The sequence below is a fragment of the Mercenaria mercenaria genome, chromosome 8, assembly GCF_021730395.1.
Source record: "Mercenaria mercenaria strain notata chromosome 8, MADL_Memer_1, whole genome shotgun sequence".
NCBI lineage: Eukaryota > Metazoa > Mollusca > Bivalvia > Venerida > Veneridae > Mercenaria > Mercenaria mercenaria.
In genome coordinates, this window is record NC_069368.1 from 6917104 (window position 1) to 6989192 (window position 72089).

The following is a 72089-nucleotide window of genomic DNA, read 5'->3' on the forward strand; positions in this document are numbered from 1 at the left end:
AAAGTACATACTACAATTTGACAGCTGACACTAGGATACTGCCCATGACTATATATATTTTTCCAGTAAACATTTGCCCCCGGCATTGCCAAAAGAGGGAATTATCGGCTGGTATATATTCGCATTTTATAAAATTTGAATATGACAATTCATATATTAAAAGTTTACAGTGCGGATTGCCACATACAATTTGTAACGGATGGACGAAAAAATTGTTCAGATATTTTACAGATAACGGGCCTGGCGATAACCGTGTCATACATTAGGTATTGTTCAATCATATTGTAGGTGATGTGAATTTAAAGTATACTTACTTTTGCATTTAGAGATATGTAAATGTTGCTGAGTGTCAATATATAGTGTCACGAATGTTTACACTGACAGGAATATTGCGCATTCGAAACTAAGGGAAGTTACTCGGACTAGCTACCAATTTCGGAAAAGATAACCGATATTAATAAATTATGTAGTTCTTTTTTAGTTAAAATCATCATTTATTCTATTTCAGACCTGTTTTCCCCTTCAAAACCATGTCAATAATCCCCAAGTCCATGCACTTTCAATTATCCATTTTGATTCATGTAGACCGACAGGCCCAGACTGGGCTGAAAAATGTTTGAGCCATTTTTACGTGATCGGTAGCAGGGTGGGTATGGGGAGGGGTGTTCCTTCCCGCTTTGAATTGCAGTCAGATTTTGAAATTGGCATTGTGACAGGTGGTAAAAGGGCAAATGTATCAAACTGTAAAGTGGCAATATGGGGGGAGGGTGTGGGAGGATACCCCTTCTTGCAACTAGGGTTTGGGGTATCACCACAAGAAAGTTCTGAATATGTAGACCCTTGATACAGCCGTTGGTGCGATTTCTAACTGAAAATTTTATGTTTCAATTTCTAAATATTACCTAGATTCTTTTTTAGTATTACAAAATCCAAAGTATGAATTACTGTCACTTCATATTTTTACTTTCAGATCATCCCTCAGGACTAGAATATGAGACTGATACTGAGTCTATGTATGTGTTATAAAAAAAATTTTAGAATCATTTCTGTTACAATAATATCTATCATGTCTGTTACTTGAATGTTAAAATTTCATAACACAGCTCGATATTTACCCAAAATATTATATCCGGATACGATTACACTTTCCTAAATCTCCACTTTCAACAATATGTTTTACAAATTGTGATGATACGAAGACAGTTTAGCAGCAATTGGCAGTATCTGACATTGAAGTTTACGGTGAAATTACCTCTTATTTAAATCTTTTCATAAAAAATGTTGTTTCGTTTCGTCAAAGCAGTCAAACATAGACGATCTACTTTCGATTTCAAAAACTACAAGAAAATACAATTTAATGTTTCGCCGATTTGTTTATTTCTCGAAAAATAAGAAATAAAATCATTTTTAAAATCAGCAGTAATAAAACAAACCGGTAAGAGCTTCTTCTCCCGATAATTTATCCGCTTACTGACTGCAAAATTCAACCCACGCAAAGTCGTAGAAGCGTTATTATAAACAGGTCACGCGTATTCGCCGACAAGTGTCCAGAATGTAGTTAGGATTCATCCGCGAAGTCTCGCGGAAGATTTAACGTACAGCACATATCTTTTTCGGGTCATTTAAAATGAAGCTGTCATAAATCAATTTCATCGATGTGGCAAACTCTTTGGTAAGAGACATTCCAATGCTTTCAGAGGTACCCGACTCAATAAAATACTAGCAGTATGTTGTGGAACTATATTTTGTCTTTCGCTGGATGTTACGCAAGCTTGGTGAGCCTGCGCATTTCATAAAACGCACAGCGCAATACATTTGTTATTTGCGCAATGATTTTAAAGATTATTTTTTGAAACGGACAGGGTAACAAATGGCTAATTTGGCTAATAAGTTAATATGCAGTTTTTATTTGAATTTGTGAACATCATATTTGCTATTTTGTGACAAAAGGGCATAAAATTAGTCACCATAATCATATGCGCAAATGTATTACCAAATCCCGCAGAATCGTTATGCGTCTTTTTGCTTAATGAGTTACCGCGGAAGAAAATACGTGGCATTATTTGAGTATTGCACAATTACAAGTCATAAATTTGACAGATTACATCGTATATTGGTCATAGCAAATGGGATTGACATAACTGAACTTCATCCGATCAATGAACTCTTTGAAATTAGAGACAATCTAATGGAACTACATCACTTCGTTGTGTTGTGAGGCCATTTAATGAGAATGAGAAATCGAGCGATAGCAAGGACTCGTCAAACGCTTTCAGCGTTTAGCCGACTCAAAAATGGATATTCGGATAAGAGTCCAGAGTAGTGGTGCTTTACTACTGACACACTAACAACCAGGCTAAAGGAGCATTCTGTGTCTTGCACTAACCCCTCTAAAATGGGTTACCAGTGGCGATTGTAAATAAGTTTGTACACGTAAGTACGTACGGTTGAATCTGAATATAGAGCTGCATTAATAAAAAGCGCCTTCTTCTAGTTTACGCATTATACATGTGCCGCCTTACGGACAGAAGGAATTTTCCGGCATGGGATAAAATGACTATAACTGATTCGTAAAATGTAATACTAATAAAGAAGTATAAAGGAGGACTGTTGTGATGTAAATATGTTTGCTATGTTTGCATCGCAGTTCAACCAGGTTACATTTCTTCCTGCCTTTCAGTTAAGAAATAAACTATGAAACGCAGTGGTCCGTCAGTCTGTTCAGTTGTATCATGAATCTAGTGTTTCAATTAAATTCAAACAATGCAACATTATGTTACGGAAAGGTGCAGTGGAAATCTGAAAATATACCCGTTAAGAATTCATGCCGAGCTGTGTTTCCTTTAATTTTGGCGGTCGGCACTGCGATATTTTAACTAAAATGTTTGTTCATCAGCATTGCTCCCCCAAAGCCTCTACTCACCCACACACACCGTCTAAACTAACATATTTAGGCTAACATAAAAATGAAACACAAAAGTAAACAGCTCCGGCTTCCCATAGATGGTTGGGGTGTCTAAAGTAAGATAATATAAGATAAGATAAGGCAGGGGCAGGGGCAGGGCAGGGAAAGGTTTATTTTAAGTCGGCAAGACATATAACAATACAACATAAGCTCTGACTGAGCTTTTTAACCGACTAGATGTTGTTTCATAACTGCCTTTGAAGACAGGATTTTGCTTTTAAAGATGATACACTTCAAGGTTAAATGAAAGCTAACGAAGATTATTTAACGTCATGACGTTTAGTATACAGCAAAATTGTGGACGTCAGCATTTTACGTTGTTGTTATGTGATCAACGTCAAACAAAATTACCGTATCACTGGAACAAAGGCATCCAAGAAAATGGATGTAACATAGTCTTTTGATTATGAATCATAAACAAAAGCATTTATCAAGCAAGAACGTAGAAGGATACCGAATAGATTTTATACGAAGAAAATGTCTGCAGAACTCTTTCAAAGGAAACGAAAAAGGATACAAACCACTCCAAAAACTCCCGGAAACTATTCACACTGGCATGGAGGTTTTGTGGCGACAGAATTTTTTATGTGACGTTGAATTATATTCTAACGACAGACGGCGCTTCAGAGCTCACAAGCTCGTGCTTTCAACATGCTGTGATTATTTTTATGATATTTTTATTGAAAGTCAAAATTCTGCATCAACTGAATACTCCATGATTGAGTTAGATTATATTTCTGGCAGTGTTCTTGAAATTTTGTTGGAAGCAATGTATACAGGACGATTAAAAGTAGAAGCGGGCAATGTTGACGACATTTTGTCGTCTGCTATCGCTATTGGAATGTATTCTGTAATAGACGCGTGTGAAGAGTTCCTGTTGGAGCATGCCTCAAAAGACAACTGTTTGCAGTTGCTTGGCACCGCATCAAAATACAACCTCAATCGTCTTACGGATGTGGCGTTAGAAATTGCTGCGCAAAATTTCCAGACTGTCTCAAAACAAAAGACTATATTCCGTAATTTGCCAGTAGAACATTTAGTATCAATACTTAAAAGGAATGATCTTGACATTGACAACGAATTACAGGCATTTCATCGCGTGCGTTCCTGGATTGAAGAAAACAAGTCCTGTCGTCTGCAACATGCGGCTGAACTGTTGGCAACCATTCGTCTGCCATTACTGAACCCAGCAGAAGTAATCGATAAAGTTGAATGTTATGAGTATTTGATGGAAGTAGCAGCGTGTCAGAAGATGGTGAAAGAATGCCTACACTACCATCTCATGCCGGCTAGACAGTGCTTATTGCAGGTAATTATAATGCATATAAAAATATGAAAATAACACAAAATGCCTTCATGCTATGAAAAGCCATTAGTCATCTTTCAGACAATTTATTAATTCAAGAGCTGCATGGAAATCTATATGAATCATAAACATATTTATCTACAATAAAACATATAGTTCACGCGTTCAGAAAATGAATGCGTGTGAATCCGAAGCTGTTCATTCAGTTTTAGCTATTTAGCTAAACAAAAGAAATAATATACAATATATAATCGTAAATCATGTATTATTTTGATGTAATAGATACTGACTGGAATGGAGGTATGCACCGATATGCTAACCTGAGCCCGTGCAATGCTCGAATACCTAGCCGCCGGAAGCGGTGGAGCTCAGGTTAGTATGGCGATGCATACTATCATTTACCGATGGTTATAATTAGTATAGAAGTCGTAACTTGACCGCGATGGTTGACCTTAGGCTGATTATTCATATCGATTATTTCATTAGTATGAATAAGGGGTGCATAGGGTATCCATGTATTTTATATGCAGTAAGTTTGTATACAATGCACTCCTTTTCAATAATAGGTTGTGCCTCATTATGTATTATAATACAAAGGTCAACCATCGGGGTCAAGTTGCGTCCACTTATACGCACTCGGACTAGTAGATCACGTGAGGGAGCTGTTTCGTAAATCAAAAATATTCATATAATCACACGAAATCTATAAGTATAAACCTATAAGAATATCCCCCGGAACTTTGATGGATATTTCTTTTTAAAATAATGTTAGTAGTGAAATATAAATCTAAATTTGTAAGATCTTGATCATATCGAGGATTTAAATTACAACTGGAATTTATTTACTTAAGGAAAATACGTAATATATTTCTCATGTCGAAGTATCTCATTTTGAGCAAAGCAGTTGTAGATGTATAGGATAACATATATTTTCCTTTGTCCTGCACTGGTAATTCATTATAATACAGACTCATATTGACCAAATTGATTGAGATGTGAAATAACTTAACGTAGTTTATGTTGTGCGGTATTCTCTTTTTGCCCTACGTAGGGTGCGCATTCGCGAAATTTTACTTTCGTTGCTTACGAACGCGCCAGGTGTAAATTCATCTATAGGTTACACTATACCAATTCAGTACCTTCTTTATTTCACTATAAACGATGCAATCTTAATATCTCATTTTCAGTACTTTAGAGCATTTCAATGATATGAAAACCATATATGGTCATTTAGTATGTCATTTCTTCTTATCAAAAATAGAAAAATATTGACATATTATGATATATTTAAGAAAAATAATCTGTCCTGAAAAAACATCACCCTCTGAAAATGCTCCCATGAAAATGCCCCCGTTTAGCAATTACGCGTATGTAGACACTTTTCGCAAAGAATAAAACTATATATATATATAATACCTGGAAAATCACAATGAAAATGGACTAGATCTTTTCTCAATACAATAACCAATGAAACTAAGCAAAAAATATAACTGCCACATCCTCATATCACTCATTATACCAGATTTCATCAACAGCAGGGAACTACATTTTGAACAAATTCACTGTAACACTGAGTAGTCACTTCCTGTTTGGTGTAATCAGGCCTATACGAGTACTTGATATTACAAGAAATATGGAAAGTCCTTTATCAAGATGAAACACCAACATTAACATTTTGCTCCTTCATACAAAGCCAAAAGAATTAAGGAAAATTGTTATGTGGTAGAGTTCAACTGAATAGGCATAAATAAGGTATAATTGTCAGGCTACCTACGTAAAACAATGACGTTTTGTGGGAGTTATGTAAAGCTAAACACTGATTAAGATAGAAGATTTACGAAGGCATTTGTAACAGAAATAAATTAAATATTTATAACAAATGTCAACAACATGATAGCATACACGGATTAGGGGATTAAAGCAACTGTAGGCCTATTTAGTCAAGTCAGAAAAGAAACCAGTAAGTAACACACAACATTGCCTCAGAATGACAAACGGTTTCACTGTGACTATAGTATTTATAGTATACTACGTACAGCCTCTTAAAGTTCATCACTGCTATTATATTGTTTTAACTGTATATAAAATATGTGTTATACTGATTAGAAGAAAAAAAATGGACATACATTCATCGTTAGTGAATTGGTCAGATGTAATTTTCGTCCTGAATTAACATTCAGCATTTGTAACAAAAATGATTTCCAAGTGTTTTAGAAACGTGTTATGTATATACAATCAAACCTGCGCTAAAGATAACCTCCGTATAAAGGCCACTATTGTATAACCTGTTTATAAAGGTCGCCATTTTATGTTCTCGATTTACCATAAAGGCTAAGACTGAACAGAGAGATCACTTGGCAACAAAGAAAACGTTTGTAATTTTCTAAAAGTGGATTTTACAGACGGACAGAGGCGTACCAAATTGATGCCCGCGAATCGAGCAGGACTGAAACAGGTGCTAATCGGACCAAATCCGTGTACATGGCGAAATCGCGGTATACAAACGAGCCCAACAAATATAATTTTCATACTATCAGTTATTTTTCTAATAAGTATAGTAGTGACACAATCGAAGTAGCTAGACGTTCTGTGCATTTTTTTAAAAAAAGGCCAAATAAATATCATAACATCACCACTTCTGCGGTCATTTAAAACATGGAACAGTTTTGGACATATCAAGATGTATTTGAGGAAAATAAAGTGATATTAATATGAATGTTTGCCAGGACATATATTTTAATTGCACGATTAAGTGACAAGTTATATATTTGTAAATAATTAAACATCTCCTTCCTTTCAATGTTTCGTGAACGCAGATTTCATAGATAAATTTCATATAATAATCAAATAAAGATTTGAGGTTGGCAAATGAAACGGTTGATTTTTATGCCCCCGGGCATATAGCGACTGAACCGTTTGTCCGTTTGTCCGTCTGTCCGTACGAACCAGATTGCCTACAGCCTACATTGATAAACCGATTTAATTCATACTCACACTCAACAATCCTTATAGCAAGTCCTACAAACTGACTTATATATAAATGACCATGGCTCTCATATGACCTTCACCTTCAAACTTAAAACTTTAATAAACAACATTTTTGGTCCTATAATCCACATAAATGACCGAATTTAGTCCATACTTACACTCAATAAACCTTGTGGCAAGACCTACAAACTGACTTATATGCAGATGACCTTGACCTTAATATGATTTTCACCTGTAAACTTAAAAACTAAAAAAAACCCAACATCTTATGTCATACACTCGATAGCATGATACGCAGCTCCTTGTTTAGCATTGCTTTAATTAGGTATTTTGAATTTGATTTTGCGGTTGGATTTAGAGTCATACGTCACAAATTAAGGTACAAAGAAACAAGATATTCAGCATGGGTCAGTTTTGCTGTTTTGTGTTTATGTAGAGTAGCATGCATATCATATTTTCAAGTCAGATTACTTTATATGCTGAATTTAATATGTCAGAAAATGAATTTCTGTGATTACAGAGTAAAACACAAAGATACTAATATAGTGAATATGTTAGATTTTATAATAATCCACATACATGTCTCTAGATATATGTCATGTACTCTCTTTTCACAATTTAGTCTCCAAGAACAGTTCCAAGACTGAAGGCGAACGCATGTTTGGTGACTATTGGGGGCGCCCCAAGACTGGAGACTGAGCCGTTATGTGATGACGTCATGAGGTTCAATTCCGACACTAACCAATGGGAGCTAGCCACCAAATTACCAGCTCCGAGACAACATCATGGAGGTAAGTTCTAATATCTATAAAATGAAAAGACCTGATAGGAAATAAACTGATCACTACAAAATCAAATGTAAGCCTACGCCTTTATGTCACAAGTAGTCCAAATATAGGCCATTTTCCACCTTCCTTCCCTCGTGCCCTTTCTCAGTAGCATCCTGTTTTCCTTTACTGCGACTAATCCACACATTTTAGACGAAAAGTAATTATTCTCAAAAATCTATAAAATGTGTGTACTCTGAAAGTGACTTGTGGTACAAATTAACTTATTAGATTTTTGCAAGATATTATTTTCTTGCGAGATATTCTTTTCTGGCGTTTCCGGTGATTTACCCATGCCGTCCAAACCCGTCCAACCCCCCCCCCCCCCCCCCCCCCCCTATGCCGGATGACTCTCGTGCTGTTAATGACAACTAGCGATTCATAAATATTGTTTATGTAAAATACGAAAAAATCAAGTACCTTGATTTCTATCCGTTCCTTATAGTATATTTCTCGATTCAATAACGTTATTTTATGGTAAGAACATACCGTTACGCTACAAACGATAAAACTAAAGTGGATCTTTGTTATTTTGTGTCACTGAAACGTCATGACGTCATTTCTGATAGAGGGAATTACATTCATGAGTGTCTTTTTCTTTTCACATTGAATTTATTAAACGAGTTGAATAAAATACAGTACAACCTCTCCAGAGCGGCCCTCTCTTAAGCAAAAACCTCTCTATAACAACATCATCAAAATTTCCCTAAGCTGAAATCTTTTATCAAATTTACCTCTCCAGAGCAACGACCTCTACATAATGGTCAACATTTGTATCTCCCAAAGGGAATTGCTCTACAGAGGTTGCGCTGTAATAAAATACGAGGCTCTTCCGAGCATTTTATCAATTTTATTCAACGAGTTTATAAATTCAGTGTGGAAAGTCACAAATGTAATATTCTTTTTATCACATGTTAGTTTTTCCTGTTGAAACAGAAACATGTAAAATCTACTTTCTGTAACTATTATAAACAAGTCAATTTGACCAACGTTTCCTATCTTGTAAATGTGATAAACTCTACTATAAGAAAGAGTGCTATATTGAAAGTATTTCTATTTGATTATTTATTTATTATTTGTAAAATACGGTATTCAAGAAAAATAATATGTGAAAATAAAAAAGCTTATATGTATACATTATGCAAGAAAAAATATCAGTCATGTGTTTACGCATCGGATAGAAATATTCGTCCCGAGGGACAAGCCTCGTTACCGCCCAATGCGCAGGTGGCCGAGATATTGACAAACATGAGACAGATATCATTAATAAATAACCAAACATACTGTGCATAAGGTAGTATACCGTTGCTTTCGGAAAAAAAAAGATCAGAAAATATACAGTTCTTGCATTTTTACCAATATCTAACTTTTATTTTCACCCATTTTATCATTTTTCAGTGTCATTATATACATTCCATGTCAAAACTGGTAGAAATGAACATGTTGAAACTCGTTATCTGATGTAGAAATAACCTCGGACAATGGAAAATAATAAAATAACCAAAATCCCGTTGTAAACAATAATCGAACTTATGCAAATGTTATTTTATTCATACTTTTTAAAGTATTTTAGGATGAGTCACTCGCATTTTGAAATATTTTGACCTTAGCGGGGTCAGATTCCAGAAACTCGTGTCGGCATATTTTTTTCGCATGTCACTTCCAAAAATGCATTTAAAAGCAATTTTTTCTCCTAATAACAAAAAATACGAGTTACTTTATGCAATTTATCTATCAGTTTGGGTTTTGCAACTTTTTAAATAGCATTTGATGATTGCATAATTTGATTTTGTTGTAATTTTGACATTTTACTATGTCTGCCTCATGTAGTGACGGAAACTTATTGATCTAGTGCTATCCGCCTGTCTGTCAGTCTGTCTATATGTCACAAAGTTTGTCCAAGCAACTCCTTCGACACCACTAGTCGGATTTACACCAAACTTCACAAGAATGATCATTGCCAAGCCTTATTGTGCATATCGTCGGCATTTTCTGGTTCAGTATTTTTCAGAGGAGTAATGTCCCTTGATTCATCAGTTTTTATGATTTTTGGCCACTTTTCCTATATTATTAGGTGGATTTTAATCAGACCTTACAGGAGTGATCAGTGTCAAGCCTCATTGTACATATTGCCGGCATGTTCAGATTCATGATTTTCAATAGAGTTATGGCTCTTGATTTGTCATATTTACCTCGTCCGCACAACAACCAAATTTCTTAAAAGTGGTTACTGCCAAGTGTAATTGTGCATATCGTTGGCATGCTCCGGTTCGGTGATTTTAAGCAGAGTTATGGCCCATAATTTGTAAAGTTTTATGATGCTTTGGCCACTTCTCTAATAATATATAATATGGTGCCAAACCTCATTATGCATAACTATCAGCACGATCCGGTTCAATGACTTTCAGCAAAGATGTGGTCCTTGTATCAGAGTTTGCACTCCTTGTTGTATATCATTAGGCTGAATGTCACCAAACCCTACAAGTGATTTGTGCGAAACTTAATTGTGCATATCATCGTGATATTCTGTTTTAATGATTTTCAGTCATGACCTTTTATATGTCATATTCTTTGATTCTTCTACTTCCCCTATACCACTGGTTGGAATTCGACCAAATTTCACACGAGTTTCCACTGCCAGATTTTGTTAGAATGTTCTGGTTCAGTGTTTTCCCTGGAGTTATGACCGTTACTTTGTGGAATTTTACAATATCTACCTATTAATTGGTGTGGAAAATATGTTTTTCGTGAAGAAGAATCTATAGTTAACAATGGATTGTTTTGAATATGAATAGAGTTTAATAAGTGCCAGTTAAGAAATCAAATACATATTTGCTGCTTTAGAAGATTTCGAGTGGTTTCGTACAAGCTTATATTTTGGCCACTGTGACAGGAAAGGCCGTACCGGCGACAGTAACCATCAGAACAAATCAACACCCTTTACAATATTTACAAATTTATTTACATAAGATGATTATTAACAATGAATAGATATGAAAAGAAAAAAAAACTGATTATAAGAAAGAAAAAAAAAAAGTTCAGTATCTCTAGATACAAAAGTTCTTATAGTCCGTTCTAATCTGACGTGACACAGGTCTTTAATTTAATTGTGAACTTTAAGTAGCACAAACAAAACATAGCTTCTAAATTCAGTCCCTTTAAACCGTGAATACGTTGATTCCGTATTGGCTCCCTATGGTGGTAGGTGATTGCATCCCTGAGCTGACTTCAGAGGATAACAAAAATCATCGTCTTTGCGGTTTACGGCACAACCATGGGACGAAAGCTCTGCGCTGGGAATATCACATCCAGGCGAGTGAAGACAAGTGAACCTCGGGCATTGTACTTCCGGGTTGTGACATCACCAGGAAAAATCGTCTGGCGGAAGAAGCTAAAATATATAACATATGGTAAGCACCATAGCAAAACAAAAAGTCAGGGCATAAAACTGCTCCTTTGGGTACACCATACCTCCGTAGGCTCCCATAAATAATACGTGCTACTTATACAAAACATATGTGCTACTAAGTTCAAACGTCACATGATTAAAATACGTCACTTATTACTTCCATTATTACAAAGATTACTTACTTAAAAGACTAAAGTTAAAGTATGAAAAAGATATGAAAAGTATATGATGAAACATTATAGATACGGACATGATAAACTGCAGCTATTATTTACAACTACAAATTAACAAAATTCAATGTAAATCAAACGTTATATCATAGTTGGCATCCATATAATATCTAATGCCGTACACTACAACGGACATTAATTAGATGTGCTATAGACTGGCACACAATTACAAATTACAATAATATATTACATACACAGTACTAGACTTGCCATATAGATTTATACATAACAATGCAATGCAGTAATGGCGTTCCATAATTAACAAAAATGTTTGACATAAGTTTTTGAAACAAAGTACTTTATAAATATCATGTTACAAATTTCAGTACAAATTTAACATCTTACATAAATGAAACATTTTAGATTCCTCTTTCTAAATAATTTACAAAAGTCTGAAAAATTTAATAAATTATCCTAACATACCGAAACTAGCTAAAATCATGTGCCGAAAAGTAAATGTTACAGAATTCTGTAGAATGAACAAAAATTTACCAAATAAAAATCGTAATGCAAAAATCATACAAAAATCTAACAAATAAATTTCTTACCTCGATCGAGCATAAATTTCTAGCAAGAAAATAATTCAGACATAGATTCGTCTATAAAGTCGTAAGGTGGTGTGCGCAAGGCATATCTAGTCCAGTCTATTTAAAGGATAATGTCCCGCCAAATACTAAATTTCATAGGATTCACGGCTAAGCCGTGGACTCTTACTATTTCTATTTTCACGGGATTCACGATATAGCCGGGGAATCTAACTACTTTGGCGCGAATTTAAATTGACAATTTGAGGCCCATTATAGTGGTTTTGGGGATAAAAACATAAATTACTGAAGTTTATAAAATATCAACTTTCTTATTACTGAACAGAATTTAATGAAATTTACATGGAAATTTAGGTTATGGAATACAGAAAAACATGAGAGGTATTTAGTGCGTGAAATCTGACATTTACCTCAATAACTCAAAAATTTACAAAAAGATGATGCAATACCTGCATTTACACTACAGATAAAATAAGGCCCGTATGTCAATTTGTGACAGCCACTATGCTTCATAATTATTTTGTCCAAAACGTGGAGGACAGGATCGTTTTCTTCGCATGTTTTCCAACACAGAGTTTATCTCATACTTAAGACTGTGCCTTGCGATATATCTAAATTTAATGTCTAGAAAAGCCTGTCTTCAAAAACTATAAGCAAAGTTTAACCTTTTCATGGAACGGATTTTATTCTTTGGATATCACCTTCCAACACATTGACAGCATACCAATTAGTTCACCGAGATTCAGCGAGATTTTACGTGATTTACTCCATGACGTCTTAATCTACACAGTAAAGCAACGTTCGTGATTCCAGTTTCTATTTATGTCTATGCAACAATTGTTTAAGTGTTATGGCCTTTACTCACGCGAAATAATTAAGGCTTTGATGAATTGGATAACTCAAAAGATCTTTCATTTAATCGCTCCCGTCCGATGCTATCTCTAGATTTTCGTCATTGATATATGCAGCGAGAGGGAGCGTTTCAAAAGGACTCATGTTGCAAATGGTTTATGGTCAATTACGTACAATTATGAAATGGTTAATGAATCCTGGACAATTATCATTTAGCTAAAAATAAGTACGACTCTCCCTACCTTGCATGTCATTTGAACCTCTATTCTGTAACATGACAAGAAATACTAACAAATTAATTAATCAATTGTATTAAACACGTCTGTTACAACGCAAAACTTTGTTCTCTTTTTCGATGAACTTTCTTTTATTTACGATCCATGTTCATTTAGACTTTGCGCCCACTCTTTCTGGAAAATGCTTTTATGTCATTGTTTGATCTATCAAGTTCGTAACAGGGGTTTTCGTACAGTTTGCAAATTCCATAGATTCGAAGGTCGCTCTATCGCCAAGATTAATTCGCCTACGCACAGTTTAACGTGTACATTCGATGCGTGCTTACACTCCAGAACAAAGATCTTTGTGAATTTTACAGGTATCTCAAATAAAGTAGTTCTGACCAGAAATACCTGTTTCCCTGTGTAATCTTCAGGCATATGGAAATGTGTTAAAAAATCTTCTCTCGAAATTTTACAAAATGAGAGTTGTAACAGGTTGAGATATTCTGAAACGGTTATTGCTACAGTATGTAAATTAGAAACATTAGACATGTTCCAAATTCTTCTGGGCTTTATTTCTTGTTATCCAAACAAATTTCATTAAATGTATACTTTTTAACTTTGAGCACCTCAAAATGGTAGCAACGCATTTTGGTAGTCACAACCAAAATTCGGCCGAGTTTACAAAAATGTAGTACCAACATGCGTTGGATATGTACACATCCAACGCATAACGGTATTAATAATAATCTCATGATTTGCAAAAAGAATATTTTGTGACGAGTGGACAATATTATTTCAAAGAGAGTCATGATGGAACTTAGTCGCTCACCCGACCTTGACCTTTTGACCTTGAAAATATAACCATTGGAACACACGTGAGAGAGGTCCATGAAACTTTGACATACATCGAGAGATATTGAAGGAACTTGGCACAACTGTTCACCACAATTATTTGATGCGTCATTCGCATGACCTTGGGACACCGATCAGGTTTCACAAACGCCCATAAGTAAGTATAGACTGAGATTAAAATACAGGACATTTACGAGAAATGTCACATAAGACGAGTTGTTTATACTTTAAAAGTATATGCAAGACAGACATGCAACCTTTATCCACCAAAAATCTTTAGAACATTTCAATGTTGTTTAACATAGTGAAATACAATTAAATGATCCAACCCGGTAGTGAATTTAATTCCGAGGGTTACCGATTAATTTATTCACCGAGAATTACCGAGGTTGGTCAAGTAAATATCAGGCACTCGTATTTTTGTATACCGGACATGACTTTCTCGTACTTTCACCTGGTGCTGGAAAAACTTTTCTTACACCCAGGGGTGTAGGATTGCCGTTGGGCTGAATGCACAAATGTACATTCCTAAATTGTTACATGTTTTAAAGTTGAGGTTTAGTGGCATATTTTGTTAAGTGTCTCACGGTCCATTACTCGACTAAATGTTGGTACCTTGGAAACATGAACCTTATTATTATAACTGAATATTCAGAATAAATACTTTATGCGACTTGAAACGAGAACCATATATCACATTAGGACCTCCATAGAGTTTTGTAGCTCAACTATGTTTTTTCCAAAGAGAAGAACTGTTGTCACCCTTTTGGTGGCGTCGGTGCCAGCGTCCAAGTTGGCGTCCGTTTATAGATTTACATCTTAACAGTTTAATCAGAAACAACTTGACCAAATGCTTTCAAACTCGACACAAGTCTGCCACATGAAATTTTACCATTTATGTTTATGTGGAATGTTTTAAAACATATCTAGGTGGTGGACCCACGTGCCATCCTCACATTTATACTTCGTTTTACAGAATTCAACATTTTCGTGCTCTGAAAATCTCATTGGAATATCCCTTCGACAACACTAGCACATTAAAACAACAAAACAATACAGTGTTATTGCATAGGAAGCGTCGTTTGAGACCCCTTTCACACGCTCAGGAATCTACATTTTGGTTGTTTTTATACAAAAACTTTATCTTGGGAGCCCTCTCCCACCATTTTTATAAGAGACATTCCCTCCTTTGTGCGTAATGTAAAAATGAGCGCAGCCCCTGATGTAGAAAAAACTACCAAAAAAGGCTCCATTCCATGATCCTTAACACATCATATGTAACCTTGCAACGCATATTGTCGCTACCAAAACTCGGCCGAATTTTGGTAGTGACTACCAAAATGCGTTGCTACCATTTTGAGGTGTAACAAAGGCACATAATTATTACAGTTGTAATTCTTGTATGTAAGAAAAGTCATGCGTCGATAAATATTTTATTTTACTGTCACTTGTCTTTTGAACTTTCAATCATTGGTTGACACTTTTTTTGGAAATACACTTCAGAGCGTCTCTTAGACTTGCAGAAGAGTTTGTTTTTCTCTCATCTTTTTGTGCGAGTTTCACTTTCTTTTGAATTAGTTTTGCTACAGAAAAGCATCGCACTGACAGAAATAATTGAAGTGCGTCCTCTATATATGATAAGTCATCATGCACTGAAAAGAGTTTATTTCATAGTGTTTCACCTTATGTTTTAATACTGAATACAGGCCGTAGAGGGGCAGGAATATGTACGGTCATATTAAAGGTGACACAGACCATTTGTGGCAGGATTTTGCGTTGCAAGATAACAGATAGACGTAAATACAAACATATAAGGACCTGAAACATAAAGTAATCGATAAATTGTATTATCCAGTAATATAGTCTAAATATCTATCCATAAAAACCGTGAATAATACAACACAGTTTATATAAAACAAATATGTTCTATTTTAAAAGTAAAAGAAGGCAGCATGCAGTTTGATAAACATTTGTTCTTGTTGAGAGGGAATAAAGAACATACCCAATTTAGAGACTTTTAGTTTTCAAGACAAAAATATTTAAAGGGTATGTCTAATTTTATGACTGACAACATTTTTGACTAGGAATAACTTGATTCTTTTTTTCCGGTTAACCTTGTCGAACATAGGCAAATATCTTAGTTTTATCGTCATACACTCTGAATAATCAGCCTCTTACAGACGATAACCACGACCTTTCAGAGAATACGGCAATAAGACGGCATACACTTATTTGTGGAATGGAATGAGATACTTATTCCATTCCATTCCATTTCACTATCTCCTTCCATTCCATTCCATTCCAAAATATACTGATTTGTTTACATCTTTAGGTCATATCTCATTGCCATTTGTAACAGATTGACAAACCAAAGTTCAACTTTAGGTAGAATTGGTTCATTAAACTGTTGCACAATCTCAAGGGATATCTCTTGCAGAAATTTATCTCACAGTTATTGTCTTATTGTTATATTTGAAATTATTCAGATGGCTATATTATTGTTGTTTTGCCAGAAATAACAAGGTCATTAGATTCTTTTTTGGGTCTGATTTTATTTGATTAGGGGGGGGGGGGGGGGATGGGGGTGGAATAGGGATCGAGTGATATCAGAATGGATTATTTGTTTTGCTTTGAAACATTAAAAAATAGGGCCAAGTTATTTATTCTGATGTTCATTTGGAGCGCTGGTCCCTCCTGGCGGGGGGGGGGGGGGGGGGGGTTCAATTCCTAATCCGGGTCGGAGCATTTCCCATGGCATTTAGTCAGGGAGTTTCTTCACCCCCTACCTCTGTTCCAATAAGGGAAATTGTTACTTCGTATAGGAAATTGTGCACCAAGTGCTGGTAAACTGCGGTAGCTTGCCCAGAAACGGTATGTCACTAAACTAATCGTATTGATATGAATGAAAAAAAGTTGAATCAGGGCGTTAAACTCCAAAACACAAACCACAACTCATTTCGATCCAAAGCCAGACATTTTTATTCAATTTGAACTTATACAGAGTACTGTGTAGGTGAGGACACGGAAAATAGTATGACAAGATTAGATCCCACAGCTTCAGACTACTTGTCAAGACTGCATCATACTCTAAGTACGCTAGTTTGCCCTTGACATGCATGATTCCAATTAAATATTCTGGGACATTACCAAAATGAATGGAATGGAATGAGATACTGGAATGGAATGGAATGGAATAAGTATCTCATTATATTCCACAAATAAGTGTATGCCCAATAAGACACACACACAAAAATAAACGAATTGCATCCGTGGACTGTTAATCAACCTGTGAATTTTCTGTCTCAGTAACAGCATGTATTGCATTAACTCAATGTACTTTTATAATAATCCGTTTTTTTCCTCACACAGCTGCAAACATTGAGTTTTTTTTTCTGTGCGAAATGACGAAAGCATTTACATATTGCGCCAGTAAACTGCTAATATAATAATCGCCAATTAGTAATCGTGAGGCAATATTTGATCCTTTGAAGTCATTGTTTATTTTGTATCATATAAATTTGAAAGTTGTTTGATAACTATATCTCAATAGCTTTGCCTTTTTCACGTTTTCTTTTGTTTGAAAAAATATCATATAAATATGGTGCTTGTTTGTGCCATACTTACTTTCTCCCCGCGACTCCGCCACGCGAAAACCCGAGATTTAAGAAGTTTTTGAATTCCGGGAACGCGTAGCAAAGGTCACTATCATCAATGTTGTAAGGTATCGGGGCGAAAAATCGAGATTCCAGAGTTTAAATGGAGGTCGCTGAGCAAAAACTCGTAAAAGCAGCGTCATTACGTCTTTAAATCTTTACTTTATCTCGACGCTGATATGCGTGCTATCGTCCAACGACTGCTCAGTTTAGCGATTTTTTGTTCTGCCCCGCCATTTAAAACTCCTAAATCGCAGGTGTCGCAGAGCGAAATAACAAAAAATGACACAACTTAGCCACCATATATAAACGATCGAATCGTTTAATTACTCCTTACTTTTTTTTTATTTGGTCAGATACCATCTCCCAGTACCCTTTTTCCATTTGCTGTCATTAGCATAAATTGTGTAGAATATGAATACAAAATACATTTAGGAATTAGTTTGGTTAATATAGTATTGTTTTTTATATTTTCCCCAAATTTTCCTGTAACAGTAAAAGTCAATTGTGTTGTACCTTATATCCTTATGTATTTTATTTTCATGTGCAGTTGCAGTACTGAACGGGTTCCTGTATGTAGCCGGAGGAGAGGAGGTCAACGGTGCCGTAGCGCCTTCGAAAACTATGTTCAGGTTTGATCCCCGGAACGGCACCTGGATGGAGACAGCTCACATGTCCACTCCACGACAGAGTTTTCAACTTGGGGTTTTGAACAGTGCTATTTACGCCGTTGGTGAGTGTTTACAAACTATGCACAATTTGAACATTTGCACTGACAAGTTGCTTCTACGAAGTAAATTGATATTTTGCCAAATGCACGTTGTTACACAACATTTGGCAAGAAACGTTGTTTATGTAATGTCTTTAATAATTTCTCTCATATCAGAAAAGTGTTTATATGTATACGGAAGTTTGATAAAAAAGTTTGATAAAAAAAGTGATAAAATTGTCTAGGAAGACCGCATGTGGCTATGATATTGCTAGGCAACCCGTCAACAACATAGTATCCACTAGTAAACCGGTCTATTAAATGAATTAGGAACCCCCTTATGTACAAGTTACATAACTAATCCATGCAGCAATGACATTTAATATTTCTAATTATTTGTTTGCATTTATGTATAAATGATACACAACAGAAACATAAAATGAGGCTGAAGGAGCTTTATAATGTTTCAGCAAACATATCTTGGTGTTTTGCTTGGACGCACAAACAAAGATTTATCAATGCATATCAAAGATCCATAAGGCTTTAAATTTTATGTCAAAAACAGATGAAACAGATCCCAAAATAGATTATATGCATAATTTATTATAAGGACAGAAAGGCACTATTTCAATACTGCACGTAAACATTTACAATTAGAAATTTAATGCATTCTGCGAGTACAGAACTTCTGTTGGAGTTTAAGATCCATTTACGAATGTACCTAATTACAATGTAGATATAAAATACATTTGTCTGTGTAAAGCATGTGGAGGTCAAAGGCATGCTTTAAAAAGCTCAATTCATGCTTTAAATGGCCCAATGTGTTTTACATACAGACGGTAAATTAAAGCAAATACTTATATGCCGTTTATAATTATTTTATTTCCTCTTTTTCAGACATTGATTTATTCGATCCAAATTTTTTATGTTGCATAGTTTTAAAGTAATAGATAGCTGGAACAACAAAACTGTCAACAAACGGCAGATATGTTCCCTTGTCGTATCAAATTGCACTAACTTGCTTTCCATGAAGTGACGTATACAATGTAGGGATAATACACGTTTTTTGTGTATTAACGTTTGCAGAAGCCCGCGGGATTGTTTGTGACCGAGACCGAAGGTCGAGGTCACAAACATATCCCAAGGGCTTCTGCAGGCGTTAATACACAAAACAAACGTGTATTGTCGCTATTCTTGCATAAAAACATTACACGACGACTAAATGCATTGTTTTCATATGTGATGACTTGACGATTCCGGTACATTTTTTATTTACCATTCTTGTTGTTCTTGGAAACGGTAACATGTTTTAAATATCCATAACCGGGGCACACATAACAACAACACTACTAAAAGCGTGATTTGAAGGTTTTTGAGCATCTTATTTTTATTTTTAGTTATTACAAACGTTACATTACACATAATTTTGCATATAACTTAAAAATCTGATAAACAGGAACACAATTATTTTAAGAGTAACAACTTTACATTCGAATTATTTTGAGTACGAACAAACAGAGTACGGATGAGTACGAAGCTAGTGACTAGTTTTCGAGGTTTATTATATGAATTCTGCGAACAATCAGGTAAAAACAAACCGACTGATACTAACAAAAATCATTAATATAATACCTAAAAACGGACAATAGCACAAGTAACACGCGATACTTATTTACTCACAGTTATTTACAATAACTGAACAGACGCTTTGTAAAGGGAGTAAACTCTAAGAGAAGCTAGTGCGTACATAGATGAGGGCAGTACGTTTGGGGTTGGAAACTGATACAGCTAAACATACTATGGATCACATTGTGTCTATAATGCTACAAGAAGAGGTTATTATGGAAGAAACAAGATGCAGATGCCAAATATCAGTCTGCGCAGAAATACATACATACGTCCCTGGCAAAGCATTTCAAAAATTAAAATCATGTATTAACAGCACGTGAATTGCCTTGTTTGCACACGATTTTTCTCCCGTTTATACATGGGCGGATCCAGTGAAAAAAGTAATTTTTATGCAAGAATATACAATCGAGCCTGGTCAATTCTGGAATTTTCCTCGTTTAAAACCGTTCATGGGAATTGTTTTGCATCAGCTGTATATATGCGCATTTGGACGATTTATAAATGTATGTCATCGGTGATTTGAATTCTCATGTAAATAAAATGTGATATAGACGATTTAACTTGTGTAATGTGGATTGCCTTCCATTTAGTCAAATCTTGGTGTATAATAATACCAAGTTTCACACAGGAAATAGAAAATGTTGATATTTAACAATATTACATTTCACAAACATGAAATTAAAATAATAGTGGGTTTCAGTTAATACAGTTATACCCCGGTGTTCTCAGAATTGTTTGCGAAGAAATGGTTAATTCAATTCGACTTCTCCTGAATGGACATATCAACACCTGCACACCCAGTAGCTTCTTACCAAAATATCACACATTTTTGTTTGCTTATTCAGAAATGACACATGTCTTCAAACAAAGGTATAAACACCACCTTTCTCAGTCTCTTAATTCTCTCTTTCTGATGACTTCCAAAAACACATCGCTTCTTATTTGTTTGTTTGTTTGCTTTTTTTCGAAGAAATGATATGATTCTAATTTGATCTTGATATTCTCTTGGAACGCATTAAGAGCGATCGTCTTTAAATTTCGTAAAATTAAACTCCTAAAGCAGCAATAAGAATATTATCATCTTAGTGTAACATTAAGACACTCGCACTCTCTCTCTCTCTCTCATATCCTAGCATATATTCAGAACAAAATACCAATTGGCTGCATTAATGTTCGAACAATACAATTACTTTTATATCGAGGGCATAATTTTATTCATTTGACAAGCTATCTATAACAACCATTGCATGAGAAAATCAATAATATAATGTTATTAATCAAGCAATTTCATATTGGCCTTGTTATTTGTCCAAGGGTTGTCGTATTGGCCCGAGACCATAGGCCAAGGCCAATACGACTGCCCGAGGACAAATAACTAGGCCAATATGAAATCGCTTGATTAATGATAATATTATTATTCAACTTTCAACTGTTGGCGGTAACAGTATAAGAACTCTGTGAGTTACCTTATGACAGCTATGCCCGTTCAGGTGAAAAATCTTGGCAAGTTGTTTAGACGTATTTTAGAAATCATGATCATTTTCACCAGTAAAACAGAATGAGTTGTATGTATGTACTTGAGAATAATTTTAAGAGATATTTTTAATGCGACAAAATCAAGAGTAATTAGAACTTACCTTATTTTTTTGGAATTCCTATTTATTTACTTTAGGGAGTATCTTATCATTTGAACTGTGATTAAACTGCTTTAAAAGTCATTTCCTTTTAGGCTGCAAGCAACGAGACACAAAATTATACACATATGTGTTGATCAAGATAAAACAACCAACCAAGCACATATTATATAGTCCCATGCCTCGTTTAATTCTTATCCGAAATTGTTTGCAGTTCACAACTGACACTCTTGGTCACCAATTTATTCATCCACTTTCCAGCACTTGATTTTTGTTTGTTTGTTTGTTTTGGATTTAACGCCGTTTTTCAACAGTATTTCAGTCATGTAACGGCGGGCAGTTAACCTAACCAGTGTTCCTGGATTCTGTACCAGTACAAACCTGTTCTCCGCAAGTAACTGCCAACTTCCCCACATGAGTCATAGGTGGAGGACTAATGATATCAGACACAATGTCGTTTATCAAATAGTCACGGAGAACATACGCCCTGCCCGAGGATCGAACTCGCGACCCCGAGATCCGTAGACCAACGCTCTTACCTATTGAGCTAAGCGGGCGGGCTCTTCCAGCACTTGAATCGCTATTTATCATTGCACAAATAGTCAACACTATCAAAATGTCTGTTAAAGATAAGTCTCATCCTTTTAATTAATCTGAGTTTCCATATTTTCTTATTATTTTCCTTGATCTTGATTTCGAAGCCTTCCGGCCGCAATAACTCATCGTTGTCGTCTCGATCTCCGGTAAATATGTCTTACAATGTAAATGTCTCTCAGGTAGTGTTTTGAAATTAAACTTTTACATTTAAGCATTTATATGGAGTCCGGTTGTGTTATCGGCCAGAACTGATTTAACAAACCTCTTTGACCTATCAATATATTGGGTAAGTTCGTCTAAAATAACGGGTCTTATGTCTTTCCATGGGTCGTTTTCTCCTGGACTAAGTAACAATTTGAGATCCAGATTACATGTACCAGTTCTGAGATGCAAATTTGTTTTCATTATCTCTCTGTGATTCTCAATAATTGGGCATTCCAGAAGGTAATGTTCTACTGATTCTGGGTCACCACATTCACAATGAGGGTTACTGTCCAGTCCAACCTTGTGTCTATGCTTTTTAAATTGCAGTGGCCATTCTGTAATTTGTATAAGAATTCTTTGATTTGTACTTGTGGTGTAATCCATTTGCTTCAGTTTTACTTTTGGCTTCAAGTTATACAATGGCTTTCCCTTTCCTGATGTATCCCATCGTTTTTGCCACAACATTGCAATTGTTTCCTTGGCTGCCTTCTTTACACCCCGTTGAGTGATGGGTTCTTGTGACTCTCCTTTCATTTCTTCAGCCTGTAGTGCAGCTTCCTTAGCTAGTCTGTCTGCTATTTCATTTCCAGCAATTGCGGCATGCCCTGGTGACCAATCAGGTTTTATAGTGGTTCCACCCTTTTCAGTTGCTTTCCAGATACTTTTAACTTCTTGAACAGCCTTAATATGTAACTTGTTTTCCCATCCTAATGTCAAAATCCCAGTTACTGTCTGACTGTCTGAAAATATGTGTAATGAAGGTATTCTGTATTTTGTTTGCTCCTTTACAATGAATTCTAATGGGATCTTGATAGCTATAAGCTCACCAAGGAGAATTGAAGCCATTTTAGAAACTGGCTGCTTTAATTCCATCCGTTCACCACTTGGTAAAAAAACACAAGATCCTGCACCACATGGACCAGGATTTCCTCTGCATGATCCGTCAGTAAAAGCTATAGCAGCATCTGGGTTTATGTCATGTAATTGCTGGTTGATGGCTTGTCTAGCTTGTATTTGTTGTTCAGCTGTTCTGTTCTTTGATGAACCTAGGTTGTTCCAGTATGTTGGACGGCGTCTACTTGGTTGGAGGAATTCTAAGTAGGACAGCTCAGGCTCTATGCTTCTGGTATTAGTTTCAGTGAGATTCCATTTCAGATACTTGCATTAACATTTTTCCTACGGGTGTTGATGAAATGACATTGACCTTTTCCTCTTCTCTACATTTATCTAGATATTGTTTCAAAGGGTGGTTTAAGCCTTTTGCCAACTGTCAGAATTTCTGACAGGAAACACTTGCATTTTACACACTACCGAATAAGCGAAAGTACCGTTGTAATCTCTGAAGACGTACACCCCGCTCAGTCATACTCGGTTATTAAATGAACATGTTGGATGATTTTTTTTTTGTCAAAATGTGAAAAAAAATGTAATCTATAACTCTGATGTAAAACAAAATGTCGTCATTTAAAAATCTAACGGAAGTGGCTTCTCCGTATTGGCCCTCTCTTTTGAACCAATCAAAATGCTTGAATTCGTATTGGCCCCGTTTTTCTCGTATTGGCCCTGTTTTTCTCATATTGGCTCAGTTACGTTTTGTATTAGCTCTGTCTGTTTCATATGATGCTTGCAATTGATCTAATACAGTGTGTAATATTGTAAAGTTGAATAATAATAAAAATTATTTGAATTCCATGAATTGAATGCGCATCGACATGTTGGTGGCACTGAGCAACACACGATCCGACCACTAAACCAATTGTTTGACGGTCGTTAATTGTAACATCGACTATAAAAATCACACTTTCCATCAAACTCCGTAAAAGTAAAAAATATATAATCGCCTCGGGGAACAGCTGCGAAAAATAATCCAATATGAGGTCGTACATTATAGATACCATTTTAAGAGACGCAGCGGTCCAGTGGTAACATTGGATAGCTACGAAACCAGGGATCATGAGTTTGATCCACGGTTTCACCAACTAAAAAGTATGGCTGACTTACATCTTTTTCAGGGAAGCTTCTTGAATATGAGTGTCTTTTGTATCTTGCTCTATGCTCCCACTGAAAGTAGCCCATATGGATATACGGTTGCGGTTATAAGAATGCGTCAGAATACAAATATTGTGAAAATTGGGAAATTTGTTGATTACGTTTTGTAATTAACTGCCCGATACAACCCGTAATGGCGTTCGTCAAAGTCGGCATAATTACGTATTCTTGCATAAAAACTACTTTTTTCACTGGATCCGCCCATGTATTAACGGGAGAAAAATCGTGTGCAAACAAGGCAATTGACGTGCTGTTAATACCCGATTTTTATTTTTGAAATGCTTTCCCAGGGACGTACATGTATTTCTGCGCAGATTGACATCTGGTATCTGCGTCTTGTTTCTTTCATAAAAACCTCTTCTTGTAGCATAAAAGATGCAAGCTAAACCATAGAATGTTTTGCTGTATCAGCTACCAACGCCAAATGCGCTGCCCCCAACAATGCTCACCTTTTAGAGCTCGGCGTCGTTTCAGTTTTTGTAGATAACCGTGAATATTTAAGAATCGCATGTAACTTGTACGATTGTTTGTTTTTAGGAATCATATTTATGATTTTGGTAAGTATCAATCGGTATGTCTTTATCTAATTTCTGGAAGAATTTATATAAACAGCTTGAAAGTTTGACATTACGTTCGTACTCATCCGTACTCCAAATGTGTCCGTACTCAAAAAAACTCGGGTGTAAAGTTATTATTCTTGAAATTGGACCCCTGTTTACCAAAATTAATGTTGAAGTTATATGAATAATTTTTGGTAATTTCATGTTTGTAATAACAAGAGATGAAAAAATCGTGTAAAAATCTTCAATATGTGCTTTTAGTAATGTTGTTGATATTTGGGCCCTGGTTATGGATATTTAAAACATGTTTACCGTTTCCAAGAACAACCGAATGATAATCAAAAATGTACCGGAATCGTAAACTCATCACATATGAAAACAATGCATTTAGTCGTCGTGTAATGTTTTTTATGCAAGAATAGCGACAATACACGTTTGTTTTGTGTATTAATGTCTGCAGAAGCTCTTCGGTCTCGGTCACAAACAATCCCACGGGCTTCTGCAGACGTTAAATCACAAAAAAAAAACGTGTATTATCCCTACATTCTCTGTATGCGATTTCGGCATTTTCCGGCATTTTCCGGCATTCTCCAGCTGGTTTAACTACATAAGCAGCCGAAGAATAACGAAACAGCATTGGGAGAATTTCGAAGTCGAGTGTAAAGTGACGAAAGTCATAACGGGTTTTAACAGAGCTGCATTTAAGCCGATGGTGTGTGGTGGTGCGCATTTCAATACCTGTAATTCATGATCAGACTCAAGTAAACGGAGATAGTTTCAAAACAACGGAACCAAACTGCCATCCTCGGTACGTCTATTGTCAATATAATCAGATGAAAGATTATTTTATTTCTGTTATTAATATACCAAAATGTACCAGTATTTTTATCTGAAGATATCAATTTGAATTTGCTGTTTTCAATAAATACATAATTTGTAATAATATCTAGTCCAGAAATGCAAATTTTTGTGAAAACGTCTTGCTCTAAGCATGCAGCACGAATATTTTGCATTTCGCAATCTATAAACCTTTGCTCGAAAGTTCAGCTGATCTTGAAATAGAACCTGTGTAAAATGAAACGGAACTTGATATTATTATGTTGCTCACACCCTATGAACGACTGTACTCCCCCTTTTCCTGTTGCGACCGATCAAAACTATAATCTGACCGCTAAAATTTGGAAAAACCTATATTAACAGATTGATTAATGTGCTTTGTTGGTGTGTGTATTTATATTTCATTGGAAGCTGAACATGATTTGTTTCTTTATATAATGTGTTAGTCTGATAACAGATAAAATTATAGCAAAAAAAACTCGATTGATCACTGATTTTGTCCAGAAATTGCACATTGTTGGCGTCAAAAGTACATATTTTCTTGCCTGAATAATGATCTACATGTAAAACCGACCGTTTCTTGGATAAAGAAACAATGCTAGTTTGGTAAAATTAAATAAAATCATTGCTAAAACCTCCAATTTATTTATAACCGTCAATGCAAGACGATTTGGTGTGATGTCCTGACTGTATGCGTGTTTGCTTGCAGTACTGTAAAAAAGTTTGCGATTTTTGTAAAAAAGACTGTATGCCTGTTAGCAACTGACTTATTTATTGAATATCGGCGTTTCCCTTGCTCCTGTCATATTTCTACATAATTATAACCCACAAACGAAGATTGAAGGAGAGGGAGTCACCAGTCTGTCTGTCCGGTCTGTTTGTATGTGTGTCCTCATAAATTTGGTCCTGCAATTACTTGAATACTATTACACCTACCTCTCTCATAATGCCCGTCCTCTTCTTTTTCTTTTCTCTTTAAAGTCGAGGTCACAAAAGAGGTCAAAGGTAAAAAAAAAGGTAAAAGTTTCGTGTCCGTGCCGTAACTCCTTTATGCATTAAGGGATTCTGAAATAACTTGGCACAAATGTTCACCATCATGAGACGATGTGTCGCGCACATGACACAGTTCCCTAGCTCCAAGGTCAAGGTCAAATTTCAAAAATAGGGTAGGTTCATTTTTCGTGTCCGGGCTATAACGTCTTTATGCATGAGGGGATTCTGAAATAACTTGTTAAAATATTTGCCATCATGAGTCGATGTGTAGCGCATAAGACACAAGGACACGTCTTATCAAAATAGTAAATAGGTCAAATCTGTGATATCTGTTTTCTTGGAAGTAGACACATTATACAGAAAACATGCTTTCTGCCCGTAGGCCTATACATAGAATCTTGAACACATGAAATTGGTAACGTGTTTTGTTACTGGTATCAACAAGTGTTCAGACAAAATTTTGGTTGAAGATACGATAAGATGTTTGATAAGACTGGCCCCAGTTGGTCCCTTGCTCCAAGGGCAAGACCACAAAATAAAAATATAGGGTTGATTTTTCGTGTCCGTACCGTAACTTATGTTACTTGAATTCACGCATCTGTATATACAATTATTGTTTCCATACCTCATGTTTTTATTTCGATGTAAATGAGATGTGAAACCAAAATTTGTAGTCCTGTTTGGCGTCATATAACCTATACCGTGTTGGAGCGCCGAAAAACCCAAATCAATCAATCATGTACATAGCAATCTTTAAAAAAATGATTGCCATTATGAATGGGTCCAGGGCGGCGGAAGCAGGGGTATAATGTAGCGACCGTTAGGCGGCAGCTCTAGCTTCTAGTCAGATAGAAAAACGGTTTATAGGCGTGCTTTTCCTACGTTTATTACACATAATGAATGGAGAATGCGCGGTATTCTAGAGGCTATATACCAGTGAAACATTTCCAATATGGTTCTAGTGTAAATTCGCCACAGTTTAGATCCATTTACTATACTTTCTAAAATTTTAACCCATTGAAACCCATATAATTATCATCGCAAACAACACTTAATAAGTTGTCAAAATATGAAATTAGAAGATTTTGCGGATGGACAGACAGACAGACACACGGACAGACGAACGTGGGTAAACCTATAGTCCCCTCCTGTCTCACCTCATCTACTTTTTGAAGTCGGCAGGAAACATTTCTTCGCTTGACTTCCATAGGGAATCGACAGAAGGCAATTTCTTGCGTGACATACTAGGGACGCTGTGTATACTTTCGGTTTCTAATTCTGTATTTTATGAGAGTATATGTCTGTAAAACCAACACGGAATACTTACATGAAGCATTCAGTTGCATTATATAATTTGGTAGTCACAGACCTCCACCCCCAATCCACCAATGGATTAGTACATGCATAGCACAAGGGGTTAAAAGACATTATATACATGAAGACTGATCGATAGAGACACTTCAGTATGTATTTTTATTTCATTTATGCCCTTTAAGGACGTAAGTCGCATACATAACTCGCAAAATGGAAGACAGTGTCAGTCGCAAATAAGAGTTCAGATCAAATGTCAAAATTGGCAAGTTGGCATACAGTGAATGATATTTTTACCGTCTAGATAAAAAGTAATTTCTGTTAAAGATGAACAGCTATGCAACATCTTTTTTAAATATATTTATGGAGTATGCATGCTTATTTTAAAAAAAACATGGATTGCAAATCGATTTGACATGTTATTCACCAGTTTCGTGACTTGGTCGAGTGAATTTCTGTACAATGAGTGTGATCAGTCAGCATTTTGTAAACATTACTTGTCCGTTTCATCTGTTATATCTCTACATGCACATATTTATGTTCAACTTATCGTAAAATTTAAATACACACACCATGTAATGCAAAATAATTAATCTGAAGACGATTTCTTAACTCGGCCTGCTAGTTGTTTGTTTTGATCGGTCGCAACAGGAAAAGGGCAGTACAGTCGTTTATAGGGTGTGTTGCTGGGCTGCATTGTTAACATTTCCTCTACATTAAATCTAAGGGTATTAATACAAAGCTACGGTTGTAGAATTTCCCTTTTCCTTCTGACGTTTTGGTAGCATATCTTCTGACCGCCTTGTGCGTGCAAAAAACGTCTTTAGAACTAGATATTATGATCGTGTAAAATAGTTTCTTTACTTTAGATGTTTTTTTTTGTTTGTTACTTTCAATATGTATCAGAAAACAGACCACTTTTCACACACTCTCAATAACATTTCAAGGAATTTATAAAATGTGCCATAGTAGCCCAAAATGTTGACAAAATTAGTTTTATAGTTATTTAAACTGTCCTTTCGTCACTTGTGTTTTTACATAGGAATTAATTATATTGCTTTTTATAAATAAACACATAATAGGTAAGGAACAAACGGACACAGTAAGGGACCCCGTGGCCAAGTGGTTAAGGTCCCTGGCTTCAAATTACTTGTCCTTAATCAATGTGGGTTCAAGCCTCACTTGGGCATAGAATTCCTCATGTGAGGAACCATCCAGGTGGCTTACGGAAGGTCGGTGGTTCTACCCAGGTGCCCACCCGTGGTGAAATAGTGCAAGGAGGGGCACCTGGAGTCTTCCTCCACCATCAAAGCTGGAAAGTCGCCATATGACCTATAATTGTGCCGGTGCGACGTTAAACCCAACAAAACAAACAAAGGAACACTACAGAGAACCACCTTGGAATAGTCGGTTGGAAAACCACAATTAGACACTTTAACCACAGCCATGTTCCTATATTACACGACAGTGTAATTGAAATTTCTCCTTGCCAGGTGAATCCTTTACACAGACAGCGTGTCAAATAAGGAAGCAGTTGAACAGGCAGATTGCATGTCGTGTTTACCTTGGTTTACTGTATGAGTAATGCGACATTAACTGCTGTGACGATATTTAGAAAGAACAAGTACATGACAGTCAATTTCCAGAAAAATACGCTGGCAAATTGGAATCTTTCCAACATGGCACCCATAAATTAGTTATTGTTTAACAATGACATCACGAGCGCCTGAAGAGTGTTGTTTGTCTATTGTTAAAGGACTTTTAGACTGCTACCAGTAAAATGTATTAGTTCATTTTTGATAGGTTTGTTTAGGAAAATGAACCAGCTGAAGTTGAGTCCATGGAAATATTGAGCTTATCCAAGGCACCAATAGCCATTTCCAGTTCGTGGCAGTCATAGATGTTATTGAAAATTCTAACACGACCCGTTTATTACCCTTTCAAACAAAAAAAAGCAGAGATGCGAATAACTTATTACAGGCATATAACACATTAGAGATACTGCATCAGTAAAATGTTACTGCTTCGAAGTAAGAAGGGACATTAATGTTATGTTATTTGAAATGCAGTTGAAAAGCTATTTATTAATCTTAATTTAAAAAAATAATCATATCTGTATGTAGGAATAAGCCGTAGTTCTGATTTCATAATTATACACACTTACATTCAAAAGGTTTAGAGGTGAACATGACGTCTATTTCCCGATGAGCATTAATAATGATGTTGGTTTTCTCATGGCGCGGCTGAAATCTATAAGAGCATACTTTAGGAAGCATAGAACACAACAAAGCAGACTCGGTTTGGTTTGAGGAGATGAAATGAAATGTGCAACACCCCTCACGCCCTCTAGCGGCGGCTTAAGCGGAACTTTATTATCCATTAACATTGAATTGACCAGAAAACATAGCAACAAAAATGCTAAATTTAAAAAGTTCAGAGTTCAAAAATGTGACATCCAGATTCCCAAGCTGAGTGTATATAATTGAAATACTAGTAGCTCGTACATGAACAAGTTACAGTTCTGGTTTTATAGTGTAGTCTCGCTTGAAATTGAGGTCGTTGATTAGTAATGACGATCAGCATTCTTTTGTTTGATAACGTATGAATGCGATTTCGGCATTCTTCCGTTGTTATGACGACGCAATTTTCAGTTCTAGCCGAAGGATGCCGAAATATCTTACTATGATACGAAATTGTTTACAACGCTCTGTCCAGTTACACGTTATTAGTCTATGTAAGATGAAAAACTGTTTACAGAGAAAAAAAGAAGTTGCAATTTTTCTATCATAAGATACGACTTTAATGAATCCAAAGTGCAATAATGTATTAGTATGCTGATTTCAAAATAATATAATTTCCGTGTTTAATAATTACACGGGTATTACAGCTATTTACATGAGAAATTTGATCTTGTTGTGTAGGTGGATGCTTATATTTAAAGAATTTGTAGCATGGCCTATTTGCGCTGTGCTGACTTGAAAGCCTCCTGCATGACCAATTTGAAAAGCCTCCTGAATGACCTATTTGCTCTGTGCTAACTTAAAAGCATTTGCACTTTTCGAACTTAGAAAACATAATCGCAACATCATCGCAGTACCGAAAACTAATACTTTAATTTCACTTATCATCAAACAGAACTAGTTTCAAGCTAATCAAATGGAACTGATATTGTGATATTCTCTGGGCTACATTGTTTGTATTTCCTGTCTTGGGGATATAAATACACACACAAAATATACGGTTATATATGCTATACTTTCTTCTGACGTGTATAGCAGTTCCCTCCATGTAGAAGGTCTTTAGAACGCAACTTTATGATAATGTTAGATAGTTTACTTTACTTAAGATGTTTTATTATATATACTTTTTTTTAATCTGTACCTTCACTATCTATATTTTTTACATGGCAGCCCCTCACAGTTAAGTATGTGAAAAAGGTAGCACTTTTTACTATCATGTGACAAAAAAAAATTATTTGCGCCATTTTAGTCCAAAAGAATTGAAAAGTGACAAGATTAGTTTTATGAATATCTAAACTGTTCTTTCGTGACATCGGCTAATATACAATATTGCACTCATTTTTTTAAAACATACCAGCGTTAAGAACAAAATTAATTAGCAAGCTAAAGTTGAATGTATACTAGTGATGGAAGCAATAATACAGGCAGATTGTTATCGTGTTTAAAGTGAGATTTCATAATTATCCCCTGACTCCATTTTGTAAATATTTGGGCTAATTAATTCAATTTTATTTCATGTTTTACATTTTCAAGTTTATCTTATCATCACACAGAACTTGTGCCATGCTAATCAAATGGAGCATGCTATTATTTTTTTCTGGCCTATATGGATTATTCATGTATTTTCCTTCTTTAAATATTGGGAATATCAAGGATATCAATACACAATTAGCTAAGGTTTTGTAATGTCATATTTTCTTCTGACATTGTTTTCGGCAGCATACGGTTTCACCGCTCTTCGCATGCTAGCAGGTCGTTAGTCTATTTCCTTTGCTCTATATCTTGAGATATTAGTACAAAAATAGCTAAGGATATGTAATGTCCTTTTGTCGAGCAGCAAATATTTTCACCTGACATGTTTGGAATGTTTTGTTTTCCCTTGTTACCATTCGCACAAAAACTTCGCACATGTCAGCGCGTCTTTCATTTATGTATGTGAAAAAGGGACAACTTGTCAGTGACAAGGAAATAATTATGTGCGCCATTTTAGTTCAAACGTTTTGAGAAGTGACAAAATTAGTTTTATAAATATCTAAACTGTTTTTTCGTGACTCAGGCTAATATAACATCTCAATCGATGATTGGTTTTTCACAAAAAAAATGCAATCGTTTAGAGCAAAATTAAGAACCTATGGTTGAATGCGTGTTAGATATGGAAACAGTGAAAAAGGCAGATTGTTATCATGTTTTACACTCGACTTGCGTCAAGAGTTATGCGTAACAATCCCTGTGATAGCATTTTAAGAGCAATTAAATGGCTGTCAATTTAGAGAACATGTGCTTGCAAATTGGTATCTGTTCGGCAACTTACCTGTTAATTATTAATCTCTTCACAAATACAAGAACATGCGTGGGAAAGCATTGTTTCATCGATTTGCTTTAGTCTTCTACTGTGTTACTAGAATAGAAAAAAGTGGAAACTCCACAAGTCGCTCAACTCCACAAAAATGAAAAATGTTTCATGGGCGGTAGTTGAAATGCATTCTACCGTCCGCGCCCTCTAAGAACTCACCATTTACACCTGTTACAAGGACCAAAAACAATTTAGGACTTGATTATGGCTGGAAGCTTGTTCTATGTATGTTTAGATAAAATTACAACAAAATCATATGTAAATGAAAACATTCTCATTTGCGTTAAGTGTCATATTTTAGTTCTGGTATCTTCGTTCAGAGTGCTCAGATATATCTTAAGTTTGTAATAATATTACTTTGTAACGTCATTTTCATGTGTGTCGTCGCGTGAAAAAGTTCGTTAACAATTATTAGTTTTATCCTAAATATATATTTATATAAACGAGTGCATATTTCACGACGCAAAGATAGTAATCTTTTTTATTTTAAACGCTTAGAACTGCTCTTTTGAAGATTATATTATATTAATAAAAGTAGTTCTAAGCGTTTGAAATTATTCATAAAAGTAGTTCTAAGCGTTTGAAATAAAAAGATTACTGTTACAGTATTATGTTGAAAAAGAGCGTTAGCCCAAACAAACAAACAAACAAACAAACAAACAAATCCCAACATTTGAATTGTGCAATTAGTGCAAAAACAGTTGCACTGTCTGTAAATAGGAGTTTTGGTATTTTAATTGCCCGACCAAAGCATTTAGAAGCTTTTACAAAAATTGTACCAGTAATAAAGTACATAGATAGATATATCTTTTATTCCACCATAAGACGAGAAGCATACAATTCACATCATAATAAAGAAATTATATGAACACGTATGCATCATCCGTACGAGGATGTGATACTTTTTCATGCATCACTGCAGTACAAAATAGAGCTGCTAGGTATTTCCTAAATCTAGGTAGGTACAACCCAAAGTTTGTGATGATATAGGTCGGGTGCCATTTATTTCATAATTGTTGGAAATCTGTGTTTGCTTATTGGTTACACTTAGTAGTATAAATCAGTAAAGATTGAATAAGAAAATATTTGTTTGATCAGACAGAATAAACTGAAACTGAAACTGTTTTATTTGATTAAACGCCTATTTTTACGGAAAACATATTCAATGGCGTTTTACAAATACATAAAAATACGACAAAAAATAAGATATTTAATGACATATAACATAAATGAGCATAAATATCATTGTGAATAAACTATTTAGTAAGCATTAAAAAAAAAAGATCAGACATCAGATAAGATTAATAAAATATTAGAACATTAAGATACGGTAAGACAGCTGTTTGTTATCAAGTAAGAATTCGAATGTATTTACACAATAAAATCATCCAGTTCACGTTACTTCAATCTCTTAAAAAAATACAGTCACAGTTTCTAAAATAGTGCACAGTAATTTCCAAAATAATGAGTTTTCAACTTCTTTTTGAAAACATCTATTGTGTCTGAGTTCCTTATTTCGAGAGGCAATTCATTCCAGAGTTTAGGTCCAACAGTACCAAAACTTCTGTCGCTGAACGTTTTGCGCTTGTTGAAAGGAACAACGAAACACCCAGTAACGGAATTTGAAGAACGCAAGTTCCTTGTCTGGGTTTGTTTTACGAGAAGTTCAGAAAGATATTCTGGAGAGTTTCCAACTGAACAATTATACATGTAGGTGAGCATTTTGAATGTGATTCTGGCTTTGATTGGTAGCCAGTGAAGGTCATACAACGCTTGCTTGGAACTGTCATATTTTCTTCGATTTAGGACAAGTTTTGCACACATGTTCTGAATTCGTTGCATTTTGTTTACTTCGCTTTGAGCAATACCACATAGAATGACATTACAGTAATCTAAATGGGATATCACCAATGACAGTACAAGGGTTTCGGTAGCCTCTTTGGTAAGATATTTCCGGATACATTTTATTCTGAAGTAGTTGAGCATTGCTGTTCTACACTTTCGTTTTACATGCTCTTTTAGATTCAAGTTTTCATCCAGGAATGCACCTAGATATCGAATAAAGCTCACTGATTTCACTTCATCACCTACAATACATACTTTGTCAGTTGAACACTTAGAGAGCTGTTGCCTACTACCAAACATGATGAACTCGGTTTTGGAAGTGTTCATTTTCAGCTTATTTTCATTCATCCAGTTGTTGATTGTTTTAGCACATTGTTCGAGTTCTCGTATTGCCTGGGATTCTACTGTTGGAGATGATGGTTTAAAGCGTTTATTAGCAGTGTGGTCATCCGCAAAGCCGTAAACTGAAATCGACGGCGGAATAACATCAAACAGTGTCCCCGCATATGTCAAATATAGCCACGGTCCTAAGCAGCTCCCTTGTGGAACGCTACAATTTAATTGGCGTGGAGATGACATGGTTGAATTGACACTTACACGACAACTTCTGGGGCGCAGATAGGAATCAACCCAGCTCAGTGCTGTTCCACGAACGCCATACTGCTTGTTTAACACATCAACAAGAATGTCATGATCAACAGTATCAAAAGCGGCACTCAGATCGATGGCAATTAGCGCCGTAACTTCTTTCTTCTCCATAGCATCCAGTAAATCATTTACAAGACGTAACAGTGCTGATTCGCAAGAATGGTTTTTCCTGTAAGCAGATTGGTTTTTTGATAGAAGATTGTGTTTGTTTACATGATCATTGAGCCTGAACAGAGCTGCTTTTTCAATTAATTTTGACAGAAACGATAGATTACTAACAGGCCTGTAGTTTGCGAATTCAAGTTACAGTCCCATTTTCTTCAACAAAGGTCTTACAATTGCCTGTTTCCAATTTGTTGGAAAGATGCCGTCGCGCAACGACAAATTAACCAATTTAGTAATAACAGGCAACAGCTCATCCAAGTATGATTTTAGCACCTTTGTTGGTAGAATATCAAGTTCACATGATTTTGTCTGTAGTTGGTTTATAATTTTTCTAACTTCTTCCTCGTTCAGATCTTTAAAACTGTCAAAACAAGGAATATCTTTTTCGCATGGTTGAAACTTATCGAAATGTTTCAACGATTCTCGAATTTTTTCGATTTTATTCATGAAATGATCTGCAAATTTCTCAGCCAGTGTACTGTCATGTCCAGTTGGCATAGGGTTCTCCGACCTAGTGCCTGTTGTCTCAGATACAAAACTATAAAGCTTTTTCGAGTCACCTTTTGCATTAAGAACTTTTTCACTCAGAGATGATTTTTTCTCATGTTTGAGTTCTTTTTCGTAGTTTTTACGCGCTGTTTTGAAGGCTTCATGCAGATGTGATTGTCTATGTTTCTTCCACAAACGTTCAGATTTGCGAGCCACTCTTTTAAGGTGAAGAAGTTTTTCTGTGAACCAGGGTTTTGGAGCGCGATGGATGATTGTTTTTTCTATAAATGGTGCGTGTGAGCTCAAAATATTTTCTACTGCTGTCTGAAACTCTTCAACAGAAAGGTCGACATTATCACTTTCGATTGTCATTTTTCTCAGATCGCTTGAAAAAGTGTTCGTATCCATGTCTTTGAAATTTCTAAAGAGCACAACCTCGCTGGTTATATTTTCCTTTCTAACATTTGTCACAATTTTGACTGCACAGTGATCAGAAATATATGGACCCTGTTCACAAGAAACTACTTCAACACCATTTACGACTTCCGTAAGGACCAAATCAAGAATGTTACCACCAGTGTGTGTACTAAATTGTACATGTTATTGTAAACCCATGGCGTACAAAGAATTATTGAACTCTGTTACTGCATTTGTGTCATCGTGGATGTGAAGATTAAAGTCACCCATGACCATTACATTTGAGTACTGTGATAGAATATCAAATATTAGATGTAAGAATTAGAGTTACAAAGTCTGTCAACAGTTTAAACAGTATGGCTCTAATATATATATTGTAATATTTAAGCACCATTTAATAAAGTTGGTGTATTTAGTAACATGCTCCCTAGAATTCTTGATGATTCTGTACAAGATTGGAGTAGAGATGTTAACCGTGATGCTGAATGGAATGAAATCGGAAGAAACAAGCTTAGACTATATAAAACATTCAAAAATAATTTTATGCTACGCAATATTGTACAACAGTCTTTACTGATACTGATAAAGTTGGGTATTTAGTCAACTTTATTGTTAGCGCCGAAACCTGTTTTAATATCTTAAACAGAAGGAACATACTCAAACAATTTTTTTATGCAGAGCAATATTGTACAACAGTCTTTAATAGATCCAACAGGGGTGCTCTGACCTAGTTCAGAAGTGGCACAGTCCCAACTAGTATTGAGCTAGGACGATATAATGGTTTACCGGCAGAGGAATGAACCTGTTTTCACTGTAGAGATTCCGTTGAGGATGAAATACATGTTCTGTTACATTGTCCATTGTATAGTTCTATTCGAGCAGAAGTGATAAAAATAGCTTCACACTTGAATACAATTTTACAGACCTTACTGATACAGATAAAGTTGGGATTTTACTCTCAAACACAGACATTGTATTTTTATGCGCACAGACATTGTATTTTTATGTGCCAAAACATGTTTTGATATCTTAAACAGAAGGAACATAGTACGGTATGGTTGAACGTAAAGTAATGATGCATTTGGTCCTTGGAAAATTATATACTGTGTAACATTTTATATTATATTCATAGAAAATTGTTTTCCTTGTTTTTTTATTAAAATATTTCATGCATATACATATCTATCTACACATCAGTGAGAGGCCTCCGTGGCCGAGTGGTTAAGGTCTCTGACTTCAAACCGCTTGCCCCTCACCGATGTGGGTTCGAGCATCGCTCGGGGCGTTGAATTCTTCATGTTAGGACTTACGGAAGGTCGGTGGTTCTGCTCAGGTGAACGCCCGTGATGAAATAATGCACAGAGGGGCAACTGGGGTCTTCCTCTACCACCAACGCTGGAATGTCGCCATATGACATATAATTGTGTCGGTGCGACGTTAAACCCAACAAAAACAAAAAAACACGTCAGTCATAATTCCTATAAAACACATGCATTCAAGGTCCCACTCTTGGACTTGTTGCAATCAATTGAACTGCTTTATTCTGCACTTGTACACCATACAATTTCAGTTTAGTTATACTGCTCTCATTCAATTTTCACTCAATATCTCACTTTAGCCTAATACACTCTGCTTCATTAAATATTTCAGTGCAATCCACTACACTCACTTGATGTCTCACTCAACAACTCATTTCATTCTAGTACACCCTGTGTCCCTACATACTTCGGTTCACCCCACACCTCTTCACTGGATGTCCTGGTTACATTTAATAATTGTGCCACTAATTATTCTTTTCTCTAGTGGGATATGTATATTAACAATTTAAGCATGGTATGATTAAAGGCTTATGATAACCTATATATTGTGATAAGATTTTCTAGATCATTTCAAAGAATGTATTTCAGTTTGTTTTAGGTCTGTTTCGACTACATTTAAGCATACCACCAGTCTCCAGGTTTTTATTTAAACTGTTATATATACCATGTTTAGGTTCTTCTTGCCTGATACAGTTTGTCTGTTTCCAAGGGCTAAAGGCATTTGTATGTATCTACATTTTTGCATTTTAGTAGGTGGAGATTTCACTGTGAATCATTTAGATTGTGAATCATTTAAAAGTTCTAATAACAGAATATTAAGATAAAACCGTTTTAAAGTTTTAGTTCTGTTTGGTTTAATCGTACTTTATTGCATATAATTTTCATTTCTACATATGTATATAACATGCAAAATAAATAATCATGTATTGAAATGATAAGAACAGTAAATGGGCTGGACTTAAAGTTATGCCAACATTATATATAAACAGTCCTCCCCACCAAGGTCAAGGTTAATTCTGTAAAAGATATATCGAGGGTTGAACGCAATACTGTCATAAGTCCTTAAGGTGTTACTATAGTATTGCGTTCAACCCTCGATATGTTCTCATAGTCTCTCATATTTCTTTTAAGAAAGGTTTGCTTGAATATTTTGTGTGTAAATGTAACTGTTTTATATTTGTATTCGTACAGAGTGAGATTATAATTAACATATCTTGTCTTATGTTATCTTATCATATCACTCTGTAGATTGGTTTATGTTTGCAGGATATTATCAGTAGTGAAATTATATTTGCACGATATTATCAGTAGAGAAATACTTCATAATTATATGTGAACTTATAATTTAAAAAATCACCGTGGAATGTATTAAACTCTGCTAAATATATTAACGGATATCTTCAGCGGCGTTTATTCAACAATCAATATATATGTGGTTATAAACGTAATTTATTAAGATACGGTCATTCTTTATTGGAAGTTCTAATTCATAGTCTGTAGTTACACGTATTCTATTCTAACTACGCACCACAAGCTTTTTGAAAATTTCGTGTTAACTTGGGTATTGTATATATGAACTTTCGGCATCGTCTTCGCCACCTTTGCATTGTATGGTTTGAATTTAACTCTCATCGCTTATCAATGTCAGTGTAAAACTTAAAAATGTATTGGAAATCATTACTTTTTGAGCCCCCTCCCATTTTTTTTGAGGGGGGGGGGGGGGTGAGGAGCGAGAGGGGATGGGCACATAGAGAGTTGCCCTTGTCCGTCCATTCGTCCGTCCGCCCATTCGAATTTGTGTCGTACATATCTCAAAAAATATTTGATCGAGAGTCACCAAACCTCAAATGATAGTTATTCAGCACTTGTGTACCTGGAGTTTTATTTTGAATCTTACACAGCAAAACCAGATTTATGGTCCTTGACTTGCTTAGTCAGAAATATGCATAAAAGGGCCTAAAATATTGTGTCACATGTCTCTCAAAAAAGTATTTGACCAAGAATAATATTACTCAGCATGTGAATTTTTGGGGTTTTGTTAGAGATTTCTTTAAGCCAGACCAGAGTTATGACCCTAGGCCGTATTCTTGAGATATGTGTGACACAAACTTTTATGCCCCTTTACACATGTTTTTGACTAAGTCAATGGCCATAACTCTGGTCTGGCTGAACGATATCTCTAACAAAATCCAAGGTACACAACTTCACATGCTGAATATTATTTTTGTAATGTTTCATAATCCTGGTTCAAATACTTTTTGAGTTACATGCAACACAAACTTATGCCCTCTTATGCCTATTTTTGACTAAGTCAAGGGCCATAACACTGGTCTGACTGTGTGAGATCCAAATTAAAACATCAGATGCACAACATCTCGTGCTGAATAACAATTTTGTGAGATTTTATGACTCTTGGCCAAATACCTTTTGAGATATGTATTACACAAATTTGGATGGACGGACGGGCAGACGGACGGACAATGGCAACTGTAAGTGCCACCCCCTAAAAATAAATAAATAAATTGGGTGGGGGCACAAAAATATTTTACCTAGAGTCATGAAACCATTTACAGTGAAAGGGAGTGAGGGAACCTATGTCCTATGGGCACAAATCTAGTGTTAACAGAAATTAAATAGTTTTGTTATATTGTAAAAGTTTTACAAATATACTTGAAATTGAAAACAAACTACTCAACGTAAACAACCAGAAAGGATAAGAACAAAAGATAGATCAATAAAATTGAAAGAAACCAAAACAAAACAATACACAAAAATCATCAATAGTACATCATATCAATAAAAAAGAGTTCACATTGGAGTGAACACCGGGAAAAAGTTGATCTCTATCCACTTCTAGTACAGCAAATAACAATATATTGTACAAAATGTAATATAAAGTTATCGAGGAAAACATGTTGACATTTTGAATTAATAGTACCATGTTTATCACATGATCAAAATCTATGCCCTAACACATTTTTCCCATGTAACCGGAAGCATTTCACGTGTACATGATCATATATCCAATGTATTTGTGGGAATACAAAATGTATACAATTCAGCAAGCAAATGTATTGCCGGTGTTAATCTATGCTTAACATTTTTAGTCCAACCCATTATTTTTACCGGTATTGGTTTCATTTTACAGGTGGTCGGGTAAGCAAAAATGAATCGTTAGCATCAGTGGAACGCTATGATCCGTCATTGGACAAGTGGGAAGAAGTGGCACAACTTTGCTCTCCCCGACGATGTGCAGCCGTCGGCGTTATAAACGGAAAACTGTATGCTGTAGGAGGATCTGGTGAGCTTAATTTCTTCAGAAGTTATATAGAAGAAAAATTGTCAACATAATATAATGAATATATATATAACATAAGGGTGAAAACAATTGTTACCAGACCAAAAGCAAACATAAAATGTTTGTGTGTATGTATAGTGATATGTGTTTAGTTTGAAATAAATTAACATACATGTAAACAAAGCATGAATACGTAATACCACTGAAAGTGTTTAATGAACATTAAAATGTAATGCCTGTATACACAGTAATTTTATATAGCTTGCAAAGTTAAATGTACTCAGTCAGAATTTTCTAGATTTAAATTGGTATCTAACGTTAAAAGATTTTACTTGAAGATGTGCATGGTATATCTTTAATATACAAGTCTGACACAAGTTTGATATAAATCATACCAAGGGAACAAGTATTGGATATCGATATTTAATAATAAAAAGGTATCGTTTAATGCTTGTTGTTTTTTTGGCCTTGCTCGTTCGTTATTATAATACAATCCACATCTTTATTCACATACAACAGATGTGAAAAAACAAACAAACGGAGAAATGACTTTTAAGGACGCCAAATACTTATGCACCTGTCAATATTTTGCCCGCCCAGGGGGGCGGCGGGCTGACCCAGGGGAATTTGACATTTCAAAAATTTTGTTGTCAAAATCCCCAACCTAGAGGAAACCTTTTTTGTCTAAATCCCACCCTAGAGCCTGGTTGGTACATCAAATGTTTGTCAGATTCCCGCCTGTCGGGAATTGTCTTCTGTCTAAAGTCCCGTGTATGCCCGCCGCTCCCCCGGGCGGGCAAAATATTGACAGGTGCATTATACAAGAGTTCATTGTTGTAATAGTTCTGGTCCTTTGGGATAACTGATTCCATTTAAGAAATAATTTATAGCAAAAGAGTGTTTTATCACTATTTATGCACGATGGGCGGTTATACGTGGGGCGTAATAATATCACGAGGGCGCAGCCCGACTATTTATGCACGATGGGCGGTTATACGTCGGCCGTAATAATATCACGAGGGCGCAGCGGTTGTGCTATAAATTATTTCGATTCTAATATGCCCTTAATCTGAAACAGTAGATAAAATATAGAAGCGCACTTTCTTTATCGCAACAAAAACTTTGACGTCACAGCACGTTAACGTGACGTCATTCTAGCTTAAGAGTGTTTTAACAGAGGCAAGCATATTAGAATCAATGTTATTGAATTGTTCTGCTTAAGCCTATGGTAAGAGGGAAAGGGTAAGGCTTTGGGATATGGAGGTGCGTGATGGTCATTGCAATTTTCATTTAATCTGATGATCACACTTAGTTAAAATTTTGATGATTGCATTTTACTCTTCCTAAGGATTTTCTTATATATCTATTATCTTTATGAACTTTTAAAGTATCGTGCTGAAAAATAAAGATTACAATTTTTTTAAGATTTCAACATTTATATTGACATATGCATTGAGGCAAAATATAACATGTAACATGAACATTGCTTATACAGACTACAATATAATATTGAAATGGTTATATAATTTATGAGATTAATTAAGAATGTATATTTCAATTTCACTTGGCAGATGATATTGCGAGATATGTTTGACTTAAAGATATACTATGCCCATCTTTCAAGCAAGGTATCAACAGATATTGAACGAAGTCTAGAAAAAAAAATAACCATGCTAAAAATATAACCTGACTGTGTAAGCAGAGCTGTACTTAAAACTAAATGTCATATATAGTAATAGAAAAACAGTTTTTAAAAGAATTCTAGTGATTTTAGTCGCATTAAATAGCTGCTCTGTTTAACCTACTGTGAGTTCAATAATATTCGTCAGGGAACTATTTTTCTTGGATTTCGTCCGAAAGTGAATCCAAACGAAGAGGTAAAATTCACTTTCAGTTAATGTTCTTTATTTGAAATCCATGGATTCATTATCTCCACGATATAGCCAATTTGACCAAAATCACGAAATTATTTGCTTACAAAATGAAATAATTTCACAGAATACATCTATCAGTGTATTTTATTTCAAGCTTATCAGGAAGTATACGTTATACAAATACACACTTGTTTATTTTACTTTTTCAAAGATATTTAGCCGTAGTAATCGTTAATATTTTCAAATATCAAATTTGGGCTAATAAACATTTAGTAACTGTTGATATTTTACAATAAAATCTGCAAAAAGGTCCTATGGAACCATAGAATGCAACCAAGCAAAATAATAGCTGAGTCTGTTCATGAGAGGTCACTAATGGAAAGTGCAACACCTCTCACGTCCCTTGGACCGATTTAAGTTGAATTCTATTACATGAAGATAATAAATGGACTCCATGATCCGAAAGGACCAGAAAAAATGGCAACACTGAATCCAAGTACGGAGAGACTTTTTTCGGCCGTCACACGGCACTTAAAGATTGCTGTTGTGATAGTGAATAAAATCTGTAAAAAGAGCAAAATAATAGCATACTCGGTTTGATTGAGTCTGTTCATGAGAGGTAATGGAAAGTACAACACTTCTCACGCCCCTAGCACCGGCTTAAGCGGAATTCTTTTACCTAGATAATGCAATGATTCCAAAGCCTTTTTAACATTTGTTGCTTTGATGTTCATATTTATTTACTAAATGTAATGTTTGCTCAATTCTAACAACATGGCTGAAATATGGTGTAACATGACTGCATTATGGTGTAACATGACTGCAATATGGTGTACCATGACTGCTAACATGACTGCGATATGGTGTACCATGACTGCTTTATGGTGTAACATGACTGCATTATGGTGTAACATTACTGCAATATGGTGTAACATGACTGTATTATGGTGTAACATGACTTTTATATATCTCTGTAATATGATTGATTATCAGTCTTAGTCATATGACTATTTGCGACACAACTTGCCTTTGTATATAGCAGAAACTAATTATTTGCATTCCCACTAGGTGCAAGCTAAGATATGTAGAACAAGAAGCTGCGTTCAATAAACGCTTGATGGCCCCAGTGGCATCCTTGTCGATAGATTTTGCACCTAAGTCCAAAACGAGGTCAAGGTCAAGGTCAAACTGAGGTCAGGTGATGTTTGAAGATGAGGAATGGTCACAGGTTACATCTGCATAAGTATCAAGTCATTCTTGTAAGGGGTATTGATGCTAGACGAAACGGGCCCGTTTGGTTAACCAAGAGATGGCCCATATAAAGCAACCTCGTACGGACGGACGAACGAACGGACGAACAGGACAATCACTATATGCCTCCCGCATCAGTAGATGCTGGGGGCATAAAAATTATTCAAGTACGTAAGTGCGTTCACATGATAATATTGGTGCTGTAAGCAATTTCGCATAATTACACAATGAATGTTCTTACAGACGTGTATAAACTGGGCTTTAGGGCATTGATAATTTTGTTTTCCTTGTCATTGCATTGGTTCTTTTTTTTCAACACAGGAAATAAGTACTTGTTAAGCCGTGTGGAACGGTTCACACCAGCAGAAAACAGATGGGAAATTCTGAAGTCTATAAACACGCCCCGTTTTTTCGGACACCTTCTGCCAATTAACGGATATCTTTATCTTGTTGGAGGAGCTGCCATTGACGAACAAGGAAATTTGATGTGTACAGAAGAAATTGAAAGGTGATTGTTTGAAAGTCCTTTTTTCTTTTCTAGGCGTAACATGTTATTGACTTATAAAAGTAAAGTGATCTGTTGCTTTTTGTTAAAGAAAGGGTAAAAGCCTCACAACATTTATTTGGGTATTCAGTTTGATAGTGCAAGGCCCCGAGTAAATAATAAATGAGCGTTTCCAATACCATAAAAATTCTTTCCTTTAAAATCTTAGTGTTGAAAGCATCTCTTTCGTGCTTTTAAAGATACAAAGTTATCGCAAAAAGAAGCAAAATGCCTGTTTGTTAAAAGTGCCTTCCTGCATAAACAAATGACAAACCATTGTAAAGCGGGGCTCCGTCGCCGAGTGGTTAAAGTCGCTGTCTTCGAGTCACTTGCTCATCAATGTGAGTTCGAACCTCACTTTGGGCGTTGAATTCATAATATGAGGAAGCCATCTTCTGGCTTACGGAAGACCGGTATTTCTACCCAGGTGCCCGCCCGGTATGAAATAATGCATGAAGGGACCCCTGGGGTTTTCCTTCATCAAAGCTGAAAAGTTGCCATATTACCTATAATGGTGCGAGTGAGATGTTAAACGCAACAAAAAATGTTAAAAATAAATGAAAAACTAAAAAATAAAATCTGTGTTGATATTTTACTCTTTATTTCGAATTTTCGGACACTTGTCCTTTTTCAAGAATATGGAAATATTTTTCTGACTAAGTAATATCCATGTAACATTTATATCACAGGAAATGAATAATATGTTATTCATTTCCTGTGATATAAATGTTACATGGATATTACTTAGTCAGAAAAATATTTCCATATTCTTGAAAAAGGACAAGTGTCCGAAAATTCGAAATAAAGAGTAAAATATCAACACAGATTTGTACTATACTTCCCTTCGGAAGATTTACAGACATATTGTAAAAAATAAAAAGCACCCCCTCTAAAATCGGAGGCGCAAATTGATATCTCAGTCTGATTTAACGTTTTATTTAACGTCTTTATCAGGTTCTCGCCAGACACTAACCAATGGAGTTTTGTTGCCAAAATGAGGACCCCTAGGTCTGAGTTTGGATGTACCCACATGAAGGAGAAAATCTTCATAGTTGGTGGATATAATTGGAATACAAGCAAGCGCCCGAATGAAGTAGAATGTTTCGACACAGAAACCCTTATGTGGACAACACTTCCGGAACAGAAGCGACCTCTGGTGGGAGTGACAGCTGCAATGTTGACACTTTACGATAAAAGAGATTATAATAAATAATATAACGTTAATGAATAAATATAATTTTAGAGCATACTTTTTTTTATATTTCATAAATGTAATAATTGGTTTTCCAGATATTTTTTTAACTTATTTGTCATAGATATATTAAATTAATCAATAAAATAATCATTTGATCATTGAATGTCTTCATTTATATTGAAATGCTTTGTGCTGATAGTGGTGTAAATGTGGGTCATAGTGGACCGAGGCTGAATCAGCTTGCAATACCTTGGGTCAGCAAAATCTTCATAAATGTAGTAGTACGTGTTACTCACAATGCAAAATGTAGCATACCAGCTTAAAGTGTCTGACATTAGCTTGACAACTGCACAACGCTCATGACGATATCACCAGTGCGTGTGTCACTGACGACAGGGATCTAACCCCACCCCCTTTAGGATCCCAGATGGCGAAATCTCTTCATACATGTAGTACTCGTTGTAATATATAACTTACAATGCAAAATATAGAATATCAGCTTATAGCGCGAGGCATAGGATTGACAATTGTACCATGTTCATGGCGAACACATTAATCTTAGCTACAGTGGACCGAGGTCGAAGTACATTTCATGACCTTGGGTTAACAAAATCTTTTATACACGTAGTAGTATTTGTAACCTAAATATCAAAGCAAAATGAAGCATATCAGCTTGAAGTGTGGAGCATTGGCTTGACAATGAAGTTGACTCCTGTGTGTGAGTTACAGCGGACCGGGGTAGAAGTAGAATCGACTTTCAGAACCTCGGGTCGGCAAAATCTCTTCAAACAAGTACTGGTATTTGTAACATATCACTTACAGTGCAAAATGAAGCATTTCAGCTTAAAGTTTAGGACATTGACTTGACGATGGCACCGTGCTCATTAGATATCTGCAGTCATGATGTGTGTCACAATTCGACTTGCATCACCTGGGTCTGTACAGTTTCTTCAAAGGTGTAAGTATTCGTAACATGTAACTCACAGGGCAAATTGTAACCCATCAGCTTTACAATTGCAGAATGATAATGGAGATTAGTGGGTCGAGTTCAAATAGACGTTCGAGATGATCTCAGGTTGCCAAATCTCTTGATACATGTAGCAGTATTTGTAACATATAACACTCAATGCAAACTAAAGTATATCATCTTAACGTGTGGGACTTTAGCGTCATACTTACGAAGATGGAGATAATGTGAGTCAAAGTGGACAGAAATTGAATCGGCTGTAAGGATCTCGGATTGGCAAAATGTCTTCATACATTTAATGGTATTTGTAACTTTAAAATTACAGTTCAAAATGTAGCATATCAGATTCAAGTATGGAACATTAACCTTTAGCCTGCTGGCGGCAAGTCATTCTGCCTTTGCGACCAGTGCAAACCAAGATCAGCCTGCACATCTGTACAGTCAGTAAATTTTCAATAAACACCCCTTTGAATAATAAATGGAATTGCCCAAATTGAATGATGGACCATTTTAGAAATTTAGCAGGATAAGGGTTAACATGAAAATGACACGATGCTCACGTAGATAATTCCTCCTGTATGTGAGTCACAGTGGATCGAGGGTCGACGAAATCTTTGTAACATGTAGTAGTATTTGTAACTTATTACTTAAAATGCATAACCGCCTTGATAGCCTCGTGGTAGAACGTCTGTTTCGAGTACCGGAGGTCTTGGGTTCGTTCCTCTACCGCGTCATACTAAAGACGTGAGAAATTGTACCAGTAGCTCCCTTGCGCTCAGCATTAAAGGGGAAACTGGCTTCTCTTTCTCATACCTTCGTGGCGATGGATTCACAATCGGCATAAAATGAGTAAGTATAAACTATAAACAATACATATTAGCTTGAAGTGTGGGCATTTCGCTTGGCAATGGCACTTGTACGTGACACACAGTGTATCGATGTCGTAGCAACTTTCAGGACCTCGGATCGGCAAAAGCTCTTCATACATGTAGCTCTAGATGCACTTGCAGGATATAGATCAAAATGCAAAATGTAGCAAATCGGCTTAATGTGTGGGACAATGGTTTGACAGAGGCACAATCATCATAAAGACTGTTGTATGTAAGTCACAGTGTATTGAGCTTGAACCGACTTCCATACGTGTAGTATAATTTGTAACAAAAATAACCCACAGACCAAATTGCAGAACATTAGCTTTAAATGTGATCCATTAGCACAACAACAACATGCTATTGAAGACAACTCCTGTATAGTAGTCACAGCGGACAGAGGTGGAATCGACTTTCAAGACCTAAGATGGGTAAAACCTCTTCAAACAGGTAATGTTTTTGTAACATATAACTCAGAAAGCAAAATGTAACATTAAATTGACATGATACTAATAAAAATTTCTCCATTATGGGAGTCACAATACACCAAGAGAAGTCGAAAATTAGGCCAGTAGGTCGGTTTAATAGTGGTATTTGTAACATTTAATTAACAATTTAAAATTAAGCATATCAGCATATCATAATAGCACCATGCTCGTGAAGTAAACTCGAAAAATCGAATCAACTTTCAGGACCTTGGATCGGCAAAATCTTTTCATACATGTTAATAGTATTTGTAACATATAACTCACAAAACAAAATGTAGCATATTAGCTTAAAATAAATGCATTTCGCTTGCTCATGCAGACCATCTTGGACATATGAAACAACTTTCAGTATCTCCGGTCGGAAAATATATTGCAATGTATGAAATCATCATTAAAAGGATTTCATTTGTCTATATGTTTGTAGAGTTAAACATTCACTGCAAAAGGTCATGTATAACACTCATTTGTTTAAAAAAAACCTTCTATGACACAATTATACTGTTTTTTTTTTCTTTATAGAAAAGCGACGAAAATCGGGATCGATCCCTCTACGGTAGCATGCGATATACCAAATGAGATATTTACTATCAAATTAAAAAATGTTTCCTTCTGGCACGTGCAAAGAGCGTCTGACTCCGGATTTTTTGGAAGAATACGCTTTTTCCTTGTGCCTTATAAGGGTCCTCTTAACTTGTCCGAACCACAACGTCTTGCACATCAGTACAAATATGGGCAGTCGGATCGATTCCCGATTGAGGCAGTGCCTTATTTCATATTATGTATTAGGTGTGTAATTATATTTTCGAATATGCATTTTGGTCTTTAAGATGTTTTTTCTTGCATCCAGTAGCTTTCGAGTTACAGAATTGCCAGATGTTTTTTTAATTTCTAATCTAAACGTGAACCTTTAACCATGCAGATGAGACCACCAATTCAACAATGTAATATGTGACAGGAAACTTACTGGGAATAAAAATGTCGATATAATTATCTGTAAAAACTGATTTTTTTTATAAAAGTTCGTAAAATGTTTCGTATTGTGTTATCATTGATAATAAATCCGCTAAAAATGGGAAAATATGACAAGAAACATTTCTTTATAGGTCGGAGACCACTAATTTTGAAAAGTACAAGGAACTTATTGGGAATAAGGTAATCGTATAACTATGAATAGGGTATTTTTAGTTAGTTTTGATTGTCAGTAATGTAAATAAACCAAGAACTTTTTTTACCAAATTGAACCCTTTTTAGAGCATTTACAGAATTATATTATACATTTTTACAATATCTACTCTATTTGACGAGCATTGAAAAAAAAAAAAACAACAACAAAAAACAAAAACAGTTTTCTCCTATATATATGCCAATGATGTAAACAGGGGTTCATATCATTCACATGAAAAACATGGAATTTAGATAGTTTATGAAAAAAATATGAATAGATATTCATGTTTCGATTTATGAATATCCGTATACGCAATAATGTATAATGGCAGTCAATTGGAAAACAGTCGGTCGTCTCTAACCTAAAAAGTCATTACAGCATGAACGTGTGACTTTAACAATTGTAAACAATAATAACGTAAACGTGCGCCAGTAACCATATGAAATAAATATAACATCAACGTACATCTTTTACCACAGAAAACAAGTGTCTTTTACCTTACAAAGATAATGTCAACGTGCACCTTTAACCAAAAAATGTCACATGTTAAAACATATAATGAAACAATTGTAATTGAATGTACAATTTTTGTCTTAATTATTGTATGTCGGTGAAATTAGTCATTGCGTGCTGTGTGCTTCTAAGAATGGAATCAATTATTTCTTTTTTCGTAATTAAATATCAAGTAAAACGTTTTGGACAAAATTAGCAAGCACTGGTTGAAAGCGTGTTAAATATAGAAATAGTTAAAAAGGTAGATTGTTATCGTGTTCTGTCTTGTTTCGTTTCAAGAGTTATGGGAAAACAATAGCTGTGATGGCATTTTAGAGAACAATTAAATGATGTAGCAGACAAAGCGCAATATGTTCAGGTATGTACAAATAAACCATTAACTGCCTCACATAGACACGCTAACGCGTTAGAGAACATTGCTAACTTCATTCCGGCCCGTCTCGACTGGATTTTTGTTTTAAAAATTACGAAAAATACCGAAGCGTACGATTCCCATGGAGTCTTTTTTACCTTTCTTTCTGTGCGAACAAATTGCAAATGCTGTGGCAAGTTGAGAATCAGCTAATGTAATATATAAACCCCCCCCCCCCCCCCCAAAGACTCTTTCTAAATGACAGTTGTTTCCTATTTGTGTAGCTGCTCTATAGTATACCAGTATATACTTCACAAATATTTCAGTCAGAGTTTGTTTGTTTGTTTTGGGTTTAACGCCGTTTTTCAACAGTATTTCAGTTATGTAACGACGGGCAGTTAACCTAACCAGTGTTCCTGGATTCTGTACCAGTACAAACCTGTTCTCTGCAAGTAACTGCCAACTTCCCCACATGGATCAGAGGTGGAGGACTAATGATTTCAGACACAATGTCGTTTATCAAATAGTCACGGAGAACCCACGCCCCGCCCGAGGATCGAACTCGCGACCCCGCGATCCGTAGACCGACGCTCTACCTACTGAGATAAGCGGGTGGGTTTCAGTCAGAGTAAAGTTGAACAAGCTAGTCTTGGTTTATTTTTATATATGATATTGTGAAAGTTCATATATGATATTGTAACAGTTCATACAGCTGATACTGGGACAATCCAAACATGATAGTGTGTGAGCAAAAACATAAGTATTCATTACTCATGTTTCTCTGTTTGCGTTAGACATTAGTTGAGAAGTCCTGAATCCAAGTTTTTGTGACCGTCTACCGTTTATATTTAACTCTGCTGAGAAATAACATTAAAGATCGTACGACAACAACAAAAAATCAATATTAGGAAATTATTGCTATATTTTTAAGAACCCTTTGAAATTTAGTGATTGACAGATTATATGTGATGGAAACACGTGAGAATTAGTTGTTTTAACTAATTTTTAATTAAAAATTGAAAATCTGGGCCATCTGGGATGTTATATTGGATTGGAGTGGATTTTGCCAGATCGGATCTCACGAGGCGCGCAAGTGCCGAGTGTGATCCGTCCTTGCAAAATCCACGAGAGCCGAATACAAAATCCCAGATCTAGCTTCTGTTGAAATGACTCTTTTGTTATATACCTGCACCTTTTTGATTGTTTATTTGTAAGGGAACGAAATCTTAAATGTTTGTTGATATCAAAATGAAATAAGTGATGTTTTTGTGTGCGCTATTTATATAACTGTGCCAGGTCATGCATATTCAATGAAAATAGTCCGGCAACATACAATACATTAGGTAAAATACGGATTTTTATTCTGCCTTGTCTATTTACTTGAAATACAATCCAGATTTTAGACAGAATTTATAAGTTTTTATATTTAATGACAGTGAAGTACGTATTCCTCCTTGGTGTATTGATCAAAATCGCAGGAGCGGTGGTATAATGGTGAAGTTGTCGGCCGCTCAATCCAGAGCTTGTGAGTTCGAACCCCATTGGGGTCACAACCATGACTTCTCATATGACACCAGTAGTGGGTTTTCCAGGAAGCGGACTCGAGAGTAGTTCAAACCAGCTTAAATCGAGCTAAAATAAATTAGTATAAGCTAAACCAAAAGCGCGGGAAAGCTTTTATTACCGAGTTGGCCCGGGTGCGATTCCCAGCTCGTGCATGTTTTTTTTTTTCTTGATTAGTCATTTATAAGATAGTTAAGAAAAAAACTTACGTTCAAATGCTCATAATATGAACAAACTTCAGTTTTAAAGAAGGACCATTTTAGCCAAAATCTATAGGTCAGTGCCTTAAAAGTCTACAGAAATAAATATCCATTTTATCAATTTATGTAAATAAAGACAAATTGCGTTTTCTCCTGTGGCTGATCCCAATATGGCTCCAAAATTATATGTCTTTATATTTATTTGATTTGCGTAGATTAAAAAAACTGTAGTAGACAAAACTATTTTGGGAAATATAATTTCAATTGCTCTTTTGTCTAGGCAATCTTGAATTTAATTTGTCTTTAGATTTTGAATGATAAGACACTGAAGAAACCTGGTGCTAGATATGCTTTACATTTAAACCGTTGGTAAGAAATAAAATATAATGATATCTAAACCTTATTTCCTTTTGGAATATATATATTTTACTGAAAACGGTTCTGGAAGTTTTGAACACCACATCAAGTGATAATGCATCCACAGTATTTCTTGATACAGGCCATTATAGCCAGGAAGTATTGCTTAAGCATATATTAAAATAACTTCTTCTGTAAGTACTTTTTCGCGCTGAAAAACTTGTTCAAGATTCGTCGACACCATATATTTGTTGAAACGTCTTAACCAGTTTTGGAGTTAACCCTTATCATGCTGGACACGATTGATTCTGCCTTTGCGACCAGTACAGATCATGATCAGCCTGCACATCCGTGCAGTCTGATCATGACCTGCACTGTTCGCCATTCAGTCAGTATCTTTTTGGTATGCACCCCCTTTAACAGTTAATGGTACTGTAATTGAAAGATGGACATGTTAATTATAGAAATTCAGCAGGGTAAGGGTTAAAGCACCATGACCTTAAGTTTGAACTGTTTCTAGTGTCTTAAAGTATATGATTTAGATTGTGAATTTCCCTGAGTTGGTTATTCTTTACCTTTGCTCTTTCACTTTAATCTGCGATATTTTTGTAAAATTTAGTACATATGATACATATTTGCTTATTTCATGTGTTCCTATTCGCTTGGGAGTAAAGCTTTCTATGAAGTTCCCCTGAATCCCAATCAGTAGTTTCTGAGAAATAGTCCGGACAAGAAACTGTGTCGTAGTTTGCTAATGTTGAATAGTCAGAGCCTAATAACGCAGTGCAAAATCATCCAACCGGAACAAAAAAACAAAACAATTTCCCATCTTCTCTTGGGAGTAAAGCTTCCAATGAAGTTTCGCTCAATTCAAGTCAGTGGTTGCTGAGAAATAGTCCGGACAAGAATGCGGGACGTAAGGACGGACAGACGGACGAAGTGGCGACATATATGCTTCCCCTTTCGGGGATCATAATAAACTGGTATCAGTTGTTATTTTTAGTTGTTTGGTGCCCACAAATTTAGACTTGTAAGGTTTAATGGTAAATTTTTATTGTCATATATATTTTCGCGGTCTCCTATATAGTTAAGCAGGGTTATTGTTGGCAAGCTTTAGTTTGAGAAAACCATTTCTTTCTATTTCATATAATTAACTGAGGTAAAATGTAAGTTAATGTACAAGTGAGGAGAAAATCCTTTCATCTTACTTTAAATCAATATGTTTGACTGGTTTATTTGACATCAGATTTTCCAAGCCCTTTCTTTCTTCGTAGGAGTTATTGGATCACTTGTCATGAGGACGGGGTACTCTTAAAGTATGTAAAACTAAATTAAAACCTACACAAACAGCAAATCGTCATGAAAATTCTGAAATTGTTGTCTGTTTGGCATGTGATCAAGTAAATGTGGCGTCTTGGAGGAAATGCAGTTGAGATTGTACTATAGAAATTTCAATGGTAAAATATCATTTTGTGTCTTATGAATAAATATTATCTTAAAAAATATTGAAACGTACTTTACGGTCAGGCCCCTTATGGTGTTTCTCTTTTTGCTCTGTCCACTGCAAAGATATTGAGTATATGCATATAATGTCTCCCACATGTAGTGGGGGTAGATATATTGATTTAGTGATGTCCGCCTATGTGGCAGTCTGTCTGTCTTTTACAAAGTTTGTCAACGCAACCTCTTCGGCCCCACCAGGCATATTTTCACCAAACGTCACAAGAGTTATCATTGCCAAGCGTAGTTATATATCTTGTCGGCATATTCTGATTCTTTGATTTCAGTGGAGTTATCGTCCTTGATTCGTCAAATTTAATGATTGTTTGCTCATTCTCTTATATCATTAGAAGGCTTTCCACCAACCTTACAGGAATGATCAGTGCCAAGCTTAAATGTGCATATTATCCGAATGTTCCGGTTCAGTTATTTTTGACTGATTTATGGCCCCAGATTTTTGTCGTAATTCCTCATCCATGCAACTCCTATGACAACACCAGGCGGATTTACAGCGAACTTCATAAAAGTAATTATTGCCAAGTTTAGTTTTGCATTAGGCTGGCTTGTTCCAGTTCAGTGATTGGAGTTATGACCCCTGATTCATAAAATTTCATAAGGTTTTTACCACGTACCTCATGTTATTATTATTGGGCATATTTCCACCAAACCTTGCAGGAGTGATCAGTGCCAAGCCTAATTGTGCATATTACATGTTTGAATTCAATGATTTTCAGCGGAGTAATGACTCTTGATTTGTTATAATTTACCTTGTCAGCGTAACTGCTTCAACACCACCAGGATGAATTACACTAAACTTCATAAAAGTAACACAGTTGGCAGATTTTCAACAAACCTCACAAGAGTGCCAAGCATGGTTATGCATATCATCGGCAAGTTCCAGTTCATCTATTTTCATTTTACAATGTTTTCCCTTCTTACTATTAACCATTGGGCTGAATTTCATCAAACCTCACGAGCGACTAGTTACATCTATGCATCCGTACATACACTTCTGTAGGATTTCGTACTAGAACTGGGTCTTTGCACTTTTTTTGTAAATGTCAGACATTTACATATCCGTACATGCACTTCTCTAGGGTTTCGTACTGGAACTGGGTCTTTGCACTTTTTTGTAAATGTCAGACATTTACATATCCGTACATACACTTCTGTAGGATTTCGTACTGGAACTGGGTCTTTGCACTTTTTTTGTAAATGTCAGACATTTACATATCCGTACATGCACTTCTCTAGGGTTTTGCATTGGAACTGGGTCTTTGCACTTTTTTGTAAATGTCAGACATTTACATATCCGTACATACACTTCTGTAGGGTTTCGTACTAGAACTGGGTCTTTGCACTTTTTTTGTAAATGTCAGACATTTACATATCCGTACATGCACTTCTCTAGGGTTTCGTACTTGAACTGGATCTTTGCATTTTTTTATTAATTTTTTTTGAGGCCCGTGTGGGTAACCCCGTTTATTATCTCCGTAACTGGTATAATAGGGGTCGGAGAACCATCCGCCTATTAACCTTACAATATCCAATACATTTAAATATTTAGATATATAATAAAAGTTACTACATGCATACACAGTACCATACATAATATCATTTTTACAAACAGTTGATGATATTCACTAATTGTATCTTTTCTGGCACATAAAATCAATTTTGTGATAAATGTATGATGCTTTTGATGTAAAAAAGGAAACAAATTATAAAAACAGTTGATAATATTTCTAATTTAAGATAATAAACGGACCCCAAGAAAGACAAAGGAAGAAAAAAAACCTGACAGAAATACAAGCGAAAAAAAAAACTGAAAAAAGTGCTGCCCTTTTCCTACTATCACTGGATTTTACATCTAACTTTTTGTCAATAATGGATATTATAATTTCTTTCTCTTAATCAGGGTAATGGTTAGTAATCATATATCAAGTTTTTGTAACAAAATTGACCAGTTTTCCTCAAAGTTATGAAGATTATTGTTTATCTTGGCGATATACTTCATTGTTATGATTTTTTGTTTTAAGTATAAAACAAACGATGGAGTATTTAGAAGTTGTATACAATTTTCTTTAAATTTTGATTTAAAGATGTAATACTTAAGCAATAAAGAAATAAAGCTTCCTTTAGAGTTATCGTTATCAAATGAGAAAAGAAATTGTTTTTCTTGTATGTTCAAATCTATTTCACACTCACTTCTCATCCACTGTTTGATGCTTACTATAAAATTATAAATAATTGGACATGAAAAAAAACGACATGTTCTATTGTTTCTCGCTCGTTTTTGCAGTAAGAGCATAAATTATTATCTATTTTATGTATGAGATGTAAAAATGAGTTTGTAGTAAGAATATGATGATTTATCTTAAATTGAAAATCTTTTAACATTATTTCTTTTATTGTCTTTAAGTTTTTGCAATAATCTTTAAATTCGTCATCGGAAATCCCCATTGATTGTACCCATTTGTTTGGTACCACGACACTCTTTGAATCTGTAATTGTATTGTAAAAAATACTACTACCTTTTTTTTTTATCTTTTATTACATTTTTTAAATACGGATTCAAAAACATGTTTGTCTTATATTTGATAACCTCATTTGCGTTTTGCCTCATTATATTTTTCCATTCAATTGGTATATTTGAAAAAACACGGTGCAAATCTATAAAAGTTCCTCTTACCGAGTAAATGGTTTCAAGATCTTCTAAGTTATAAAAATTCCCATTATTGTCGAGTAAATCTATAACATATATGATGTTTTTCCGGTACCAGTTTTCTGAATATTCTGTTTTTATTCTGAAACGGTGGTTATGATATAAAGGCGAGTATAAAATATCTTCTAAATCATTGATTTCGCAACATTCAACAAATCTACACCAACTATTGAGTACATCCCTCCAAAATGGATTATGTACTTCTCTTAATAGTACTTTTACATATTGCGAGCCAAAAGAGATAATTTTATCAAATGAAAACGTTAAACAGAGATTTCCAAGTGTTACAGTTAAAAATAGCTAATCTCCAAATCCAACTAATTTTCAAACTTTGAATAAAAGATTTGATATTAATCATGTTCAGTCCCCCAAATTCTATATTCTTTGTGACAATTACTCTTTTTATTCTGTCAGGTCCGTTGTTCCATAAAAACTTATAGGCAATAGTTTCCAGTTCCTTAATAAAATAAACAGATGGGTCAGATAGTGCAATAAATATATAGACAAACTTTGACAAAACAATAGATTTTAACACAGTTACTTTCCCAAAAAGGGTGAGCTTTCTTTTTGCCCAAATATCTAATATATTCCGGCATTTTTGTAATATTTCAAGAGCATTTAGATTCCAGATATCATATATATTGGCAGAAACGGGACACCAAGTATCTTAATCTTTGCACTTTTTTGTAAATGTCAGACATTTACATATCCGTACATGTACTTCTCTAGGGTTTCGTACTGGAACTGGGTCTTTGCATTTTTTTTGTAAATGTCAGGCATTTACATATCTGTACATACAATTCTCTAGGGTTTCGTACTGGAACTGGGTCTTTGCACTTTTTTTGTAAATGTCAGACATTTACATATCCGTACATGCACTTCTCTAGGGTTTCGTACTGGAACTGGATCTTTGCACTTTTTTTGTAAATGTCAGACATTTACATATCCGTACATGCACTTCTCTAGGGTTTCGTACTGGAACTCGGTCTTTGCACTTTTTTTGTAAATGTCAGACATTTACATATCCGTACATTCACTTCTATAGGGTTCGTACTGGAACTGGGTCTTTGCACTTTTTTTGTAAATGTCAGACATTTACATATCCGTACATGCACTTCTCTAGGGTTTCGTACTGGAACTGGGTCTTTGCACATTTTTTGAAAATGTCAGACATTTACATATCCGTGCATGCACTTCTCTATGGTTTCGTACTGGAACTGGGTCTTTGCACTTTTTTTGTAAATGTCAGACATTTACATATCCGTACATGCACTTCTCTAGGGTTTCGTTCGGAACTGGGTCTTTGCACTTTTTTGTAAATGTCAAACATTTACATATCCGTACATGCACTTCTATAGGGTTCGTACTGGAACTGGGTCTTTGCACCTTTTTGTAAATGTCAGACATTTACATATCCGTATATACACTTCTGCAAGCTTTAGTATTGGAAGTGTATCTTTATTTCTGTAAAGGTTCTTATTGCGCAAGCTACGTTCGTGTAACGTGGTATTTCCTTCTGGATCTATAAACCATAAGAAAGTAAACACTTATACCATGATTGAAGAACTTGGTTTTCTTCTTCATTTTAAAGGACACTTGACAAAGAACTAAATAGAAGGATTTTCACAAAACCTTATCGGAGTGATAGGCGCCACGCTTATATGTGTAATAATCATCCTTTTTATACATACAATTTCTTCAAATAGGATCTTTTGACTTTGACGGAAATCTGTGGTATATTGATTTAATGCAAGTTTTTTTTGTGTTTTATGTTTTCGTCACATCGACACAATTATAGTTCAAATAGCGACTTTCCAGCTTTTCGTGGTGGAGAAAACCGCAGGTGCCACTCCGGCCATTATTTCATTGGGAGGGTTGGGGAGCACCTGGGTAGAGCAACAGTCATTCCGTACTTCCTTAAGATTGAAATGAGTCGAAATACAAAACCATAATTTCAGTTTTCTAAATGTTGATTTTTTCTTCTACGTCTATGAAACACAGCGACGTTGAATATATGATCACTGGACACGTAGAAGCAGTGCGATTCTGTTCCACCACAAAACAATGTATTACGAAAAAAGAAGAAATGTATACACTGCAGATGGAGTGGGAAATATCATGACCCTGGATTGTTTATTAGGCATATTTAAAGTATCTAGACATTGCATATGTATGTAACAGTAGCGCCTTAATCACGTGCACGTATCTAATACCGATCAGTTTCTACACAGAAGGAAACGATGTGCGTGTACCCGGTCATATGTCTTTCGTTAACATCAAGATAAACATGTCAACATAACAATTAGACTGCTGTAAGTCTATCACCGAAGTGATATACATCAGAAATGGTTCTGTCAAATCAGCTAATATATCCGGAATCGTTTTCTACGAGAAGAATAGGAAAAGTTGAAACTCTTACAGGACTCGTAGGAAGAAAACATGGATTTGCTGCAGACTTGGTTTGGTAGAAGTAACGTCCCTATCCCTTAGGTTGCATACATTTACGGCCACTGATGTTTTTTAATTGTTCTCTTGGGTAAAGCCAGAATGCTACAATCCACTGTCGACGAAAGTAGAAAGGTGTGCTCCCAGATGTGCAGTCTTCAGTGCTTTTACCGGAGAAATCTATTGTCCTTACCCCACCCACTGCCATTGTTGTTATATTATCGTTCAAGCACTTTAAGTCATGCAGTTTAAAATGATTTCATCATATATGCATGCAATTATACTGCAATGTCTATGTTGTTTAAACAGTATGCGATGTCAAAACTGTATTTAGAAACAATGTCATTTATTCTAGAACAGGTGAAAACTCACTATAGAAAATGAACAATACTTGTATTTAAAAGACGCATAGGTTAAATTTGTTGATAAAGACACCAGCCAAGTTTATTGCGATAAGCAGAGAAATTCTTAACTTATTACCCTGATATTTCATTTTTGGAGATGTACAATGTAAACTTGATTTTTCTCATTATGAGACGAAAAGCTGATTTTATTCTCCATCACAGTGAAATTTTTATAGTGTTACATTTTGTGATATTTTGGTGTTTTGAAATCTTAAACCAATGACTGGTGAGAGACAAACAAGTTTTTATTGGCTGCACTAAATCTCACAAAATCACGTTTTTGGCGGTAATTTGCAATGTAAAAATTATTTGACTGCATATTTAGCATTTTGCTGTAGTAAAAATACTGTAAAAGACTTATGCCATATATGACCTTTTTGTTTGGTCGCTGAAACAATACCGGCTAAATATTGGAATATTGTATTGGACAAATAAAGGATTTTGAACTTAACTTCCATGATGAAGAAATATTTATTAGTTTTTTTTTGTTTCAATTATTTTTCGGCATTTGACAATAAAAGCTATCTCGACAATATCTAAATTAAAACTGTCTGATTTCTATCAGCAGTAATAAGAACTCAATACAGAAATAAAAACAAATTCCATGGTTTCGTTATTGAAATACATTTATCATACCAGATGAAACAATTCAAGATAATTTCAGAATACCACGGGGAGGTATGGTTTGAACACAATATAAGTTTACTGTGAAAAGTGTCATTGTGGCCAGCAATATCGTTTATAAGATTATCTAAAAATGTATACTTCAGTTTCATAAGAAGTACGAGTGATGTATGATTGAATCAGAAAACAAGTTCAGCTTGGCTGTTAAATGTCAATTGCGTGGGTTTTGGTGACATTAGCACTAAGAGATGACCGACATATTCTACATATATTTCTCACCTTCTGTTAAAATTGGATAGAATTTGTTTTGATCCATCTGAAGGTACACTTCAGAAACTTATGTAATGGTGTTACACAATATTTGTAATAATTTGATTAATGTTGAAAACATTACTCTTTAAGTGCCATGCAACGGCCGTAAACAGCCAGACTGTTCTTAGACTATAAGAATCTTTCATTGGTTGAAGGTGCGATTGAAATATCTGGCTTGAGTGTAACTGTTTACGCGGTAACGAGGCTCTGCCGAGTCAGTTCTTTATGTTATATCAAGCTTTTAAGTTAACAATATCTAGAAATTTAATGTCTAGATTCCATTAAAGCTTGTTAATTTCTTACAGAAATTGTTGATTTTTATTTCAACGATTTATTCTCAATTAGTCTACAAATTCTACAAATTTCACTTTCATCAGTCAAAACGATCTTTCGTACATAAGCGTTATTATGTGGAATAAAAAGATATACATATTTCAATTGAAATAGAAATATGCGTAGCGTTTGCTCAATAGCATGGAATATGAAACAGCAGTAGATTTTCCTTAACTTCGAAAATAATAGAGCAACTTTCGACTGTCTGTACATGGGAACAGTTTTAATATTATTTCTTTATAATGTTTCGCTAAATGAAAATAATATTGAATAACAAGTATACGAAACTGGCAGACGCGCAATTTTACGGTCAACAAGGTCATTTTGTTGGCGCTTTTTGTCTGGTAAATAGCAAAATATTATGCGTTTGTTTACTAGATTTTATGTCTGGATATGCCAAACATTTCCAATACTAATATTACGCCTTGACATGTTCAATATTTTCATTATTACGCCTGGATATGTCCAGCATTTCCTGTAGTACGCCTGGATAGGTCTAACATTTCCAATATTACATCTGGACATGTCCAGCAGTTCCTATACTACGCCTGGATATGTCCAACATTTCCAATATTACATCTGGACATGTCCAGCAGTTCCTATACTACGCCTGGATATGTTCAACATTTCCAATATTACGCCTGGATATGTCCAGCAGTTCCTGTAATACGCCAGGATATGTCCAACATTTCCAATATTATGCCTGGATATGTCCGGCAGTTTCTATACTACGCCTGGATATGTCCAACATTTCCAATATTACGCCTGGATATGTCCAGCAGTTCCTGTACTACGCCAGGATATGTCCAACATTTCCAATATTATGCCTGGATATGTCCAGCATTTCCTGTAGTACGCCTGGATAGGTCTAACATTTCCAATATTACATCTGGACATGTCCAGCAGTTCCTATACTACGCCTGGATATGTCCAACATTTCCAATATTACATCTGGACATGTCCAGCAGTTCCTATACTACGCCTGGATATGTTCAACATTTCCAATATTACGCCTGGATATGTCCAGCAGTTCCTGTAATACGCCAGGATATGTCCAACATTTCCAATATTATGCCTGGATATGTCCGGCAGTTTCTATACTACGCCTGGATATGTCCAACATTTCCAATATTACGCCTGGATATGTCCAGCAGTTCCTGTACTACGCCAGGATATGTCCAACATTTCCAATATTATGCCTGGATATGTCCGGCAGTTTCTATACTACGCCTGGAATTGTCCAACATTTCCAGTATTACGCCTGGATGTGTCCAGCAGTTCCTATACAAACTAATTTCTGGTCCGGTTTAGCTGAAATTTGGAAACATGATAGATAACAACATATTGCTTACATCAAGGAGATTCTTGATTTTTAGAAAGTGACTGAACGTTATTGTCTTCTGACGTCTGAAACGCGAGACGTCAGTGATATTCTCCTGACCACTTTAAAATCTCCTGCACCACTGAAAACAAGGTGCTCTCTTTAGGGAATTGTCCATTAAATGTTGTGTAGGATAATATTTGTCTTTCTCCTTGACCCTTGATTTCTTATTGTCTGTCTCCTTATAACACAGAGTTTCATGCGATGACCAACATTATCTGCCTGCCAAGTGTTTTTGGAATGTCACATTTATAATTTGGCGTGATTGGCGTAACGCTAATATTTCACATAAATATTCACCCGATTAAAGAAAATCTAGCTTGAAAAAATTTTTTTAGAAAGTGATGTTATCCTGTCCATTTTGAAAAGACATGAAATGGGTATTGGGGATATATGAAGAAATGAGAGCACTTTCCCAAGAATTTATTGGGCACCCCTCATACATCTAGATATTCATCTCTTTCCCTTTGTAGGCGTGGATAGTTTTGACATTTGAAAATATAAGGTATTGTCCTACAAAGCTAATATTTAGGATTCACGTATGAACAATAAACTTTAACTTGATGGAAAATGAACATTATTAAATGGCCAGAAAAACATTTAATATCTTCTAAGGATATTCGATAAACCAGCGTTTCATTTAGCTGAATAAACACTCCTTCCATATAGCAATTTCTATTTGATATTGCACATGGTTTTGTCATTATTGTCTTATATTAGCTAGCTACTTTCAGAATTCTCAAAACTTTGTGCTGATTCAAGCACGTGCGGGCGTACGTGAAGGTTCTTGCTAATTCCAGAATCATTTTACTGGTTATGCATTCTTTCCGTTATTACGCCTGGATATTTTCGACCTTTTCATTATAGCAGACTACAAAGGACATCCTAATTCTAACTTTACGATGCTATGGTAATAAGTACACTGAGTATCACAGAAAAGCCAGCGGCAGTATTAAATACTCTGTACTGGAAGAGGTAGTATTAATAAGTCGGGTAGAAAAAGCAAGTTTTAATTACTGTGACAGAAGGTAATTTTGTTCTAATCCTCAAAGTCTGCTTCCATTGTTCACACCGAGTCTGCCACCAGTGTTCACGCCTGAGTCTGTTACCATTGTTCACGCTGTCAGGATACGAGTTATATGACCCAGGGAAGTGCCTACGCCTTTAGTATCTTGAACAATGGTTTGGGTCCAATCGCAAAGGTGACTATGTCTTAGACTAGCTGACAAACGATGTAGAATGTCCTTTGTTAAAACGTAGAGCTGGTGAGACCAAATATTTCATATATAGAATTTTCCTCTGGCTACCTTGCCTAAATGATTCGTGTACCAATGATTCGTAAATGATTTCTATTATGAGCTAGACAATTTCAGGGATCAGGCAAATCACTAAATGTTTCAAACTAACAATCTTCTATTAAAATGATTAACTCAAACTCCTATAGGCTGGAGACTCTATACTTGACTGGTCTTTTTATTGAAGTTCCCGTCAGACAATATCTTTGAATCAACAACATACGAGTCCTATCGCATAGATGCTCGGCCTCTGTCCTCTCAACTCTATATGATTGCCCTGACTCCTGGATGCTCAGCGCCTATATGCTATCATAATATAATTATGTAGCATTCAACTACCATATAGGTATATCCCCGATGCCTTGGCTGTACTTCGCCAGTAATGCTGAACCGTCTATAAGCTGGAACTCTCTTACTATCTCAGTAGATTACCAAACTATGGGTCTCTGTCTCAGCTTTCCGATGCTTAGCCTATATTTGCTATAGTCTATAGCATTCAACTATCATAAAGGTAAAACTCCTATGCGCTGGCCCTATAGCTCGAAACCTTGTTGAAATTCTGCAACTCTTCTTTAGTCTATGAACTTCAAACGTCTTCTTTTTTTTAATAAGTTATCCGCCCTGACAGGGTAACTGCAATAGTCTCCTTATCAAGGTACTGGGATAAATTATTAGTTTAATCCTCGATGTGTCTTTTTCCACCGCTGTATACAGAATGCCTTCTCCGTCATCCATCTACCTATGTATACCCCAGCAGATGTGCTATTTTTAGAACTTGTTTCTGATTGGTCCAAATTTAAACATAATGTTTTACAACGAGTACTTGCTCTATCAAATATCTGGTTCCCTTTAACTTTTGTATATGACATAATGTGCGAAGCTGGTACCCAGCCATCCACATAATGAACCCAAATCAGCCACAAATGACCCAAATTCTATTATTAACAGCAATTCAACAATAATTATAGCAATGATAGCATGGAAAGGGAGTCAAGCACTATCTCTGCTTAATGTGTTACGTTATCAATATATCAAACATACAAATTATTCTGACACACGCCGAGTCTGCTTCCATTGCTCACACCGAGTCTGCCACCATTGTTCACACCGAGTCTGTTACCATTGTTCACACCGAGTCTGCTACCATTGGTCACACCGAGTCTGCCACCAGTGTTTACACCGAGTCTGCTACCATTGGTCACACCGAGTCTGTTACCATTGTTCATACCGAGTCTGCTACCATTGTTCACACCGAGTCTGCTACCATTGTTCACACCGTGTCTTCTACCATTGTTCGCACCGTGTCTGCGACTATTGGTCACACAGCCTCTTCTACCATTTTGCGTCCCAGGCTTCAAAAATATCATCGTTTAGACATTCAATACTGTTTTGATACGTTACGTTTTCTTTCATAAAATGATTTACCACACGACTTCGCCCCAGTAAGTCGACAGTTTTTGCATAAATTACATATTGTCATTATTTCACTGGTAGCCTGATTATCACTACTGGATGCACATGTCATTAAAAGGGTCATGAAATTGGCCTTAATTTTTTCAAACGTTTTTAACAAAGTTTTAACAGGTCACCATTAAAATTCACCCATTACTTCTTACTATTTAATGGGATTTTCATGACCATAGTTTTAATGCCATATATTAAAAAACCATGAAATAAGTATATTAAAACCCTGTTAAAATATACCTTGTTAAAATGACTTTGATGGCCATGAAAAGCTGCTTAAAATAAACCATTTAAATAAGTTAACTGGCTCCCTAAAACTCCATGAAAATTTTTAATTGACATGAAATTAATGTGTCATTAAAAAGTACCCCTTAATTTCACATTAATTAGTAAATACTATTGGGGCCATTAATTTTTATAATACATTGTTAATGGTCGTTAATTTTAAAAAAAAATTGATTAATGGTCTCATTAAATATGTCAGATTCAATTTTAATGGGTTCGTAATATTTTAATTTTTAATATTTAAATTTGCCATCAGAATTAGACATCTTAAGATAATCAACTTCATATTGATATTTGCCGTATTGATTTAAACTACGTATTACTACACATGTAATAGTATCTATACATATGTACTGTTTTGTAAAATGCTAGAAGAATACTTGATTCTTCTTTTTTCTCTCATTATTTTGTAATGTAAACACATGTAACAGCCTCGTACAAACATTTGTCATATTGTATCCTCATTCTGTCATATGTTCATATGAAATGAGAAAATAAATTGATATTGTATTGTATTGTGTTGTACTGAGAAGGGTTTACAGGGACCGGTTTAATAGATCAAGTGACCATGTGGGTAGTTTTAACTATTCAACATTTTTATATTGACAAACATTCTGACCAAGTTTTTATTGGTACAAACATTAGGCGTCAGGTGTATTCAAAAAGCAACTGTTGATGAAAATGTCAGCGCACAATGGGCGATCACAATTTAGCTCTCCTTAAGTACTTTGTGCTCAGGTGCATGCAAACAGCTAAGAGCAAATGTTTGAGGGATTGCATCACAAGTAGCTCCCCCCAATCAAGCGTACCACACCTTTTGAAGAGGCGATTGATCTGCCCATGCCCCAAATGAATTTAAATCAGACTGTAAATCTTCTCAATCATGTGTACTGTTCACTTCTCTATAAACCTTAGTTTCTACTCAAGGATTGGAAAATTTGAAAATCTAAACTGGTCTGAACACATTTTATAATGTAAATTCCTTACCGCACCCACTTTCTTATACAAATGCTGATTATTTGGACAGGAAAAACAAAAACAAAAACAGAAAAAGTGGCATGCATCAATACGTATTTACCCTTACCAAAATAATGTAGATTGCTGTTATCAAATAAATTAATATGTTTTCATCCGACTTTCATTGAAATAAATCCGATTTTTTGTAGGAACACAATTTGGCAAACATTTGAAAGAAATAGCGTAACTGCATCAGGGGGAAATAACTTTAATGCAACTAATTATATCATCATGATATATTATAGACGATGTGTGCGTAGTATGTATTTATTGTGTTTAAAATCCATTTTAGAACAATATGGGACTAGAATTATAAGCTTTCAATGGGACGAGTGCAAGCCAAAAAAAAAAAAAAAACAACAACAACAAAATTGTGCTTCTGAAAATATACGAATCACATTTTACAGAATGTAGGTTTTAATGGGCATCACATTACTGTTAAGGGCCATCAGGTTTACTCTTAAATGAAATCGTACAGAACCTGAACATTTAATGGGCATTAAATCAAATTTAAGGGCCATAATTAATTCTGTTAAATTCAAAATATACAGAATTTTACTATTTTTTCAAAGCCATTAACTTTTTTAGCTATCAAACTAAATTTTTAATGGCATGATTCATGGGTGTTTTAATGGTATTTTAACATGTAACCCATTAATATTGTGAAACCTATTAAATAAAGTGATGCAAGAATTAATGGGGTTAATTAACGGTTTTTCCTATTTTAAAGGATATTTTACAGGGTTTTAAACCATGTTTAATGGTATGTGAATCCAGTAGTGTATTTTGAAATCATACGACAACACTTCGTTTCAAACGACTTATCTTTGTTATCACAATGTTAAAATATAATTAGCTTGTTTTGTTAAAACTTACGACGTCAGAATTTGTCAATGATGAAAACATCATGAACAATTCAAAAATGTTTTGTAGACCTTTCGATTAAACACCTTTGTTTATGGCATAAGACTAGGAATATTAGTTTTGACTGAGCATCAACAAATTGCTTCAACAAATTGCTGTTGGTGGGATTTAATTTGTTAATTAAAAAATATATTGTTTTTAGGAGAATGAACTGTAGGGAATGAATAAAAGCAACATGTAATACTTTAAAGTGACATGTTTTTATGATATTCACGATTATTCGCGTACGTCTTTGGCATTTGAGGTTAACTATCAATTGTGTAAGATGCTATTTATTGGACTTATTTCGTTTATTTACAAGAGAATGAGCTGTAAAGAATGAATAAAAATATTTTGCGATGATCTCTTAGAAATTAGAATTTTGATTCGCTGAATACCCAATCTGTCATCCGTCCAACGTTCTGTAAGTTCCGTTGTTCTGTTGTTACATAAGATAATTTATTTTAATAAATATGCATATTTTATAACCTTTAAAATCTTATATAATTGGTGCATCTAATCCGAGCACGTATAGGTATCAATCAAGAAAGCCAACAGACGGATCAGGTTCATTCTAAAATCATTTTCAGGATATCAGACTGTGTCAAGAATATGTCTACTTTGGGCACATGTCATTAATTCTAAAGCTTGGTGGAAACAATCTGTCACGCACTTGAGATGCTCTCTGGAATCTTAATTAGTAGAGCAGGAACGAATAGACTCTACCAGAAGATCCTTTGGAAACAAACTTAGTGACAGTAGACTCGATTTGATCCAGTCTGCTCATGAAAGGAAATGAAATATACAACATCTAAAACGCCCATTCCCCCTAATCTTTCATTTTCTAATCTGTGCTATTACTTGATGGATTTGCTTTAAACTTAAAACAATTGTTTTCTTTATCATCCACATCACATGACACTAGAGTCAGAACGCTCGCACCCATAATGTACGAATTATGTTCTCTTACTACTCAGGATTTGAGACACGTTCGCTCTATCTCTATAACTACTAAATACATTTAATTCAAACTTAACAATGTTGTTTAACAGCTATAACTCTCACATCAGTATTACATGAATTATGTCCGCCTTTAACTGTGAATTTAATGTTAAAGTTCTGATGAACTTTCACTCTATCTTTGACAAAAGAAGAAAAAAAATGGCTTTCCTAAGAAATAAAATAGAACGTCGCCGTAAAGAATTTTTGCCTTTACCAGTTAGTAATAGATCTTTACAAAAAAAAAAGGATATGAGTCAGACAGGAAAACCAATTTCAAAGGACATACACCAGTCCACAGGGCATGTTTACGTGTGAATAATATACACAAATAACGGATTGCATTATTAAATTTTTAGTATGAATTAACTCTCCTTTAAAAATAACTCAACTAATTGATCCATGTCTATATAATGAGTCACACAGCGCATCTTTACTCCCTCAAAAGCAATAAATGTAATTCTAATATCGTTACTAGTAGTGATTCCATTCTCCAATATCCGTTAAATATACCCACTCCGTCTACAAAAAGTTAACAAGTATGTATTATCATACACTATGGTGATTAGAAATATTGACTCAGTGCAAATAATAAAATTATTTTAGTTGAAAAAAGGACTATTGTCTATCATTTGTGTTCTTTTTCAATGGAAAATTTTCTGAGATTTATTACTTTTTTTTTAATATGTGAATGAAACTCTCCTTTTAAATTGAATTGAAATAACCTTGATCTCTGCACGAGGGATTAAGTTTTACCCAGCAAACAAACTGATTATATTATTCCAAAATAGTTTACAGAAAATCAAATTGTCTGCAAAACCCTTCCACACTAGGAAACGCTCCTAATTCTATAAAGCTATGGCGACAAGAATTCTGTCACGCACTGAGTTGCTCCCGGCAATGTCTATTTCTATAACAGAAAGGAAGTGTTTTTGTGTTCATCATGCAATGACGATATAATAAAGAATTATTACTTATATAAACATGTCAACATGAATCGTAGCTGTAAAACTCAAATATAGCTAAATCTCGGATAGAGGGAACACTTTTCCCAAGTGATTCATTACCCTCGTCTATAGAAAACCAACAGGAGAAGCTACATTCAAAGAACGCAACCACCAATACAGCACACCTCATCGAAATGTATATACACACGCATACATACTGTGTACATTCATACAAATATCAATGAAATAAAGAAAGAAGTCGTGTGCAGAATCACTCCTGGGGAGTTTGAACCGGGTAATTAGCACCAACGTTCACTCTTAACCTCATATAGCGACTTTCCAGCTTTTCGTAGTGAAGGAAAACCGCAGGTGCCTCTCCGGCTATTATTTTTTCATTTGGTAGGTTAGATGGCACCTGGGTAGAGTTGCAGTTTTTCCGCACTTTCTTAAGATTGAAATGAGTCTGTGTAGAGTCACAGTTTTTTCGCACTTTCTTAAGATTGAAATGAGTCGAAATAGAAATTTTCTTAATATTGATTTTCCTTCTACGTCTGAAACACAGCGATGGAGAATATATGATCAATGGACACGTAGAAGCAGTGTGATTCTGTTCCACCAAAAAATAATGTATTACGAAAAAAAAGAAGAAATGTATATACTGCATACGGAGTGGGAAATGCCATGACCCTGTATTGTTTATAAGGCATAATTAATGTATCTAGACATTGCATGTGTATGTATTATAGCGTATAACTGTAGCACGTTAATCACGTGGACATTATTATTATTATTATTATACCACATTTATATAGCACTCTTTTCATGCACTTGTACACGTTCAAAAGTGCTTTACAGAATAAATTGCAAAAATACAAACAAATATGTATACAAAGATAATGCATTCCACATTAACAAAAATCATGAATGAAAACAAGTATAATTTAAAAACAAGATAAAAAAGATAAATGTATCGGTCAGTTAACAAAATATTGTACAAAGAAGTGGGTTTTGAGCAGGCTTTTGAAAGCAGCTAGCGTGTCAGCTTCCCTGATCTTGACAGGAAGGGAGTTCCAAAGCTTTGGAGCAGTGCACAAAAAGCTGCGATTGTCATACATCATGGTTTTAGATTTTGGCATAACCAGTGACAGCGTGTCTTGTGATCTTAGGGTCCTGACCGGTTTATACACTTCTAGCATATCCCTAATATAGGCAGGGGACGTATTGTGTAAAGTCTTAAAGGTGTGGGTCAGAACCTTGTACTGCACCCTGTATTTCACTGGCAACCAGTGAAGCTCCTTCAGAACCGGTGTTATATGATTGCGACGGGGCGTCTTAGTGATTACGCGAGCTGCAGTGTTCTGGACATGTTGCAACTTGTTAAGTGTGCTGTTTGGTATACCACTTAACAAGGCATTACAGTAGTCTAACCGTGAAGTAACCAGGCTGTTTATAAGGGTTTTTGTGGCATCACTGGTAAGATACCTATGTGACCTATTCTGCGAAGTTGTGCATATCCAGCCCGGCACACCGAGTTGACTTGTTGTTCCATAGCCATACCGCGGTCAAATACTGCTCCAAGATTCCTAACACATTTCGTGGATTTTATCACAGAATCACCGATCTTCACAGAAACGTCATCAGTGTACTTGGAGTTACGCTTTGATGTCAATAGCATTACCTCAGTTTTATCAGCATTGAGCTTCAGCATGTTGGAATTCATCCACGAGACAATTTCAGCCAGACAACTCTCAATGCGGCGCAAAGCTTCACTTCTGGCCACAGTCTCTATCGGCTTAAAAGATAGGTATAATTGAGAGTCATCAGCGTAGAAATGATGAAGAAGTCCATGACGTCTGCATATGGCACCCACGGGTTTAGTGTACATGATATAGTTCTTTGAACCAAGCACTGATCCCTGGGGCACACTGTATTTCATCAACGTAGGCGTCGACAACTCACCATCAACGCATACAGTTTGATAGCGGTCACTAAGATATGATGACATCCATGCAAGTGCTTTGTCTGTGACTCCAAAATGATGTTCGAGCCGGTGTAACAGTGTTTGGTGATCAATCGTGTCGAAAGCCGCAGAAAGATCGCGTAGCACGAGAACTGTTACAGAATTTTGATCGAGAGATGTGAGGATGTCATTCTGCACCTTTATCAAAGCCGACTCAGTTGAATGAAACTTTCTGTAAGCCGAAATGGATCGCTGACATAATACCGATCATTTTCTAAACTGAAGGAAACGATTCGCGTGTACCCGATCATATGTCTTTGGTAACATCAAGAATAACAGGTCAACATAACAATTAGACTGTTGTAAGTTTATCACTTAAGCGATATATATCAGAAATTGTTCTGTACCAGTTGAAACTCTTACAGGACTCGTAGGAAGAAAAAATGGATTTGCTGCAGACTTGGTTTGGTAGAAGAAACGTACCTATCATGGCTACTGATGTTTTTCTGAATTGTTCTGAATGCTACAATCCATCTGTCGACGAAAGTAGAAAGGTTGCACACCACTGTGCTCCTCCCAGACGTGCACTCTGCAGTGCTTTTACTGGAGAAATCTATAGTCCTATACCCCACTACCATTGTTGTTATGTTATCTTTCAAGCACTCTAAGCCATGCAGTTCAATATTTTCTAGAAATTTATGTCACGCTCAATGGAAACATTGTAAATGTATTGAATTAGCGGAGCCGTAATAACAATCGACAATTTCCGTTCGTTTACGTATTCTCCGTATTCGATTTCGGCATTCTTCGATTATTCTCCGTTATTCTCCGTATGTGATTTCGGCAGTCTTCGGTTATGAAAATAAATTGAAACGAAGATAAGAAACAGCCCTTCGAAAATGGTGTTTTTTCAAAGGCGCTGAACTGTCTGAAAGTGTGGCCCCTGTCCGAATTCAATATTTATATCAGTAAACTGACAATTGTTTTGTAGCATAATATACATGTTTTATAT

The 72089-nt window shown here is 35.4% G+C and overlaps 1 protein-coding gene across 1 annotated transcript; it reads left to right on the forward strand.

Moving 5' to 3' along the window:
- Positions 1 to 3290: 3290 nt before the first annotated feature.
- On the forward strand, positions 3291 to 46172 carry LOC123565528 (kelch-like protein diablo). The gene is made up of 6 exons (XM_053549309.1): positions 3291 to 4274; positions 7882 to 8050; positions 18399 to 18581; positions 40996 to 41148; positions 44592 to 44778; positions 45769 to 46172. The coding sequence occupies exons 1-6, from the start codon at positions 3372 to 3374 to the stop codon at positions 46025 to 46027; spliced, it is 1854 nt and encodes a 617-aa protein (XP_053405284.1). The 5' UTR covers positions 3291 to 3371; the 3' UTR covers positions 46028 to 46172.
- Positions 46173 to 72089: the final 25917 nt, after the last annotated feature.

Bases quoted from the DNA above. Each gene is read 5' to 3' on its own strand.
- LOC123565528 (XM_053549309.1), top strand. From the start codon at position 3,372: ATGAATCATAAACAAAAGCATTTATCAAGCAAGAACGTAGAAGGATAC. The intron at 4,275-7,881 runs GTAATTATAATG...TTCACAATTTAG, and splicing joins CTAGACAGTGCTTATTGCAG to TCTCCAAGAACAGTTCCAAG. The intron at 44,779-45,768 runs GTGATTGTTTGA...CGTCTTTATCAG, and splicing joins TGTACAGAAGAAATTGAAAG to GTTCTCGCCAGACACTAACC.